This window comes from Salvelinus sp. IW2-2015, linkage group LG23 (assembly GCF_002910315.2).
Source record: "Salvelinus sp. IW2-2015 linkage group LG23, ASM291031v2, whole genome shotgun sequence".
Lineage (NCBI taxonomy): Eukaryota > Metazoa > Chordata > Actinopteri > Salmoniformes > Salmonidae > Salvelinus > Salvelinus sp. IW2-2015.
This window is the reverse complement of record NC_036863.1, coordinates 37058827-37130469: the sequence shown is the minus strand read 5'-3', so window position 1 is coordinate 37130469 and position 71643 is coordinate 37058827. Positions and strand designations below refer to the sequence as shown.

The following is a 71643-nucleotide window of genomic DNA, read 5'->3' as shown; positions in this document are numbered from 1 at the left end:
ATTTCACCATATTCTATTAACATTGGCAGGTTGATAGCTGGTTATGTTACACTTCCTTGTACTTGCAGTAAGGGTGGGGTCAGCTGGAACAGGCGGTAGTCACCGGTACTAGTAAGGCTAACGCTTCAACACGGCACGGTCTTGCTCTAACATAACATTACCGTTGTTAAATTCAAAGGCAATATAGTAACGTTAGCTGGTTATACTTATCAATTCCAATAGTGGATAGCGTAACGTTAGTTTCCTATTTTTTGTGCCGTCTTTAATAAGAAGCCTAACAGTTAACAAGGTAGCTTAGGTGGCGACGCGTTAGCTACTACCAAGGACGCCAACATGCACTAGTTCATGCCAGCATTAGTCATGGTTGAGAGATGAAATGCCGAGGGGCTAGGTTAAAACAACTTAACTCTGACAACGAATGACAATGTAATTGAAGTTAACGTTACAAGCCAGTTCGTAAATGTGTGCTCCTAGTTAGTTATCCATCCAGCCAATATTCCTCGATTGTGAAACTATGGTGCGAAATAAAATCATAATTTCATGTTTAACGGGCCAAGTAAGCACCCGTTCCCAATACAGCTACTGTGTATATTTAGGATAACTAAATTACAGCGATTTGAAACAAACGTAACGTTACCATGGTTGGGTCTTTTGTCTATCAGCGTCTGAAATGTCGTTCCGCTTGATCTCGCAGCCTCGCACAACACCAGAAACTCAGAACGCGACTGACAAGCAGAGTTTTTCACGGAATGACGTTTCACAGTGGCCACGCCCCCCTACTGTGGTATGGATGTTAAACAAATCCTCAAAATCTGCTATTGGCGCGGGAGAGGGAATATTACTTTAGTGGTGATGGGGAAACTCTATTGGAAAATTTTAAAGCTGCCGTGTATACCTTTTTGGGCGACCCGACCAAATGTACATGTGAGTTATAGATCTGTCATTCTCACTGGACGCAAGTCTAAGAAGCGGTAGATAGGTTTTTGTGCACTATTTCTATGCTTCCCGTTCTTAAGGTGCATTTTTGCATCTTTTATTTTCAGTTTTGTATACCAGCTTCAAACAGCTGAAATATTTGTGGTTATGGGATTGATTCTCTACACTTTACGTACTTGTTTTGTCACATCAACTGAAATTAGGCAAACTATTCGATTTCTAGCAACCAGGATCTGGCGGAACGATTTCTTTATATATACACACACAGTGAGACTTAAAAAAAAAAAAAAAGTATTACATTTTAGTAGATAAAATAAGAAACTGCTCTTGATAGTATCACTGCTATTTTAATACGCTTTGCGTATCGGTCTCAATGCCTTCGTCAGAACTTTCACAAAATACAATTGAATCAATTTTAGATTAAGGCTGTAACGTAAGAAATGTGGAAAAAGTCAAGGGGTCTGAATACTTTCTGAAGGCACTGTATAATCAAGTGGGATGAAACAAATTGGCCACGTATCTACCGCTAGCGACATGTGATACAGCTGCCCGGTGAAGCAAATACTGCCCAGTGGGAATTACAACACCGTTGCACCTGTCATCCACACCGGCTTGATATTACATTAGCTAATTGGCATGTAACGGTGACATCCAGATGGTGAACAATACTACAAGTTATTTCTCCCTTTCCCATCGAAATAAACACAACTTTCTTTTACAAGTTTTAATTAGCGCCATGCTGTTGTTGTTGCCAGCATAAACGAGGCTCACCAGGACGACTGACTGAACTAACTCCATTCGTCTCCACTCGACTCTCAACTGTGCGACATACGTCATCAATTTGGGCACCAGGCGTGTCGGTATAGCCTCTCCCCATTGGCACCCATTCAAATTAGCCCCAAGCTGGCGTTGTTAAGTCAAATCAAACTTTATTTGCTTCATGCGCCGAATACAACAAGTGTAAGCTTTACCGTGAAATGCTTACTCACAAGCCCTTAACCAACATTGCAATTCAAGAAGAAGAAAATATTTACCAAGTAGGCTAAAATAAAAAGTTATAATAAAAAGTAACACAATAAGAATAAGGAGGCTATGTACAGGGGGCATCGGTACCGAGTCAGTGGGGGGCAGAGTGACTATGCATGGGTAACAAACAAACAGCGAGTAGCAGCAGTGTACAAGAGTGGGGGGGTTGTTATCAAAGTAAATTGTCCAGTGGTGATTTTTATGAATTGTTCAGCAGTCTAATGGCTTGGGAGTAGAAGCTGTTGAGGAGCCTTTTGGTCCTAGACTTGGCGCTCCGGTACCGCTTGCCATGCGGTAGCAGAGAAAACAGTCTATAACTTGGGTGACTGGAGTCTCTGACAATTTTATGGGCTTTCCTCTGACACCGCCTATTATATAGGTCCTGGATGGCAGGAAGCGTGGCCCCAGAGATGTACTGGGCCGTTCGCACTACCCTCTGTAGCACCTTACGGTTAGATGCCGAGCAGTTGCCATACCAGGCGGTGATGCAACCGGTCAGGATGCTCTCAATGGTGCAGCTGTAGAATATTTTGAGGATCTGGGGACCATGCCAAATATTTTCAGTCTCCTGAGGGGGAAAAGGTTTTGTCGTGCCCTCTTCATGACTGTCTTCGTTGGTGATGTGGACACCAAGGAACTTGAAACTCTCGACCCGCTCCACTACAGCCCCGTCGATGTTAATGGGGGTCCGTTCGGCCCACCTTTTCCTGTAGTCCACGATCAGCTCCTTTGTCTTGCTCATATTGAGGGAGAGGTTGTTGTCCTGGCACCACACTGCCAGTTCTTTGAACTCCTCCCTATAGGCCATCTTGTCAGTGATCAGGCCTACCGCTGTTGTTTTGTCAGCAAACTTAATGATGGTGTTGGAGTCGTGTTTGGCCACGCAGTCATGGGTGAACAGGGAATACAGGAGGGGACTAAGTACACACCCCTGTGGGGCCCCAGTGTTAAGGATCAGTGTGGCAGACTACTCTCACCACCTGGGGGCGGCCCATCAGGAAGTCCAGGATCAATTTGCAGAGGGAGGTGTTGAGTCCCAGAGTCCTTAGCTTAGTGAAGAGCTTCGTGGGCACTATAGTGTTGAACGCTGAGTTGTAGTCAATGAACAGCATTTTCACATAGGTGTTCATTTTGTCCAGGTGAGAAAGGGCAGTGTGGAGTGAGGTTGAGATTGTGTCATCTGTGGATCTGTTGGGGCGGTATGCGAATCGGAGTGGGTCTAGGGTGTCCAGGAGGATGCTGTTGATGTGAGACATGACCAGCCTTTCAAAGCACTTCATAGCTACCAACGTGAGTGTCACGGAGCAGTAATCATTTAGGCAGGTTACCTTCACTTCCTTGGGCACAGGGACCATGGTGGTCTGCTTGAAGCATGTAGGTATTACAGACTCGGTCAGGGGGAGGTTGAAAATGTCAGTGAAGACACAGGCTGGTAAGTCTTGTTCATTCTATTAAATTAAAACACCAAGACTGTTTTCTCATTAGTTGGGAATGTTGTTTGAAATATCAGATACAGCATACTTTGGTGATATCGTTATCAACCTACTGCATACCCCTTAGAAATATACATGTTTGTGTGCAGGGTATGCTATTAGCGTGTTAATTAATTGTTGATTTACTAGTGGCACATGTCACAAAATGTTTCCTATCCATTTTCATTGTGTTAAAAAATAATTAGGTTCCCTAAAAGTTCACTTGTATACACTAAACAAGTATTTGTCCAATCTAGTAGCTGGCGTACTATGGGCATGTTATGCTTTGCAATGTTGATGACAATGAATTATTGATCTACTAGTGCCACATGTCACAACACATCTTTAAACTAGCGTAATCTGGGCATTTTATGGTATGCAATAGTCATCACACTGGATTAATGATCTACTCGTGGCCTACATCTCAAAATATGTTTACCAGCCATTTTGTCTGTGTAAAACTTTAGTTTTATGCCCTCAAAGTTCACTGAAGTATAGAATAACCAATTATTTTACCCCATATTTTAAAATGGCTTAATCTGGGCATTTTTGTGCTATGCAATGGTCATCACACTGGATTAATGAGCTACTAGTTGCACACATCTCAAAAAAAGCCCACCAGACAATTTTACTGGGATTTTTTTTGACATGGGGTCATCAAAGTTCACTGTAATATAACTACTTTAAAAAATGATAATGATAAAGAATGTGTTGATAGACCAATATTTCTTTTAACTTTTTTTAATGTATTATCTCTCTTTAATGAAATACAAAGAAAAACTTATCAAGCTCACTTAGATCTTGCTGTGTGTCTGTGTACTGTGTTTGTATGTCATGAATGTAAACACATCTTGCTTTCACAATTTTACATTTGCTAAATGGCACCGCCAGTAGGTTACTGCAGCCTCACTCTACCCGTGGTACCAAAGTAATTTTTGCAACTTTTTTTGCAGCTGGATCCTGGACTTCCTGACAAGCAGACCACAGGCTGGTAGGATTGGCAACAACACCTCCTCGACGCTGACTCTTAACACAGGAGCATGTCCTCAGTCCTCTACTCCCTGTTCACCCACGACTGTGGGGCTTTGCATGACACCAACTCCCCATCATCAAGTTCGCTTACAACACCACGGTTGTAGGCCTGATAACCAACAATGATGCGACAGCCTATTGGTATGAAGTAAGGGAAGTGGCATTGTGGTGTCATGACAACAACCTCTTCTTCAACGTCAGCAAAACAAAGGAATTGATTGTTGACTTCAGGATGCAGAGGAGGGAACAGGCCCCGATCCACATCAACAGGACTGCAGTAGAGAGAGTCACGAGTTTGATGTTCCTCAGCGTCCTGACCGGTTGCGTCACGGCCTGGTACGGGAAATGGTCTATCCACGACCGCAAGGCCCTCCAGCGGGTAGTGAACATGGCTCGGTACATCACTGGGACCGTGCTCCCACCCATCCTGGACATCTACTTAAAACGGTGCCTAACGAACGCACGCAGCATCATCAAGGACCCCACACACCCCAGCCACAAGCTGTTCTCTCCCTTATCGTTGGGCAGATGGTATAGGAGCATGAGGTCTGCTACCAACAAGCACCAAGACAGTCTCTATCTACAAGCCATCAGACTGTTTAACGCTTGAACTCGACTAACCACCTGCTCTGATTCTCCACACCTTAGCACACGTGCACTCACTCACACCCAGACACAAACACACATGCACATATACACTGAACAAAATTGTAAATGCAACATGTAATGTGTTGGTCCCATGTTTCATGAGCTGAAATTAATGATCCCCAACATCACAAAAGCTTATTTCTCTCAAATATTGTGGACAAATTGTTTTCATCCCTGTTAGAGAGAATTTCTCATACGCTAAGATAATCCATCCACATGACAGGTGTGGCATATCAAGAAGCTGATTAAACAGCATGATCATTACACAGGTGCACCTTGTGCTGGGAACAATAAAAGGCCACTCTAAAATGTATTGTGTGACAAAACTGCACAATGCCACAGATGTCTCAAGTTTGAGGGAGTGTGCAGTTGCCATGCTGACTGCAGGAATGTCCACCAGAGCTGTTGCCAGATAATTTAATGTTAATTTCTCTACCATAAGTCACCTCCAACGTCATTTTAGAGAATTTGGCGGTATGTCCAACTGGTCTTACAACAGCAGACCACGTGTAACCACGCCAACCCAGGGCCTCCACATCCGGTTTCTTCACCTGTGGGACCGTCTGAGACCAGCCACCCGGACAGCTGATGAAACTGTGGGTTTGCACAAAGGAATAATTTCTGCACAAACTGTCAGAAACCGGCTCATCTGTGTGCTCATTGTCCTCACCAGGGTCTTGACCTGACTGCAATGTGCCCAGTACAATTGAAACCGGGATTCATCCATGAAGAGCGCTCTTCATCTAAGGTGAGCATTTGCCCACTGAAGTCGGTTCCGACGCTGAACTGTAGTCAGGTCAAGACTCTGGCGAGGACGACGCGCACGCAGATGAGCTTCTGGATAAAATAACAAAAACACAGTGCAAACGCTTATCAAAGAAGCAAAGACAAACTACTACAAAACTGAAATCCAGGAGCTAAAGAAGAAAAACGCTACGGAATGATGGGACTTCATTATGGACTGAGGACGAAAGAAAACATCAGGAGGGAGAATACAGGTGGAGGGAATTGAAGACAAGGATGTGGCTGATGTTTTTAATGTATTTTTTGATGAAGCATGGACAAGCACCACACCTCTTGCCATCTTCCCCCTGCCCGTGCCTACAAGGCAGGTTGAGCTGTGCAGCATTGGCCAGATAAAGCAAGCTCTGACCAGACTCAGCCCACATAAAGTGTGTGGGCCTGATGGCATTCCAGCCTGGCTACTAAAAGAGCAGAAGATCTAGCCCCTGTCATCACACACATAGTCAACACCTACTGGCAGGGGACTGTTCCTGCTGCCTGGAAGATTGCCAATGTGTGTCCCATACCTAAAGTGTCAAACCCACGTACAACGAGTGACTGGAGGCCCATCTCTCTAACGTCATGCCTTGGAAAAATCCAGGAGAACTTCATCAACAAAAACCTCATGCCAACAGTTTTATCTGAGTGAACAAATCAGTATGCCTACCTCCCAAAGTCTAGCCCTACTACCGCCCTTGTGAAAGCCACACACTCCTTGCTGACAGCTACAGACTCCAAAAAAACAACAATGGTGAGGGTGTTACTTGCTGATGTCCAAAGCCTTTGCTCAAGTAGATCACACAAAGCTCCTGCAACATCTGTCTGACATTGAACTGTGTCCAAGGTTACTAGCCTGACTCCACAGCTACACCACCGGAAGAAGGCAGAGGGGGATGACAAATGGCACTTTTAGCCCTTGGTCAGAGGTCACCTCTGGTGTGCTATAAGGGGGCATGGTCTCATCATATCTGTTTCTCCTTCACATGTCCACCCGAAAAGTTGTCTTCAGTGACGCTCTGGATACTGGGTATGCAGACGATGTTGGGCTGTCCTGAGCCATACCATTAACCAGCATCAAAGAGGACATTTATACGGGGTTGGAGGCAAAGCAGCTGGAAGAGTGGGCCACATCCAACAACATGCTCCTTAATGGGAAAAAGTATGTGGAAATTCGGATATGTTTTCCTAGAGCCCATCCACAACCTGCACCACTAATCCTAGGAGGACAGGAAGTACCAGTGATAACAACAACTAAGTATCTTGCTTTTCATCTAGACTCTAACCTTAGTGGTGAAACACATGTGGAGCAGTCAGTGAGGAAGGCCTCAAAACGCCTGCACATTTTGACTGTTCTTGCCAGAAATGGCCTACCCACTGAAGATCTGGTCACAGTCAATACTACACTGGTCAGGCCTTGTCTGGAATACGGTGGAGTTCTGTTAGTTGGATGCAGTAAAAAGCAGCAGGCCCTACTAGACAGGGTGCAGAGGAGGGCCTTGAGGATCATCTCCAGAGGTGGAGCAGTCCAACCACAGCTCCCGTCACTGCAGAGCATGTCAGCTGTCTCTTATACACATCTAGATGTGTATAAGAGACAGTGTCTGGAATACGGTGGAGTTCTGTTAGTTGGATGCAGTAAAAAGCAGCAGGCCCTACTAGACAGGGTGCAGAGGAGGGCCTTGAGGATCATCTCCAGAGGTGGATTGGTCCAACTACAGCTCCCATCACTGCAGAGCAGTCCAACCACAGCTCCCCTCACTGCAGAGCAGTCCAACCACAGCTCCCCTCACTGCAGAGCAGTCCAACCACAGCTCCCGTCACTGCAGAGCATGCGAGAGCAGGCAGCAGTGCACCTAGTGAAGGACATGCACACTCTTGACCGTCCACTGAATGACCTGCTCCGTCCAAAAAAGAGGTAACTGCACCACCAGGCTCCTGAGAAATAGCTACTAACTGCCCTGTATAACTGCCCTGTATAACTGCCCTGTATAACTGCCCGTATGAACAGCCTGCAAAATACCACTCAACCCACTGCTGTCAGACTGTATAAAAACTCTAGCTCTTCAATGGTTCTCCCAAAAATTATATATATTTTAAATCACATTTTGATATTTACATCTCTTTCCATCTTGAAAAATGTCCTGTAATGTTTACAATTGTTCAATATTCTATTTATGTCACATATTATGTGTTATGTATTTTAAATGAGTGTTTTGCAACTATTAGTAATGTCAAATCTGCATTTCTTCAGTTTCATCTGTGAGCAAGAATAAGTAAACTCAAACTCATATAGAAGAAGGGTTAAATAAGCATTATTGTTGGACTTTTGTTGCATTTAGGGGAGCTAACATCTCATTCAGGGGAGCTGAGCCCCCCTGCCTCCCCCGTAATTCATATCTTGGGTAGCTCGAGCCTTTAGCCCAGTGCGGATATTGCCTGTAATCCATGGTTTTTAGTTTAGATACATTCTTATAGTCACTATGGGGACGACATCTTCTATTCACTTATTGATGAAGGTCGTGACTATTGTGGTAAACTCCTCAATGCTAATCGGATGAATCCCGGAACATTTCCCAGTCTGTACTAGCAAAACACACAGTTCGTTGAGTGCAAGAGTGGTGTTGGCTTGGAGCGGGATGTAGACAGCTGTGATAATTACGGATGAGAACTCTCTTGGTAGATAAAAGGGTCTGCAGCTTACCATGAGATGTTCTATATCAGGTGAACAAAAGCTTGACATTTCCTTCATACTTGAAGTAGCACACCAGTTGTTATTTATGGAAAAGCATACTCTACCTCCTTTCGACTTCTCCGAAGCCGCTGTACGATCCTGCTGCTGCATGGAGAATCCACTGAGTACTACGTGCATAGCGTCATCATCCAGCCACATTTCAGTAAGACGTATAATATTGCAGCTTTTCAAGTCTCTCTGATAGGAGATTCTCAAACAAAGCTGATCCATCTTCTTGAGTGACTGGACATTTGCCAATAGAACGGAGGGGAGCACCGTTCGATTTTCTCTTCGCCTCAATTTCACCAGGACTCCACCTCATCTCCCGCGTCTATTGCTGCGGCATTTTGGTCGCCGTGTCGACACAATCACCCCTGGGACCAAACAAGGGTCGGAGAGTTACTTTCACAGGTGGCCTGTTATGCTCACAGACAGGAGTCTCCCACTTTCATTCCCCTCAGGGTGAAAGGTCAAAAGTTTTATATAACATTTTTATTTTGGACAGAGAAGGCACACTGAATAATCCCAAACGGTTTGATGTTGCAGTTGGGACATACCGATCCTTCTAGGTGTGTCAAGAGACAAAGTGACTTTGTCACTGCAAAGGGGTTGATTGGAGTGAATTCAACAATCTGTTGGCCATCTTAAACCATTGACTAAGTTGGTAAATTCATTGTTGCCTTTTTGTAATATATTTGACAACAAATAAAATATGTATATTTAAAAACGGTGTGGATGGTCAAAAACAACATGTTTCCGGTGTATTTAAGTGGGCAATTCTCAACACTACCTCCAAACCAAAAATGTTTAGTCAGTATTTTTCCTCTGAGATGAAGATTGTTGTAGTTGTCATTAAAAGCTGCATTTGATACTCGATTCTCTTAAAAGGCAGACATATTGCACTTGGATTTGAGTTTGAGTTAAAGATTATTTTGAGATAACATGAGGTAGTCTCTCCTAGCTCAGTTCCCCACATAACCACATTGAGACTGGGTGGAGTTACTGTAGCTGCCCTCAGCCCCCATTGAGATTGAGGAGTTACTGTAGCATTTGTGTCTGATCTTATTTCTAGTTCTGTTGTCATTGGAGTAAGGCCTAGCCTACCGGTGAAGGGGATCGCATTCATTTTGGGAAACGATTTGGCTGGAGGGAAGGTCGTGCCAAATCCTGTCGTTTGTAAGAAACCTGATGTGTTATCAGAAAAGTACCCTAGAGTGTTCCCAGCGTGTGCCGTTACACGTGCTATGTCTAAGAAAGATGCTGGGAGCAAGTCAGAGGTGAGAATGTCAGCGATCCCACCATGGTCGATATGTCTGGGACGTTTATGGGTGATCTTGATTTCACTAAACCTCCTGAGTTGACCTCTACTTTGGAAACCCCAAAGGTGAGCGGGTTTGTAGGACCGCAGAAGGAAGAGTGGGTCCCTACAAATGAAGTCAAATCAAATTGTATTAGTCACATGCACCGAATACAACAGGTGTAGACCTTAAAGTGAAATGTTTACTTACAAGCCCCTAACCAACAATGCAATTAAAAAATATGAATGAGAATAAGAAATAAATGTAACAAGTAGTTAAAGAGCAGCAGTAAAATAACAATAGCTAGACTATATACAGGGGGTTGCGGTACAGAGTCAATGTGCGGGGGCACCGATTAGTCGAGGTAATTGAGGTAATATGTACATGTAGGTAGAGTTATTAAAGTGACTATGCATAGATAGGGGGCAATGCAAATAGTCTGGGTAGCCATTTGATTAGATGTTCAGGAGTCTAATGGTTTGGTGTAGAAGCTTCTTGGACCTAGACTTGGCTATCCGGTACCGCTTGCCGTGCGGTAGCAGAGAGAACAGTCTACGACTAGGGTGGCTGGAGTCTTTGACAATTTTTAGGGCCTTCCTCTGACACCGCATGGTATAGAGGTCCTGGATGGCAGGAAGCTTGTCCCCAGTGATGTACTGGGCCATACGCACTACCCTCTGTAGTGCCTTGTGGTCGGAGGCCGGGCAGTTGCCATACCAGGCAGTGATGCAACCAGTCAGGATGCTCTCGATGGTGCAGCGGTAGAACCTTTTGAGGATCTGGCGACCCATGCCAAATCTTTTCAGTCTCCAGTTGACACTTCAATGTCTAGGAAGCAGCTGATTGTGGAACAAAGTAAAGATGTTTCCCTCTCCCTTCTTTTTGCTGAGATAAGTCCAGAGGAGGATTTTGATTAAGTTATTGTGGGTGACTTAAGTTATTGTGGGTGACAGAGATGGTGTTCTAATAAGAAAATGCCGTTCTCGCGCCACTTCTGGGCAAGACGATTGGTCCAGGGTATCTCAAATTGTTGTTCCAGTTACACTTCGACAATAAATACTGAGGTTGGCTCATGATGGTAGTTTGCCAGGTCGTCTTGGGGCCAACAAAACTTTTGACCATATTTTGCGTAACTTTTTCTGGCTTGGTCTGAAACAGTATGTTGTGGCTTACTGTAAATCCTATTGCGTTTGCTAGCGGATGGGTAAACCGAACCAAGCTGTACCGGTTGCACCTTTGCAGCCTATTCCTGCTTTTGACTAACCTTTCAGCAGTGTTCTGGTGGACTGTGTTGGTCCTTTGCCCAAAGCCAAGAGTGGTAACCATTTTCTCTTAACCATAATGTGTCCTGCAATTCATTTCCCTGAGGCCATTCCACCGAGTAAAATCATGGCTCCCGGTATTGTTAAGGCCCTGGTGAAATTATTTATAATGTTTGGACTTCTGCAGGTAGTGCAGTTGGACCAAGTTTCGAAGGTCTTCCAGCAAATGCTACAACAGTTGGGTTTAACCCATTGCCCCTCTAGTGCCTATCACCCAGAGTCTCAAGGTGCTCTTGGGAGATTTCATCAGATTTTGAAGTCTATGTTGAGAGCTTACTTTAAAGAGTTTGAGAAAGACTGGTATGAAGGGGTCCCTCTTGTGTTGTTTGCAGTGTGGGAGGTTGTTAAGTAATCTCTCGGTTTTAGTCCAAAATAATTTGTGTTTGGACATCATGTCAGAGGTCCTTTGATTTTGCTGAGAGAGAGGTTGTTGCAGGGCGACACCTTAAAAACAAAAACAAATCTGTTGGAGCACATTAGAGCTTTTCGATACAGATTGCACTGCATCTGTTAGTTTGCCAGTGAGAATCTGGAGAGGGCACACCTGAAAATGAAAGTTTGGTAAGATCAGAAGGCTCGAAACCGCAGTTTCGATGTGGGTGACCAAGTCCTGGTTTTGGGGTCACTGTTGCAAGCTCGCTTTTCAAGCCCTTACCCCATAGTGGGAAAAAATGCATCATCTGGATTACATCATCATCACACCGGAGTGCACGAGAAAAACCCGGCTGTGTCATGTCAATATGTTGAAACCATACTTCACCCGCTACGATCGGGTGGTGAAGTTGGTGGAAACCGGTGGAAACCGGTAGTGATGTTCTGCCTGTGGCCACTGCTGCCATCGTTGACTTTTGTCTTCCTCCAAGAGTACAAGGAAAGCCCAATACACCCTGTGACAATTTAGTAACTCAGAGATTCTAGAAAATCTTCGTCTTTTTGACACACTTGTCTACAGAGGAAAAAGGCGACATTGTTTCACTGCTTTTAGAATATCAGGGTTTATTCTCAGATGTGCCAACCCAGACAAATGTACCAGAGCATGACATTGACGTTGGGGACTCGACCCGATCCAACAACATGCCTATTGCGTGAACCTTGAAAAGAGAGAGAAGCTCCGCAGTGAGGTGGTAACTTTCCTCACGAGAGGAAAGTTATTACAGATATTGCAGGAGTTTCCCCTTGAAATCATACATGTCCGTGGTAAGGACAACTTGGTTGCTGATTGTCTTTCAAGGGTGGGCAGTCAATACGTTTTGTTTTTAGCCAGTGTGTAGCCCTAATTCACAATCAGAGGTGGAAAAAGTACTCAATTTTCATACTTGAGTAAAAGTACAAAGTAAAAGCAAATGCTACTCATCAAATTCCTTATATTTAGCAAACCAGACAGCACAATTTACTTTTTTAGAACTTTTTGTGACAGCCAGGGGCACACTCCAACATTCAGACATAATTTACAAAGGAAGCATTTATGTTTAGTGAGTCCACCAGATGTGAGGCAGTAGTGATGACCAGGAATGTTCTCTTGATAACTGTGTGAATTGGACTGTTTTCCTGTACTGCTAAGCATTCAAATTGCAACTAGTACTTTTGGGTGTCAGGTAAAATGTATGGAGTAAGAAGTACATAATAATCTTTAGGAATCTAGTGAAGTAAAAGCTGTCAAAAAATATAAATAGTAAAAGTAAAGTACATATACTGCAAAAACGACTTAAGTAGTACTTTAAAGTATTTTTACTTAAGTACTTTACACCACTGCTCACAATTTATTTTGACTGCATGTTTTTCAGTATTGGAGATGAGTTTTGTTTTGTTTGGGCTTGTTCCAAGGGGACGAAAGTTATAGAATTGTATGTGATTTTTTTAAACTTGTGAGATTTAGGCAACTGTCCAATTTTTTACATTTATAATAATAAACAGAAAGAATTATAAGATTGTTAAATATATATATGTGTGTGTGGTTGTGTGTGTGATGTGTATATATATATTATATATATTATATATAATATATATATATATATATATATATATATATATATATATATATATATATATATGTGTATATATATATATATTATATATATATGTGTATATTATAATATATATTTATATAATATGTGATATATATAATATATATATATATATATATATGTGTATATATATATAATATATATATATATATGTGTATATATATTATATATATATATTATTATATATATATATATGTGTATATATATATATATATATATATATATATATTTATATATATATATATATATATATATATGTGTATATATATATATATATATATATATATATATATATATATATATATATATATATATATGTGTGTATATATATATATACAGTATATTTACAACAACAAAAAATGTTTTGTCTTATATTTAATTGTTGACAGCCAGTAGATGCCATGTTTATTTTGGAGAATACAACGCATTTAAGTTGGTTATGTTGTGCAATGGAAGTTGTTTTCTGTTGGTGGTGAGCAAATTTGTCCAACAAAAATATAGGATGTATTTGTTGTCTTAAGGGGGAAGGTGTTACAGGTTTTGTTTTTTTCCATTTGTTTTGAGGTTGGACTTTAGCATGTATAGCTCGTTAGCACATAGGGCGCACCAATTGGTCACCTCATCAGTCAGTATGTGTAACATCTGTCCTGGTTGCCGTCTCGTTAGTGGGAAGGTGTTTCACCTGTGCTGGCCCAGATGCTATTTAAGAGTGTCTGGCCCTGTCGTCCAGGTTGTCTTGATAGATGTGGAGGGTTAACAGCTGTAGTTGGCTCTCCCCAATTTGATTTCTAGACAAACAATCCTTTTTCTGATTTTATTTCGCTCCACCTGTTTGGTTTGCTTCCTGTGTAAGTTTGGTGTGGGTTATAATTTTGTTTGCCTCTTGGTTAATTTAGTAGGTGCTCATGGTGGGTGTCTTTTAGGTTCCAATTGTTGCTAGTCAACTTTCAATGGATACCCCCCTGAGTGACTTTCATAACCCCGCCTAAAACCCCACCTGTTTTGATTGTTGGTCAGTGACTCTTTGTTAGTTCCCCTTTCTGTTCGAGCGACGTTTTTGCTGGGTAACGTAACAGACGTGGTTGTTTATAATCTATCCAAGTAGGGGTAATGAAAAAATTAACAAGCTGTACAGATCAGTCAAATTCTAATCAAAACAGGATTAAACAAGAGGGTTTTCACAATTAGGTCTATACAGTTTGACAGCTGTTGCTGCACATTTGGTCGTTTACTGTATAGGCGAGTGCGGCTCAATGATTATGTATGAAAAATATGCCAGTTATCCAAAAAATAAACATTCATGTCACGCTTACAATATGATTTAAAATGTTTGTCCACGACACCCTGATCCTAATCGTCAGCGCTACGGATAATTTATATTGCAAAACAAGCCTTTCCCATTATGCCTCTGTCTTTATTTTCACGACACGAAGTGAAACGAGCGTTTTATGTAGGCCTTGCTTAGAATATGAGATGTGTACCGATGCCTCTTATAAAGCGCGGATTTTTTTTTATTTTTTATAAACGGTTAGGAAGAACATAGTCATCACTAATGTTGATGTAAAAAAAACTGTATTCTCACTTTCGCCAGGGTGGCGCTCAAGTCTACAAAAAATGTGCATACAGATTTGTGGAACACAAGTCACCTAAGAAATATATCCGTACTCAGTGTTTAGATTGCCATTATATTTGCCTAAACTATAGTCTACATAGCCCTAGACCAATAGGCCTATCTTATGTCTCCCATGCAGCAAACATACAAATGTTGCTGATTTCAGCACCGTGGTTAGCTCCAGAATTCTGCTGATTTCAGCACCGTGGTTAGCTCCAGAATTCTGCTGATTTCAGCACCGTGGTTAGCTCCAGAATTCTGCTAATTTCAGGACCACGGACGTTCCAGAATTGTGTTCATTATAGTACCAGGGACAGTGTCCTGCGTGCCCTTGCGAGCTTAAAAAAAACTCGTCCAGTGATACAGTATTTTGCTAGAAAACGGTAGAAATATTGTAACTTTTTTTTTCGGCTTACAAATTAAGAATATGCGATTGTCTTGTAATTAAATGCTATTGAGGTACCGGTCATCTCACGGCTTGACCTGCTGACAACAAAAATCGGAAAAACGCATTTCACCACTGCAGTAGAGGGCAGTAAGTGCCTAGTATCAAATGTGCTATTCTCTAGAGATATCCATAGAAGGGAAACAAAGTTGCCCTTTGTGTTGTTGATTTTGAGGAGACACAATTGACTTGTCAGCGACACCTTTAGACATCTGTCAATGTAATTTAACTTTTTATTTTACAATAAGAATAGTGTTTCTATACATTTTTTTGTGTAATGTTGAATGCAGGTCTATGCAAATTTGATCATTTGTTTTCCCTAATTCTGTGCAGAACCTGACGTTTTTAACTTCACATATGTTGTTTACCCTAACTTACTCTGCCTGCTGCAATATTTTTGCTGGCTACCGTTTCCCCTCGACTTCACAGATGCGTAACTAATTAAAGGTTACGTGTCATTATTGTTAATTCCTTATATGGCTATTCTACTTAATAATCGTTGTGGTGTGAATACCCTTTTAAATGCGTCATCAATCACCGACTGTTAATGCCAGCTTCACCAAGAAACATGACTCTCAGTGGGTCTTTGCAGTCTATCAATAGTGAATGCCTCTGTAAGGCCTCATGTAAATAGGATATCATTCTGATTGTGTATACACTCTTAGAAAAAAAGGTTCTGAATATAACCAGAAAGGGTTATATGGCTTGCTTCATATATGGCACCCCCAAAGGTTCTATATAGAACCCTTTTATAGGGTTCTTTGATAAGAATGCCAGGGGTTCTTCTCTGAACCAAAATTGGTTCCATATAAAACCCTTGGGTTCCATATAAGGTTATATATGGAACAAATTTCGGTTCTATATAGAACCTTAAGGAGTGCCATATATGAAGCAAGCACAGAACCCTTTTTGGTTCCATCCAGAACCTTTTTTTCTAAACTCTGCTGTCTTTTTTGTTCCTCATCAGCTTATAAGATGTGTACGTGGGAAACCAACTATTATGGATATGGATGTCTAGCAGCTTTGGTTGGACCGTCAAATGATTTAGGTTACATCCTATTGTCTCTCTCCCATCGCTGCCTTGCTTACCCTCACAGTGAGCGATGCAGTTAAGGTGCAGATGAATGAGGGCCATCTCTGCCTTGCTTACCCTCACAGTGAGTGATGCAGTTAAGGTGCAGATGGATGAGGGCCATCTCTGCCTTGCTTACCCTCACAGNGGGCCATCTCTGCCTTGCTTACCCTCACAGTGAGTGATGCAGTTAAGGTGCAGATGGATGAGGGCCATCTCTGCCTTGCTTACCCTCACAGTGAGCGATGCAGTTAAGGTGCGGATGGATGAGGGCCATCTCTGCCTTGCTTACCCTCACAGTGAGTGATGCAGTTAAGGTGCGGATGGATGAGGCGGCATTACTGGAGTGTGAAGTGAATGCTGAAGTTCTGACCAGCGTTACCATGGAGTGTGTGAAAGTCTCTTACATTTCCACACCAAACTGGGCTACTCTTCCAGATCCCTGCCCAGCACCAGAGAATACTAATTGAAAGGTGTATGTTCAATTCCATAAATCTTTATTGTTCCCAAAGCCAAGAACAATGTGTGTGCAAACATAGAAATAGACAAAGGAACAAATACTGTGTGTGTTGGTGATGGAGGAGAGTTAAGCAGTGTGTTTTCTGCAGGCACCATGAGTTTGACAGTGTGTTTGCTAGGGAAGAATTTCTCTAAAAGTACCTGGACGACATCAGCTGTAAAACAGGGATCACACTGATGAGCTGCAGGAGACCGGTGAGACTAACACAAACATCACCCTGAGAAGAGGCTGCATTAATATAGTGTGACTCCTGGCTGTATTAACACACAACTCCCAGCTTGAGAAGAACCTGTCATTGAAGAGCAGCTTAAATGCAGAAGAACAGGCCAGGACATCAGCTGGACAGCACTGCTCTGTAATTGAATTATCTGTCCAGTCACGGAGAGCGATTTGCCTGCCAGCCATGGGGCTTTTAGAGTGATGTCATGATTAGAAATGTGAAAGTCATTGGATATAGAGCATACCAACACGAAGCACATCTCTCTCTCTCTCCAGTTTGACAATTTCAACCGGGTGTTCAAAGTGGTGGAGGAGCTCAAGGGCACCCTAATGGAGAACATACAGCGGGACTTCTTGCTATCCAACACTGGCAAGGTGGATACAAGAATAGAGTGAAGGACAGAGGGAGGAATAATGAAGGACAAACAGGAAGAGTGTAGTGAAAGAGATCTGTCAACCATAAGTCTAGTATATATATTCACAGGGAATTGCATACCTGTGTATTCCCAGGTAAATGTTATTGTGAATTTGTTTATAGGCTATTTGACTATATGGTTTATAGAATGATGGATGATAAAATGATAATTGCCTGTGTTAGTTTCCTTAGGTTCAGGCCCTTCGTCGTACTGTGCAGCCCTCTAACTTGTCTCTATATACCTCCAGGGACTATGCTGCCATTGTGTTTGCAAACAGCCGTTTTGAGTCAGGGAAAAAGGAAGCTGCAGTACCTCTCCTTCCAGGACTTTGCCTTCTGTGAAGACCAGCTCATCAGTTACTGGACAATAGGAGCAGTGGGTAAGATGTGTCTCTGTTGATGTGACCAGTCATTGATGGCACCAAAGCAGGCACAATGCTGCTCAATTTAGTAGACAATGCAAAGAAGGCAGTCCCATGAAACATTGTTGGTAAAGTATAAATTCAGTCGTTTGTTTTTGCCATGTAGTGGTGTAGCTAACTACTGGAACTACACTTTTTTTGCAAAAATAAAATAAAATATGGCTGAAGTAGGCAAGAATTAGCTTTCGCTTTTGGCATCAGACCTGCGTAGTTCTCATCTGAAATGTATTTTTTTGTGTTTTAATAGTTAATAGTTACACATTATATCTGACTACAGTGTGATCTGTTCTTACAATTTGTATTCTATGGCATTTCAGATTTATATGATTATTTTTCATGAACTAGTTTGGACGAACTACTTTTTCAAAGTAACTTTAGTTAACAAAATTATATTTTTCTTAAGGGTAGTTTTAGTGTAGCTTAACTGAAGCAAGGTTATTTAAGGACTGGGTTTGATTGAATCCAGGTATGTCCTTTCCCCGGAGTGCAGTGTTTGTTCTTAATGCTATTGTTGCTGCCTGGCTGAGTGATGGATGTGGAATTTGGGCTGAAGACCCGGAATTTGAATCCCAGAGAGAGGAGTAGACAGAGGACATGGCAAAACAAGAGGGTGAAGAATGGTAGGGCTCAGAGCTGGGCAGCAGGCATGTGGTTTGGGGGGTAAGAATGGACTGTCCCTCCCATTTCCTTTCTCTATCCCAGCCCCCTTTTTCCCACAAACACTTTGTTTCATATATACACTTTCACACTGCTTTTCACACACACTTTTACACTACCACAACCGCTGCTGCTCTTCCCCAGTGTGGCTGTAGGACAGAGACTATACTATAGCCCTGCATCTTGAGGAAGATTTTCTGTGAGCATCAACTGTGAAAGGGTGTCAAGGACGTGCAACATTATACAAGTGCACAGAACTGTGGACTAGAGGAACAGTGCTCAGTGAGTGTGATTTAAAAGACAAATGTATTTACCTCATATTTTAGTCTTATTTGATTTTTAAACATATTGTATGTATGAATGTAGAATATAAAAACAAATGTGAAATACATGAAGTAGAAAGACCGTACTATAGGTAGTAACATATCATGCTGTTGTAGTATGTCATCTTCTGCCATTTTATTTTGGGCTTTGAGGAAAACAAATCTACTGTGTAATTTCTGCAAAAGTTTGGTTGGATTAATTGATCAATTGCTAAATATAAACTCGTCTTAACCACTAAAATCCTCCTGAAAGATGAGGCATGTCTGTTCATTTTATCTGTCCGGCTTTAGGGCCAAGAATGGCATCAAGAGGTTTACATTTCCACATTTGATTTTAATATTATCCACAAGTCTGTTTTACATTATTGCACAATGATGAGACCTAAGGAATCCAGTTATGCATAGCTTCAAGTGGTGTCTGTATACCTGCACCTGTGCCCTCCTCTGAGGCCTTTGAGGTCATATCTGTGGCACCATTAGACTGGGGTAGTGTGGAATTTTGGAAAGGAGGCCACAGCCCTCTTGAAGCCAGCCTCATTGCTTTAATCTCTCAGAGAATGGTGATGTAGTTATTTGCCAATATCTGCAAGTTTCTCTCTGGATATATTTGTTCCGTCTCATTATACTGAAAACAGAGGACTTCATGCTATGTGGCAAGTTATAAAATACACATTCAAACCATTATAATGGTGTGACAAATTTGATTTGATACGCTTATTTGGCCAGCACATACTGTACAGAAATCACGCATGAGACCATGTGGCAGTCGACTCTCTTCCAGTGTGACCATTAGTTTAACCGATTAAAAAGCATGGGCCTAAATCTATCTATTTTACATAATGCAGTTCTGTTCAGGTCACCTCATGGGAGAAGTGGAACACGGTAAGCAATTCACGCACAGTCTGAATTGGGATACATGCACATAGGACGAGTATTACTGTATGTGCCATTTATCAAGTCACATTTTATTGGTCACACACACGTGATTAGCAGATGTTATTGCGGGTGTAGCGAAGTGCTTGTGCTTCTAGCTCCGACAGTGCGGTAATATCTAACAAATTCACAACATATACCCAGTACACACACATCTAAGTAGGAATGAATTAAGACTATATCCATATATGGACGAGCAATGTCAGAGCTGAACGGACTAAGATACAGTAGAACAGTATAGAATAAGGTATATACATATACATATGAGATGAGTAATGCCAGATATGTAAACATGATTAAAATTACTAGTGTTCCATTCCTTAAAGTGGCCAGGGATTTCTAGTCTATGCCTATAGGCAGCAGCCTCTAATGTGCTAGTGATGGCTGTTTAACAGCCTGATGGCCTTGAGATAGAAGCTGTTTTTCAGCCTCTCGGGCCCAGCTTTGATGCACCTATACTGACCTCGCCTACTGGATGATAGCAGGGTGAACAGGCAGTGGCTCGGGTGGTTGATGTCCTTGATGATCTTTTTGGCCTTCCTGTGACATCAGGTGCTGTAGGTGTCCTGGAGGGTGGGTAGTTTGCCCCTGGTAATGCGTTGGGCAGACCACACCACCCTCTGGAGAGCCTTGCGGTTGAAGGCGGTGCAGTTTCCGTACCAGGCGGTAATACAGCCCGACAGGATGCTTTAAATTGTGCATCTGTAAAAGTTTGTGAGGGTTTTAGGTGACAAGCCAAATTTCTTTAGCCTCCTGAGTTTGAAGAGGCTCTGTTGCGCCTTCTTCACCACAATGTCTGTGTGGGTGGTCCATTTCAGTTTGTCAGTGATGTGTATGCCAAGGAACTTGAACCTTTCCACCTTCTCCGCTGTGGTCCCATCGATGTAGGTAGGGTGGGTGCACCTTCTGCTGTTTCCTGAAGTTCACGATCATCTCCTTTGTTTTGTTAACGTTGCGTGAAAGGTTGTTTTCCAGGAACCACACTCCCATAGCCCTCACCTCCTCCCTGTAAGCTGTCTCGTCGTTGGTAATCAAGCCTACTACTGTTGTCGTCGGCAAACTTGATGATTGAGTTGGAGGTGTGCTTGACCATGCAGTCATGGGTGAACAGGGAGTACGGGAGGGGGCTGAGCACGCACCTTTGTGGGGCCCCAGTGTTGAGGATCAGCAGAGTAGAGGTGATGTTTCCTACCTTCACCACCTTGGGGCGGCCCGTCAGTAAGTCCAGGACCCAGTTGCACAGTGCAGGGTTCAGACCCAGGGCCTCAAGCTTACTGATGAGCTTGGAGGGTACTATGGTGTTGAATGCTGAGCTATTGTCAATAAACAGCATTCTTACATAGCTATTCCTCGTGTCCAGATGGGATAGGGCAGTGTGCAGAGTTATGGTGATTGCATCGTCTGTGGATCTATTGGGGCGGTAAGCAAATTGAAGTGGGTCTAGGGTGGTAGGTAAAGTAGTGGTGATCTGCTCCTTGACTAGTCTCTCAAAGCACTTCATGATGACAGAGGTGAGTGTTACGGGGCAATAGTCATTAAGTTCAGTTACCTTCGCCTTCTTGGGTACAGGAACAATGGTGGCCATCTTGAAGCATGTGGGGACAGCAGACTGGGATAGGGAGAGATTGAATATGCCTGTAAACACACCAGCCAGCTGGTCTGCGCATGCTCTGAGGATGCTGCTAGGGATGCCGTCTGGGTCGGCAGCCTTAACTTCTCTCTCTCTCTTTCTGTCTCTCACAGGTTCTAGAATAGCACTCCGCTTCCTCTCTCCGTGTTGTTGGGGTTTGTCTGTACATTTATGTATGACTGACAGAGGGGTGTGTCCGCTACCTGTTCTCTGTTTGTTTGCTTGTGTGTAGGAGTGAGTATGCAAGGAACATTTGTGTTATGTGTGTGAGTTTGTCTCCTCCACCGTACAAAGTCTCAATCACCTCCAGAAGGTGACGGCCTCACGGTAAGAAACGTCAATCTTCACTTCTCCTATTCCTTCTCATTACTTTTTCCTTGCTTGGTTGTTTTCACTATCCCTTCTGAAAGCCAGCTCATGCCTCTCTCTCGATAACAATGCCCAGTCATTCCATATGTACCGGAGTCCCTCTTGTAATATTATGTGCATGCAGGCTATGGCACTTTAGCATTGACACACTTTACTTCAGAGAAAGCATACAGTCAACACTGCAACCTCTCTCTCTCTCTCTCTCTCTCTCTCTATTAGGAGTGCACAGATGGTTATGAGTGGGCTGTTCAGAGTCAGCACTGTAAAGGTGGGTGGTTTATTTTTGTTGTAATGTTACAGCGAGGGGTGTGTATGAAAAAGTTCTGTCACTGTGCTTATGATCTCACGGTGTCACACTCCTGGCTTTTTCACTTATCTTCTGTCTCATTTATCTTTCGCATATCAATGAGTGTGAGACCAGAAGGCTGCCGGGGGGATATGAAGTGTTTTAACCACTATAGCGGCTACCTGTGTCTCCCACGCTCTGCCTCTGTCATCACTGCCCCTGAACCCTCCAGCCAGTCAGTGGCCACCCTGCCTGTGGAGTGCTACGAGGCCTTGCGATTGCATCATCTGTGGATCTGTTGGGGCGGTATGCAAATTGGAGTGGGTCCAGGGTGTCTGAGATGATGGTGTTGATGTGAGCTATGATCATCCTTTCAAAGCATTTCATGGCAACAGATGTGTGTACTACGGGCCGATAGTAATTTAGACAGGTTACCTTGGCGTTCTTGGGCACAGGTACTATGGTGGTCTGCTTGAAACATGTAGGTATTACAGACTGGGTCAGGGAGAGGTTGAAAATGTCAGTGAAGACACTTGTCAGCGCATGTTCTGAGTACATGCCCTAGTAGTCTGTCTGTCCCTGCAGCCTTGTGAATGTTAACCTGTTTAAAGGTATTACTCACATCAGCTACAGAGAGCATGATCACACAGTCATCTGGAACAGCTGGTGCTCTCACGCATGGCTCAGTGTTGCTTGCTTTGAAGCGAGTATAGATGGTATTTAGCTCGTCTAGAAAGCTTGTGTCACTGGGCAGCTCGCAGCTGGGTTTCCCTTTGTAATCCGTGATAGTTTGCAAGCCCTGCCACATCCGACGAGCATCAGAGCCAGTACAGTAGTCCTGTATTGATGGTTTGCCTGTTGGATAGTTCAACTGAGGGTGTAGCAGGATTTCTTATAAGCGTGGGTTAGTGTCATGCTTCTTGAAAGTGGCAGCTCTAGCCTTTAGCTCAGTGTGGATGTTCCCTGTAATGCATGGCTTCTGGTTGGGATATGTACATACGGTCACTGTGGGGACGACGTCATCGATGCACTTATTATTGAAGCCGGGGAATGATGTGGTAAACCCCTCAATGCCACCGGATGAGTCCCGGAACATATTCCAGTCTGTACTAGCAAAACAGTCCTGTAGCTTAGCGTCTGCATCATCTGACCACTTCGGTATTGAGCGCGTCACTGTTACTGTTTGAGTTTTTGCATGTAAGCAGGAATGGGGAGGATATGGTCAGATTTGCCAAATAGAGGGTGAGGGAGAACTTTGTATGCGTCTGTGTGTGCAGTAAATGCGATCTACAGTTTTTTTCAGCCTCTAGTTGCACAGGTGACATGCCGGTAGAAATGTGAATATCTTGATGTTTGCATGTTACACAAAAATACCTATCAAAGCCTTACATCTAATACTGCCTACTACAGTAGTAGGGGAACAAATATGACTGGTTTTGAAGACAGAATACTGAGTTTAAATGATTCAGTCCTGCACATACATACACTACCACTACACCTCCCACTATCCTTTTCACAGGAAATGAACAACATCAGTGCGATGATGGTCCAGGCCCGTGCTGTGACCGGCCCCGAAGAGTACAACCTGGAGCTGGTGTCTGTCAAACCCCTCATGATCTATCAGACCAGCTCTGCCCTACGACTGTCTGCCTTTGTAGGATCATCTGAGGAGACAGATGGAGCAAAGAGAAGGAAATGGAAATAGAGAGTGGGAGACAGATGTGAGATGAGAATAACTGTTAAGAACATGAGAGAGGAAAATTTCTCAGACACATTACTACTATAAATGTATCTTAAAGAAATCTGCCCGGGGCAAAGCAAGTTGTAAAACTATTCTTCCATAATTCTGTGAGTCACCACAAACACACATGCTCATGCACATGCATGCAGACCAGTGGTGGCTGGTGACGCTTTAAATCGGAGGACGGGCTCATTTGTAATGGCTGGAATGGAATAAATGGAACATATCAAACACGTTTAATACTGATCGATTTATTCCGTGCCAGACATTACTATAAGTTGTCCTCCCTTCACCAGCCTCCTCTGACACACGCACGCATGGTACACTGGCACACACTGGAATCTAGCCTCTGCAGTGTGCATCATATTTTCAATAGTTTCTTGCTGCACAAAAGACTAGCCAAGAGGGTCCATTATCTTGTTACCAAGGCAACTGATAAAAACATCCATTCAAAGCTACCATTTCAACCCATGTCATACTGTATGTTATTTTTCTCTCCATCAGGGTCGTTCTCTTGCTCTCCTCTCATCCTGTTCTCCAGATAGTTCACTCTTAACTGTAAAGAATTAATATTGCTTGTTCCTATTCTGTATTTTTTTTTTTTTTTTACAACTTATGGTTGTTTTGTCATGTTACTAAAATGAAAAGAGATGAAACCAACATTTGGATGAATGATGTTCCTTTTAGTTGCTGTTCCTCTTCCACCTCCCTGCTCATGCACACGCTTAACCTTTCTCTTACCTCCTCTTCTGCTTAATTAAGGCCCAATAATGGGTTCTCTTGCTGACCATCTTTTCTCTCTCTTTCATTCACTCTGTCACGTTTGCTTATTTCCTTTTCAGTACAAACACAGATAAATGCACTCTTTCAAAACAAGGGACACTGCTAATTACACTACAGTATGTGCAGTTACAATAGATTAGCATCTTACCTTAAATTGCAAATGACCCTAACTACAGGTTTAAACGTCACCCTAGCTACATATTTAAACATATTTTAAATTAATAGCCTACAGCCTAACTTAAAAGTGGCTAACAATTGGTTTAGTCAACAAAGTCTCCTTGTTATTTCAACTTTCTTTATCAATGTAATTATGTTGCATCGATGTGGCTAGTTGGTTGAATTTGCGTAAGGTCATCAACATGCACAGTCTTTGTCTCATTTTAACCCAGATGTCAACCAAAAATCAACAATCGGGTTCAAATGAGCAATTCAGTCACAAATCAACCAAATGGTTGATCTGACGTCTTGGTGAGTCATGTAGCTGTGTAAGGGTTCAAATGAATCTAAAAGTGGTTGACATTATAGCCCTGACTTATGTGAATCCTCTGCTGTAGAATTGATTCTTACCTAAGACATGAATCACAGGCATCTGTAACCTACAAAACTCTTTGGAGAAATGTATGTTATTGTCGTGTCATCATATTCATGTTCAAAAGGTTGACATTATGTAAATGTTCCACCTTAGAATTGACCCTTACCTAAGACATGATTCACAGTTCTCATCTGTTACCTAAATCATTATTTTGCAAATGGATGTTATTCTCTAATGAACAGGTTCTTTTTCACACAAACTGTTTTTTTGTTCAGCTTTGCCCCACACACACATGGCCATTGGACTGAAATAGCAGTATGTTGCCACATAAATGTACATTTAGCAGACAGCCTTATCCAGAGTGACAAGGGTTAAGTGCCTTGCTCAAAAATAGATTTTTCACCTAGTCGGCTTTGGGACCTTTGGGTTACTGGCCCAGCGCTCTTAAATGCTAGGCTACCTGCCACCCACATAGTGGCAGAAACATAGAAAGCTGAATCTGATTCCCTTGAGTAAAAAAAGGAATAGTTTGAGTATTTCAGAAGAAATCCTGGTTCACTCTAACCTTACATAAGAATGACCAGCAAAAAGGGTGTTTTCATGTTTCAAGTTTCATTAGTTGTATGTATAGGATACATATGGTATCCATCGTCCAGCGAAAATGGTTACTTGCAGGTTCTTTCTCGACAATGCAACAACAATAAGAAATGATAAAAGATAAGTATATGAGAATGCGCATGTGAGATAATGTGTGAGTATGTTTTGGTATGTTTGTACCAGAGTGTTGGGCATTCCTTTGTGGCATCGCCAGTGTAGGAGCTGAGAGCCAGGGAGTCCAGGCACAGACGGTATGTAGGTGGCCAGGAGAAGCAGATGGGTGTGGGTGGTGGGTAGTACAGGGGGTCATGTTGTCAGGGCACACCTGGGATTTGTAGGATTTCATCACAGGGTGCCATGCCATGGGTGACAGGGGTCACACAGCAGACTCAGTCTGAGGTAGAGGGAGAGTCTGAATGTACATTAAGATTTAGTCTGAGCGTGAATTAGCCTACCAGAAAGCACTTAAAAGGTTTAATTAATCTTGTTGACCCTGAACAATGACTAATTTGTATATGGAGCATAATAATAACATATTTACAAGAAATGGCTAAATCCTCACAACATATTCCAGTGGTTTACTGTAGCTTCACTGCCAATGTCTTTTATTAACATCTGCCGACGTGAAATGGTTTCTAGGCTTGTTTATTCCTGTGAATAAATATATTTTTATATTCCCTGTCCAGAGAGGAGGAAATTGAGCTGGGTCAGGTGGAGAGTAATTTTCTCTCCACCCCTCATGAGTCCCTACTCATCATCATTCCATTAAGAGAAGGGCTTTGACATAACTTAACAAATGCATGAAAGCAGATATGAATAATCTTTCTATTCACATGTAAAAAGTGTAGGACAGTGTGTATGAGTGAAAAACTGATTGTATGTTTATTTTCCTTTAGCTTGTACATAAAACATGTAATATCATTAGAGAAAATGTAATCACATTATTACTAGAGCCAAATGTGCCATCTTTACCTTACAAAACTCTACAGAGGAGTTTTATATCATTTCTCTATACTGGAGAGATCATACTGTGCTCTTCCTCAACTGAACTTATGATGAAGAGATGACAGTGGTCCGTGTAATCATATCGCTCTACATTAAATTGCATTCGATTTTCAAAAATCGAATTTGACATTTCTGACAACATATTTGCTTGTATCTGTAATCCGCCTCTAAATAATAAAGTGTGGTTATCACCTACCGGCTTAAATGGTGTCTTTGAGAATAATTCATTTCCTTACATCTCTATTTGTGGACCAATGTGGTTACTAAGTAACCACAGTGTTGTTGCCATGGGCACATAGATGGAGACAAGCAAGTGACAAGTACCTTGTGCTTGATGAATGAATTAATACAGAAAGAGATGGAAATAAATGCTGAGTTAAAGAAATAAAAACTTGCCAATACATCTACAGATGCTATAACATGTGGAAATGTCTCTATATACAAAATAGCAAAAATAGCAATTCAAGAGTTGGGTGAATCAAAGCCCCTCAGTGAATAATAGCTGTGCCATAACTCAACACCATTGTGATTTCAACAGATGGCCACACCACCCATGATAAAAACATCAACATCCACAGGGAGCTCAGGGTGTCAAACAGTGGTTCCTTCTGTGTCCCATGGGCCCGGACCAAACGGAAACCAAGAAAATCTCTATCTATCTGACGTTATCTGATTATTCATGTTTTTATCATTTCAGGAGAATCCAGTTGGTCAGACGTACAGTACATGACTCAACACAGTACAGTACACTTCGGTGTTGAGTCAGCCGTGTTGTACATCAGTAAAGAAAAAGTGTGTGTGGCTGTAGTCTTATTGGTGGTTGTAGTTAAACAGTATACTACATTTCTAAATAGAGCATACTGTTTGACTTCAACATCTGACATATATTATCTTCACTCTAATGTACTGTAACTCCAACTCGATGAACAAATATCATCTTGACCCTTTGCAATTTAGCTGTAATTTGGGCTGACCTCGACCTCAGTATGAAAAGTGAGGGAGGTAAAAACCGAGTATCATTACAATCAAAATGTTCTATTCAAATCCATTTTCTAAAAATAAACTGAACAACCAAGGCAAGAATAAAGCAAGGAACATGTACAAGGCTGAATTCTCGCCAGAGAGAGAAGGGAGAAGTGTGTAGGCGTTTGCTTAGTTCACCTGGAAACAACACTGTGCTTTTGTCAACACTCTCTCACTCACTCTCTCACTCTCTCACTTTCACTCACTCTCTCACCTTCACTCACTCACCCACTCACTCACGGTACACATACAGTACACATACAGTGCACGCATGCTGTTAGGTTAAGTACATGCAGAAAAACATGCTGAAACATACAGATGGATGTTTTCTATGACACTTGATAGAGCAAGAGAGAGAGAGAGAGAGAGAGCGAGAGAGAGACAGAGAGACAGAGAGCATGCAGTCCTCAATGCTAATCAACCCCTCCCCATCTCCTTTCAAATTATATTCATACTTATGGTTGCTCAACCACCTCTCCACCCCACCATCAGCCTATATAAAGAATATCCTCGCTCATGGACTTTATTATCACGACACAACTAGTCAACATAGACAGTAACCCTAACAGCCGTCTGCCCCCGGGGAGAGCAACCGGATAATAAAAACGGACAGAGACTAATTACAATTAATTGACAATGCAAACGCAGCTTTTAAACTAGTCATTCTCATTTTAACAATTCAGTTGTCAAGTTCTAACGTTCTAATGAAGATGAAGTGAAGAGGCAGAACAACACCCCGTCTCTACAAACCTTCCAAACTCTGAACAGACACCTGTTTCAGACAGGCACGCGACAATGTATCGGTCCACAAAAGGAGCATCGAAGGCTCGGAGGGACCAAATCAACGCAGAGATTCGGAACCTACAGGAACTGTTGCCCATCTCCGATACTGACAAAGCTCGACTCTCCTACCTACACATCATGTCACTTGCCTGCATGTACACCAGAAAGTCTGTATTCTTCGTTCAAGGTGGGTTCAACCTTTTTGTTCTTTGAAATATGTTCACATTAAGTGTGATTAGGCTAATAGGGAAAGCTTGCTTTTGCTCTTGTGGTTTTTGTCACCAGGTGCACTTCAGTTTAACGTGCATGGTCGACAACTACTGCCGCATATCATGCACTGTAATTCAGAAGTTGATCTATTAATCTATTATTTGGCTATAGTTAAATTTTTTACATAATGGCCTTACAAGTCTTTTGCTGTCCGAAGTGTTGAAAATGTTTGGCGCTGTCCGTGGTAGTCTTGAGGCTGTGAGTAAAGAGTGCGTGTGACTCCAACCAGTTTGAGGCATAATATTTTAGTATGAACACGATCCCAAGTGAATAAAATGCAAATAGTAGAATGTCTTATGTGCTTCTTTGTGTTAGTGACGATATTCACAACTAACGTTAGACCGCTTCTTTTCGCTGCCAAAACCAGACGCTCTTCAAGACGAAACCGTGGACTTCATGTCTTTTCACGAGCTCTCGGGGCTGATGCACGAATTGTCAAGTTTCATGCTACTCCTAACAAGCGACGGAAAACTTCTGTATCTATCAGACAACGTCGCAGACCACCTCGGGCATTGTATGGTGAGTAGCCTAAGCTACAAACTGGTGGCTGTTGTTACTTTGACATACCATACACTGAAAGTATTTCTACATAGGCCTATGAAAGTCCCATTCAGTATCACTCAACTTGTTTTTCTCATTCAGGTGGACCTGGTTGCCCAGAGTGACAGTGTGTATGATATCATCAATCCTATGGACCACTACGTCATGAGGAGCAACATTGCAGGTCTACCAATGACCACTGCTGATACAGGTAGACATACCATCATTACTCAAATGTTTACCCATTCTTATAATTACAACAGATTACATCAATCTACATCAATTTACATCTCTATTTTATCCTCCTCTAGACAGGTTATTTCGGTGTCGCTTCAATACTACAAAGTTCATCCGGCGGCAAGGTGCAGGGAACAAGTTGATGCTGGTCAGAGCTCGCTGTCTCACCCCACCTTGCCCTGTCTCTAATTACTGGACCTCCAACCCAGTATGGGTGTGTTTCTGTACCCCTCTGAAGATAAAAACGTCTAACCTCACAATCGCCAAGAGTGCCCCCCTCACCCCACCCCCTGAGCACGCCTTCCTGCTTGCTTGTTTCCACTCTCAACACAACAGGGACATGAGGCTTTGGGACGCTCAGGACAGGTAAGAATTAGCCTGGTTCATTCTAACACTTTGAATTGTGTATAGGCATGAGAACATGGGGTATGTTATCAACTCTGTCATCCCCCTTTCCCTCCAGTGTGAGTGTGTACCTGGGCTATGATGTGGAATCTCTACGCACTCGCTCCTGGTACAGCCTGGTTCATCCCAGGGACCTCTCCCATGCCTCTGAACAGCACCATATCCTATGTGAGTACACCCACAATAACACAACTACCCAACCAGACTACAGCACCACAGCCACTTAACATACATTCCAACACAACCAGTAATACAAACCACAGGAGGTTGGTGGCACCTTCATTGGGGAGGACGGGCTCGTGGTAATGGCTGGAGCAGAATCAGTGGAGTGGTATCGTGTTTGATGCCATTCCATTCGCTCCGTTCCAGACATTATCATGAGCCCGTCCTCCGCTCAGCAGCCTCCACTGGTACAAACACATGAGGAAGACAGACCAGTAAGCAGATGTGAACATGGGAATGTTTCTGTCTCTGCAGTAAATGAARGAGGGGAGCGGCAGGTGGAGATGGTATTGCAGGTGGAAACAGCAGACCACTCCTGGGTCTGGCTCTATATGGTCCTCCAGCTGAACAATGGAGAACACCCCATCAGCTGCCACAACTACATCATCAGGTACCACAGCTACACTTGTCATATGCCATTTGTGTAATCTCCAACCTTTAACAATAGATGCAATACAATATATACTATCCAATATATACTTTACAATATATACTATACAATATCTGATTGTCTCTTTTCCTCTTTCTCTCTCTCTCAGTGAGTCAGAGGCGTGGTCAATACGCCAGCAGCTGTGTTTGGAGCAGAACCAGTTCCCTGGGTATTTGGGTTCTGCTCAGAGCCTGTCTAGTCCAGACCAGGTCTTCAGCAGCAGTGGCCTGTCTGCACATTCTTTAGACTTCAGCACTGCCACGTCTGGTGTGAGCGCTTGTGAGGAGCCCATGCAGCCAGTTGGTTATGGTCCTCGGTCCAGCCTGTCATCTCTGGATGAAGAGAACTTCCCCCAGACACATGGAGAACAACACCAGTGGAAACCAAAGTCCAGCCATCTTTCTGTTGGGCCAACCACTGTGTACCCTCATGCCTCACTGACTGACCCTGAGTCTGATATTCTGTCTCAGAGAATAACCTCTCAATCTCTAACCAATATTTCAGACCCTCTCCCCTCCTCCCTCACCGAGCCCCTTGCCCCTCTTACTATGCCCCACCCTCAACAGATGGGGGAGTTTGCATGCACTCCCCCGTATACCCCTCATCTTGAAAGTGGCAGTTTTCCTTTTGGGGAGCAACTGCAACTCAGTTTAGTTCACATCAATGCAGCTGTGTCATGCCCAATGGCCCATGAAATGATTACCTCAGCACTCAGAGCACCAGCCTTCTCCCAGGCCTTCTCCTCTGATCATCCTGAGCTGTTTTTCCCAGGAGAGCCTCATAGAAAGCTGCCCCCCACCACTGATAGTTTTGGGGGAGATGAATGCTCCATCATGAGCCTGCCACAGATTATGGGGCCTTTGTATGTGGATGTTTCCCACAGGCCCTACCGTGGCCCTCCGAATGAGCTCCTACTTACCCCAGAGGCATCACCCACACACCCGCCCTGCTCCTTCCTCTCCATAGACAGAGAGCAGGAGAGGGAGAATGAAGAAATTTCTCTCTTGGCTAAATATATTAGCTCTTTAGCTGAGGGATTTTGCTGTGACCCGCTTCTACCCGGAGTGACCCCATCCACCTTGACTTCACCCAGCCTTCAGGCCACATCCCAGAGTTCCTCTCCTCCTTGTGGAGGTGAGTGCCAGCCCTGGAGGGGGCTAGACCCGCCCCTTAGCCGAGAGGATATCTCTCTGTATGAGGAGAGTATGTTACTTGAGAGCCTAATTGAGGAGCTCCCATCGTTCCCTTTGTCCCGCTCTTCATGCTCCTCTTCTCCCTCTTCCTCCTCTTTTAACTCCTCCCCCCCTTGCTCGCCACTCACTCCCAGCCTCATCGAGGGTGAATCTTCAATCGGTGTAAACCATTTCTGTAGCGTGCAGTCAACGCAGTGTAACTGCATGGCAGTGGGTGGAGCTATGATGGTCATCAGGGTGATGGATATGGAGGTGTCAGAGGAGCCTCCATCGTCACTACCATCATCAGCCATCGTTCTCACAGCCTTCCAGGAGGGTGCCTCTGCCTTGGTCCATCCGGCCCCCACCATTGGTTTGCCCGATGCCCAGTCCTTTCTGGAGGAACTGGGTGACATGGGACCTCTGTTTGAGGCAGATGCCTCTTTCACCCCGTATTGGGGTAACAACCTGAGTTGTATCAACTCCCACTCAACCATGCATTCACAAAGTTTTCACCAAGGTAAGGGGCCATTTTTGTCATGCTCATGTGTTAATATAAGATAGCAGGCTATATTACTGGCACATACATTTGTTTTCATTGTCTCATCAGATATTTCAATGTTACAGTATAAGATGCATGAGACTACTAAGAAATCAGTGTGAATAATACTGGTTGCTGAACTAAATTAACTAACGCTTCTCTGTTGTTTTCTTTCATTTCAGATGGAAGCCTGCGTGACCCTGCGTTTTAAAATAAGTCTGTGACTTACTTCATTCAGTATGGCATATTGTCATATTTTAAGATGCAGCTTTTCCTGTAAAAGCTGAATGTGCAAAATGTATTCAAAAAATATTCAGAAAGGTGAAAATGTAAATTCTCCTATCCATATTTCGGATACTTAAAATCCACTATTGTATAATACTGTTTTCTGATGATTCAGTTGAACATGCATTACTTTGAATTGATTTTATTGCTAAGTAACCTCATAAGAGGTAATTTAAAGTGCCATATTTAAATTCACTCATAGTGAGGAAGAAGGCTTTTTTGAGCACACAAGATCACATGGCACAAATGTATCATACCACAACAATTTTGTTTGGTTTTATCTATAAAGATGCAGTGCTTGTTTATACACTGATCTACATGTTGGTTGACTATGGTCTTATTTTGTTGAAAGAATGCGTTTAAGTTTGAATATCATGATGGGTTGTCTTTCAGCATATGTGCTCTTCGCATACTGTGTTTGACTGATCTATATATATATATATTTTATATGACTAAAAGTGGAGTGAAAAGTGTGTATTACCAGTGTACCGATAATATATGCTGTACATTCATATATTATATCACTTCCTGATGTATTTATTTTATCAGAAAATGTACATCTAGTACATTAGCTAGTATATTTAATATATAAGTGATGGACATTATGTGTTGTTTATAGTTGCCAATGTATTTGGATACCAATCAAAAGCAAATTAAAATCTATATTTTTTAAGTCTTTGTGTCTTACTGAGGAATTAGACACTGTATTTCTGTAAATAACCCATCTGCCAGACTTTCCTCTATTCGCCATTCTCTGGTCTCTATTGTGTGATGAGAGTCAGGGACACTTCTGACGTACATTGTGACGCCTGTCACACAATCTTGACTATGGGGAACAATCAGCATCCCATACTGTGCAACAGGCTTGAATGTGCCTGCATTTACACACACACACACACACACACACACACACACACACACACACACACAGAGAAATCAGTGTGCTACCATAAACAGCCACATCATATTTAGCTTACGTTGATTGGACTAAATCCTTTTTGATATCTTTTAGTTGTCACTGTATTAAACTAAGCAGAGGTGATTAGATGATGTTGAAATGTTGCTGGAATAGTGGAGGCAGCTCCTGTTTTCTTTGCTACTTGCGGTAACTCTCTGTGGTTCTAAATCAATAGTTTTTTAGTAGTCTGAAAATGTTGTAAACATTAACTTGCTTGACCATGCTGTAGGTCATATAACTATTTATTAGATGCAATGTTTTGTGGACTTCACCGGACAGATGTTGCTCTCCGGTTTTGTGATGAAACAAAGCTGTGGTTGAATCTATTCTGCCACCATGTCTTCTTATTGTCTCAGCCTTAGGCCTATATATCACGGTGTCAAGGCATATGAACTAACAGGTTATAGAGCAAAATACAATTATCACAACACACACACTGACCAAAAGTACGTGGACACCTGCTTGTCGAACATCTCATTCCAAAATCGTGGGCATTAACATGGGGAAGGTGCCCCCTTTCCTGTTATAACAACGTCCACTCTTCTGGGGAGGCAGATGCACCCTTTAATATATTAACTAGAATGATATTAAATTACCCTCATTCTCAAATACCGTCCACCCTCCTGGCCCTTTGCACCCACTGGGTCTTGTAGCGCTGCTGAATTCTATGAAAGAGGTTCATACTTCTAATGCTCTCTCATTCTATCCTTCCTGCCCTCCCATCCTTGTGAAAATTGAAGAGGGACGAAAATAGACTGAACCTAAATGAGAGAAAAACAGGAGAGCGATAAAAGGATAGGAAGACATACAAGGAGGACGGACTTGCATTTTTTTCCCTCCCTCGCTCTCACTTGTTATCTCTCTACCTCTCCCTTCCCTCCCACTCATCCATTCAAGCCATTTGCTTTTTCCTTTCATCTTCCCTCTTTCACACATCTGTGTTCTCTTGTTCATTCAGTCGTACCTCTTTCATGGAAACCATCTCCTTATGAGTAATTTACATCATACTCATCTATCCCCCTGTTCTCTTCTCTCTCGCTTTGCATCCGCTTGCTACTTCATCTGCTCTACACAGAACCACATACATAGACATTCACACACAAACAACGCCACCCCTCTCTTTCTGGTAGATGGATGTGAAGAAATTATATCCACCTGGCAAAAAAACTTATACAATAGGCTCCCTGTGGTGGTTCTCAACTGTTAGATTATTTTCTTCCTGTCAATTATAAACATGGACAAAGAATTATATCAAATATAAGGAACTAGTGAGATGCCTGATCTGTCATCTTTGGTTTACCCTCCAGCTCCAGCACACCCCTATTTCAGGGATTCTAAAATATAGGATACCTTGGGGCTTGTTTAGAAAATGTTCGACATCAGATCCAAAATCATAATCTTATCCTCTGGCCAACTCATGTGCATGGTGTTTTTTTTCTTCTTCGTGTAACCGGCCAGTAGGTGACAGTAGTGCTCTTACAAAAATCTGTAACGGAAACCGTCGCACTCAATACGGAAGAAAATGTAAAATACTTCCTGCGGTCATACGCGTGAGAGCAGTTACGATTTCTTATTTTCCCTATTATAATTATATATATATATTTTAAAGACACACGTCGGTGGTTTGACCTTGGACAGGAACAGAAAATCAACAAGTACGATTTGAAAATACTGTAGAGCATGGCTTTGGACTAAAGAGTAGGGTTAGCTGCAAGGTTAACAATGTGACAGACAGGTTCCCCTAAATCCTATATTTGCCTCTTTTGCAGGGATGGCGTCATTGGGGAGTCTGAGACCAATGTTGACATCACTTCTGCAAGGTAACTTCATCATGCCTGCCTATTTTGCACACGCACTGAAAAATGTAGGCACGCACGACTAAGTTGCTTTGGATAAAAGCGTCAGTTTAATGGCACATAATACAATATAGTCATATTACACACGTTTGTTTTACTATCGTGGGGACCAGACGACTGATTCCCATTCAAAGTCATATTTCCTTAACCTCAAACTCTAAACCCTAAAATAACATGTTTTCTTGTGGGGACTGGTGAAATGCCCACACTTGTTTGAATCTGTCTTGTTTCACTATCCTTGTGAGGACTTCTGGTCCCCACAAGGATAGTAAAACCAAAAACACACGCAAACACGAGGCTTGACATCCATGCTCTTGACTTCAGACCTGCAGAGGTAGGGAATCTTACCTTGTGAGGGCCAGTGTGTGGAAGCACAGCTGATTAGCCTAAAATGTTTTTTTATTGAAGACCAGATTATAAGCTTCTAAATTGAATGGTACTGCTTTTGCTGCATCAAAATTATGCACACTCACTGCTCCTTTGCAAAGAAGATTGACTATCCCTACTTCAGAATATCCTCAGCATCTTGTTTAGGCATACATGAGCTGTTATGTTTACAGTTTACTCTAAACATTAGAAGTTGGAGCAGATCTCTTACTCACTCTTTGTATCCTATTAGTGTCTCAGTCTGTCTCCCAATGGTCCGGACCTGTCCTCTCCAGAACTATGGCTACTCTGAATCAGATGCATCGCCGGGGAAAGCCGTCCCCCCCTCCCCCGAGTGTCAGCGCCATGTTCGGCCGCCCCCAGCTGAAGGCAGTGATCCTGAAGACAATGATCCGGAAACCCAAGAAGCCAAACTCGGCCAACCGTAAATGTGCCAGAGTCCGCCTGAGTAACGGCAAGGAGGCAGTGGTCTTCATCCCTGGGGAGGGACACAACCTTCAAGAGCACAATGTAGTGCTGGTGCAGGGGGGCAGGACACAGGACCTGCCAGGAGTCAAGCTGACTGTGGTCAGGGGAAAATATGACTGCGCTCATGTTGTGAAGAAGAAAAATAACTGAGAGGGATAGGGAATGTTTTTTGTTGTATATTTGTAATAAATGTCTTGGTTCAAAGTTGGCTTAGACCCAGTGATTGATCTCTTGTGATTTATCCCATGTGTCAGTAATTCCCTTTTCACTTTTGCCTAATTAAATAAAGGTTAAATAAATATTAAATTGCAGACTTCAGCAATAGACCCCTATGCTATATCCAGAGATGAGCACATTGAGCAAAACTCTTTTGAACCTTTATTTAACTAGGCAAGTCTGTTAAGAACAAATTCTTATTTACAATGATAGCCTACCCCCTGGCCAAACCATCCCCTAACCCGGACGATGCTGGGCCGATTGTGTGCCGTCCTCTTACAGGATATGAAATAAGATTCTAATATTTTTATCTCTTGACATTACTGCATTATATATGAAATAAATACCTGTAATTTTAACAGTTTAGATTTATAGCATATGTAAGACTTTTATTTTGAAACATGAAACAGGCACATGACAACAGCACTCGCGACACTAACGCGTGTTGGTGGAGGCGGAGCTGAATATTTGAAAGTGGCGGGCAAGACGAGATCTATGACAAGCACCGACTGAAGTTCCTTTGACGAAAAAAAACGTTCAGTCAACTACATTTATTACGACAACTGATGCGTGGTTACATGCGTTTCTTATTCTATCCTCTGAAAAAATATCTAGTTTTAAGAAACATTTAACTAACGTTAGTGGTGACTAGTTACCAAGCTCGAGGCAAACTCATTTTAGCGAACGTTTGCTAGTTCATTGCAGGGGTGAAGACCAACGTCTTGCCAGCCCAAAAAAGGTAAGTGACCGTCCATAGATAAGTTACTGAACGTGTTTGGCATGGTAGTGTAGTGGTATGATCAATGATGGTTCAGCTATCGGCAAGATGGCTAGCTAGTTAGGTAACCAAATACAAGCTAGCTAGCTACGTGCTGGCTAGAATCCACCGTCCGTACTATCAGCAAAGATGGTGGTGGATAAATTAAAGAGTTCACTCACACGCCGTTTACCATTGAACACAACTAGTAAGTTCCGGTCTACTTAACGGGGTGGGTCGGTCTACCAGCGAGGGCGTGTCTCTTTCCTGTTTTGTTTGATATCAGGTGTTTTTCAATTACAATGAGGCAAAAGTAGCTTTCAGAAAATACAATTTTCCGATCTGCACCCTTTCAAGATTTCCTTTAACTTAAAATGTTTTATTTATTTAACTAGGCAAGTCCGTTATGAACAAATTATTATTTACAATGGCGGCCTAGGAACAGTGGGTTGCCTTGTTCAGGGGTAGAAAGACAGATTTTTACCTTGTCAGCTAGGGGATTCGATCTAGAAACCTTTTGGTTACTGGTACAAAACGCTCTAACCACTAGGCTACCTGACGCCCCTAATGACAACACTGCTTTGATATTTGATATTGGCCACACTGTCCATTACATAATCCTTTTATGCTTCTATCACCTGATTTCGCAGCATGACAAAGGAGGATGATAAGTCCATCCCCGTGCGGGTTGCCCTGCGGTGTCGACCTTTGGTTACTAAAGAAATCAACGAGGGTTGCCAGACCTGTCTCACCTTCGTGCCAGGGGATCCACAGGTCAACAATCGATTCTACAAGACATAACACAGCACTTGGCATTGCTTCGTCCCGCAACGAGACATTGTTTACAGATTGCTTGTTGCGGAGCTTCCATAGCCTGGCTTCATTAATCAACCAAACCTAAACTATTTGGTTTTACCAAAATAATGTTTCCCGTTGATACATTTCCAATATCTCTAGGAACAATACTTACGATTCGTCTTGTTGAATGTGTCCTTCACTGTCAAATAAGTGTTTAAAACACGTTTTTATCCAGGGTCTTCCATTTTCAGCCTGTAGAAGTAGAGATTATACGCGGTAGTTTATTCTCGCGTGACTTCAATGGCAGCCCACAGGCGGTCAATGGAACACCCTGGATAAAAACATGTTTTAAACACTTATTTGATAACAAAAGACACATACAACCTGAAAAAAGTAAGTATTGTTCCTACATATTTGGATATGCTTCTGTTTATGGGAAACGTATTTTGGTGAAACCAACTAGTTTAGGTGTGGTTGATCGAGGACGCCAGGCTATGGAAGCTTCTGCAACTAGCCATCTGCAACACTTAGCCTGATGTTTTATGGATTCAATTCCATAAGAACAATTGTAGTCTATTATAGTTCTTCTCTCTTGCAGGTGATTGTTGGCATTGAAAAGGCGTTCACGTACGATTATGTTTTTGATCCTACAACTGAACAAGAGGAAGTCTTCAACAGTGCTGTTTCACCGTTGTTGTGTGGTCTTTTCAAAGGTACAGGGGGAATTTTTTTAAACTTTCACACAGGATTGCCTATAGAACCAGTACTGGTTCTATGGGTATGGGCAAAATGGAATAGAATCAATAAGCTGAATGTATAATGTTTCTACTCTTCTTTTCAGGCTATCATGCTACTGTGCTTGCGTATGGACAGACGGGTTCAGGGAAGACCTTTTCTATGGGAGGAACTTATACGTCGGCCCAAGAGAATGAGCCCACCGTCGGAGTCATCCCCAGGGTGGTCAGAATGATCTTCCAGGAAAGGGAGAAGCATACAGATTGTGAATTCTCTCTGGCAGTGTCTTACCTGGAGGTGTGTGGGAACCTCTGTGCAGTATTCATCATGATTGTCACAACACAATGCATGTTTTTACTGTGATAATGGACAAAACAATCATTGTTACCGGTACATTCCTCTTCTCAGAAACTCAAAACAGGGAGTCATGATGCTTAAAAAGACAGGATTCGGATTATTGATGAAATACATTTCTTTGTGTCTGGAGGTATCCTGGGCATGTTTTTCTGTAACATTTTGTCTTAATTTTGTGTGCCATAGATATACAATGAAGACATCCTGGACTTGCTCTGTCCATCGGTATCCAAAGATAAACCATCAACCATCAACATTCGGGAGGATCCCAAGGAAGGCATAAAGGTGTGTGTCTTTTACAGTTGAAAATGTTGCTAAATATGTTTGAAACAAGTCAAATGTACTTGTTTAAAAGGACTGTTTGGGGGAATGTATTAGAGGTCGACCGATTATGATTTTAACGGCGATACCGATTATTAGAGGACCAAAAAAAGCCGATACTGATTAATCGGCCAAAAAAAAATAAATATATATATATATATTTACATTTTTTAAAACATATTTGTAATAATTACAACAATACTGAATGAACACTTTTTTTTATTTTAACTTAATACATAAATAAAAATCTATTTAGTCTCAAATAAATAATGAAACATGTTCAATTTGGTTTAAATAATGCATAAACACAGTGTTGGAGAAGAAAGTAAAAGTGCAATATGTGCCATGTAAAAAAGCTAACGTTTAAGTTCCTTGCTCAGAACATGAGAACATATGAAAACTGGTGGTTCCTTTTAACATGAGTCTTCAATATTCCCAGTTAAGAAGTTTTAGGTTGTAGTTATTATAGGAATTATAGGACTATTTCTCTCTACACCATTTGTATTTCATATATCTTTGACTATTGGATGTTCTTATAGTATTGCCAGCGTAATCTCTGGAGTTGATAGGCTTGAAGTCATTAACAGCGCTGTGCTTCAAGCATTGCTAAGAGCTGCTGGAAAAACACAGGAAAGTGCTGTTTGAATGAATGCTTACGAGCCTGCTGCTGCCTACCACCGCTCAGTCAGACTGCTCTATCAAATCATAGACTTAATTATAATATAATAACACACAGAAATACGAGCCTTGGGTCATTAATATGGTAAAATCCAGAAACTATAATTTTGAAAACAAAACGTTTATTCTTTCAGTGAAATACGGAACCGTTCTGTATTTTATCGAACGGATGGCATACCTAAGTCTAAATATTGCTGTTATATTGCACAACCTTCAATGTTATGTCATCATTATGTAAAATTCAGGCAAATTAATTATGGTCTTTGTTAGGAAGAAATGGTCTTCACACAGTTCGCAACGAGCCAGGCAGCCCAAACTGCTGCATATACCCTGACTCTGCTTGCACAGAACGCAAGAGAAGTGACACAATTTCCCTAGTTAAAAGAAATTCATGTTAGCAGGCAATATTAACTAAATATGCAGGTTTAAAAAAAATACTTGTGTATTGATTTTAAATATTGATGTTTATGGTTAGATACATTGGTGCAACGACAGTGCTTTTTTTTGAATGTGCTTGTTAAATCATCACACGTTTGGCGAAGTAGGCTGTGATTCGATGATAAATTAACAGGCACCACATTGATTATTTTCAACGCAGGACAAGCTAGTTAAACTAGTAATATCATCAACCATGTGTAGTTAACTAGTGATTATGTTAAGATTTAAAAAAATTATACGATAAGTTTAATGCTAGCTAGCAACTTACCTTGGCTCATTGCTGCACTCGCGTAACAGGTAGTCAGCCTGCCACGCAGTCTCCTCATGGAATGTAATCGGCCATAATCGGTGTCCAAAAATGCAGATTACCGATTATGAAAACTTGAAATCGGCCCTAATTAATCGGTCGACCTCCAGAATGTACAGTACCAGTCAAGTTTGAACACACCTACTCATTCTAGGGGTTTTCTTTATTTTTCTTTTCTTTTTTTTCTTTATTTTACTATTTTCTACATTGTAGAATAATAGTAAAGATATCAAAACTATTACATAACACATGGATTCATGTAAAAGTGTATGAGTTTTGCAACTGCACTTGAAGAAACTTTCAAAGTTCTTAGTTGGCGCCATCGGGGTGGCAGGGTAGCCTAGTGGTTAGAGCGTTGGACTAGTAACCGAAAGGTTGCAAGTTCAAATCCCCGAGCTGACAAGGTACAAATCTGTCATTCTGCCCCTGAACAGGCAGTTAACCCACTGTTCCTAGGCCGTCATTGAAAATAAGAATTTGTTCTTAACTGACTTGCCTAGTTAAATAAAGGTAAAATAAATAAATAAAAATGTAGTAACCAAAAAAGTGATAAACAAATCAAAATATATTTTAGGTTCTTCAAAGTAGCCATCTTTTGCCTTGATGACAGCTTTGCATACGCTTGGCATTCTCTCAACCAGCATCACCTGGAATGCTTTTCCAACAGTCTTGAAGGAGTTCCCACATATGCTGAGCACTTGTCTTGTTGGCTGCTTTTCCTTCACTCTGTGGTTCAACTCATCCCAAACAATCTCAATTGGGTTGAGGTTGGGGGGATTGTGCAGGCCAGGTCATCTGATGCAGCACTCCATCACTCTCCTTGGTAAAAATAGCCGTACACAGCCTGAAGGTGTGTTTTGGGTCATTGTCCTGTTGAAAACCTATGATAGTCCAACTAAGTGAAAACCAGATGGGATTGCGTATCGCTCCAGAATGTTGTGGTAGCCATGCTGGTTAAGTGTGCCTTGAATTCTAAATAAATCACAGACCGTGGCACAAGCAAATCACCATCACACCACCACCTCCATGCTTCACGGTGGGAACCACACATGCAGAGATCATCTGTTCACCTACTCTGCGTCTCACAAAGACGAGGCGGTTGAAAACAAAAATCTAAAAGTTGGACTCATCAGACCAAAGGACAGATTTCCACCGGTCTAATGTCCATTGCTCGTGTTTCTTGGCCCAAGCAAGCCTCTTCTTCTTATTGGTGTCCTTTAGTAGGGGTTTCTTTGCAGCAATTCGACCATGAATGCCTGATTCGCGCAGTCTCCACTGAACAGTTGATGTTGAGATGTGTCTGTTAAACTCTCTGAAGCATTTATTTGGGCTGCAATCTGAGGTGCCGTTAACTCTGAACTTATCCTCTGCAGCAGAGGTAACTCTGGATCTTCCTTTCCTGTAGCGGTCCTCATGAGAGCCAGTTTCATCATAGCTCTTGATGGTTTTGCAACTGCACTTGAAGAAACTTTCAAAGTTCTTAATTTTACAAATTGACTGACCTTCATGTCTTAGGGCTAGGCGTCCCGCTAGCGGGACAACTTCTGGTGAAAATGGAGGGTGATGAATTCAAATAAATAATCATAAAAAAGTATGGATATTAAACATTTAGGTACATATAAGTGTCTTATATCGGTTTAAAGCTTAAATTCTTGTTAATCTAACTGCACTGTCCGCTTTACAGTGTGTGATTGTTTGAATACGGCGCCACACATCTAAATATTTTTCCACCAGCACAGGTTTCATAAATTCACAAATAGCGATTTAAATATTCACTTACTTTTTGAAAATCTTCCTCTGATTTGTCATCCAAAGGGTCCCAGCTATAACATGTAGTGTTGTTTTGTTAGATAAAATCCTTCTTTATATCCCAAAAAGTCAGTTTAGTTGGCGCCATCGATTTGAGTAATCCACTCCTTCTATCATGCAGAGAAAGGAATCTGAAAATATACTCCTAAACTTTGTTATAACAAGTCAAAATACGTTTCTATTCACTCCTCAGATACCCTAAAATGTAATCAAACCATAATATTTCTTACGGAAGTATGTTCAATAGGAAACCAATTTTTAGCAGGTGTGTCCTGTCTTCGTGGTGCGGGCAAACACAAATTTCCCTTTACTAAAACTGATATTTCTTATTTGTTTTTGAAGTTACAAGCCTGAAACCTTGAACATAGACTGCTGACACCCTGTGGAAGCCATAGGAATTGCATCCAGGGAGCTAATTTTCAATATGACCGTATACATGCCATTCTAAGAGGATGGTCTCTCTCAAAAAAAAATCAGGTTTGGTTTTTCTTTGGATTTTCTCCTACCATATCTATTGTGTTATATTCTCCTACATTATTTTAAAATGTCTACAAACTTCAAAGTGTTTTATTTCAAATGGTACCAATTATTTGCATATGCTGGCTTCAGGGCCTGAGCAACAGGCAGTTTTACTTTGGGCACGTCATTCAGGCGGAAATTGAGAAAAAAGGGTTAAATGATGGGCTGTAATTTCTCTTTGCTTATTTGAGCTGTTCTTACCATAATATGGATTGGTATTTTACCAAATAGGGCTATCTTCTGTATACCCCCTCACCCTACCTTGTCACAACACAACTGATTGGCTCAAACGCATTAAGAAGGAAATAAATTCCACAATTTAACTTAACAAGGCACGCCTGTTAATTGAAATGCATTCCAGGTGACTACCTCATGAAGCTGGTTGAGAGAATCCCAAAAGTGTGCAAATCTGTCATCAAAGGCAAAGGGTGGCTACTTTGAAGGATCTCAAATATATTTTGATTTCACACTATTGCTTACTACATGATCCCATAGGTGTTATAATCATAGTTTTGACATCTTCACTATTTTTCTACAATGTAGAAAATAAAAATCTTCGAATGAGTAGGTGTGTCCAATCTTTTGGCTGTACTGTATGTTTAACCCATTCTCCCTATCTTAGATCGTGGGCCTGACTGAGAGGGAGGTGTTCTCTGCCAGTGAGATGGTGGGCTGCTTGGAGCTGGGGAACTCAGCCCGTACTGTGGGCTCCACTGCCATGAATGCTGCTTCGTCTCGCTCCCATGCCATCTTCACCATCACCCTGGAGCAGCGCAGAGGGGCAGACAAGTCAGTCTTCTCTCTAGCTTTCTCCCATAGATCTCTCGCTTTCTAATTTTCATCCCAAGGAAACGTGGCAGTTCATGAATGTATCCGACACGCAAAGTGCTGCATTAACATTTTTTTATATGCAAATCTCTGTTGATATAGTTAATTCAACTAATTTGTTTGTTGTAAGTTGATTTGTCCTCATTTCTTCCATTCTGTTTCTAAATGTGTGTTTGTAGATCTGACAATGTGGTGTCAAAGCTACACCTGGTGGATCTGGCTGGCTCTGAGAGACAAAAGAAAACCAAAGCTGAGGGCGATCGTCTGAAGGAAGGTGAGTCAGCTACCAGAAGCTAACACTTTGGAAAACAGCAGTAAGCTGTGTGCTTTGACGCCAATTAATGCTTGATTGGAAAATGTGGTCGGAGGCTTCATATGGAGGGTGTGACACAATTGCGGAGCCTCCGGAGGCATGCAGAGACCAAATCAAGCTCTGTGCTGCATCGCCGTGGGCCTCAAATTTTGTAACAATGTGGATGGCTCCGTATAGCTCCACATTGACATGATTGATTGACAGTAGATGGGGGGTGGTACATCCTGTATAAGTACAAGCTCACTTCCTTAACAACTTCCTTCACAATCTCTGCTCCACTAAGCGCAAGAAGTATGAAAGTGGCGGCTGCATCACAGTAAATGCTGTACGGCCATTTCAGACATCGGATTAACCATGCTATGCCTTTTCAGTATTGTTACGGCCCATTATTAGCACAATCTACATGTTTTACATGACAGTCCCAGTTCTAATTCATTGTGTGGGTAGTTTAGTATCAGAACCTTATTTGACTCTCTGCTGTCTTCCTGTCTGTTCCAGGCATCAGCATCAACCGAGGCCTGCTCTCCCTGGGCAACGTGATCAGCGCCCTGGGTGACGAGAGCAAGAAAGGCACCTTTGTCCCCTACAGAGACTCCAAACTAACCCGCCTGCTGCAGGGTGAGAGCTCGATGGGATGGATGGGTTCAGGGGGATGTGGTAGTTGAGCAGTGTAAATCCGGGCATTGCCGCCCATGTATTTTCTTCCTGGGTCTAGTGGTATCAATTCAGGATTTGCTTTAAAGCACAATGAACATAATAAAGATGTGGTAGTCGGATGACTGAGAACAGTCGAGATGCATACGTTGTATACCCTAAGGCAGGCAACGAGATTCAGCCACAGGCTGATTTTTGTTGGAGCGGATGTTCGGGGGGCCGGAAAATAATTTGTACAATGCAAATTGACCCAAAAAGGGATTGTGTTTTCTAATACAATCATTTTATACCTTGATTACTTTGAGACACGATCACATGTTTTTTTGTTGTTGTGTGGGAATAGTTGGGAACAGATTGTCTAAATTAAACAACATTTTGCTGAATTCCTGGTGATTTTAGTCTTTATAAAAAAAAATACCCCAAACTAAAACTCACTTGCTGGACTCCTGTTGCCGACTCCTGCCCTAAGGCATTCAACGCAACACAAAGACGTATTCATCAAAAACCTGAATGTTTCTTAGATTTAGAGACTGAATAGCTGTACTCTATGTTTAAAAGTGGGCATTAAAGAATCAATTCCTGCTTTCTCCAACAGATTCTTTGGGAGGTAACAGCCACACCTTGATGATAGCGTGTGTCAGCCCTGCAGACTCCAACATTGAGGAGACCATCAACACGTTGCGTTACGCTGACAGAGCTCGCAAGATAAAAAACAAGCCTGTGGTCAACGTGGACCCTCGAGCTGCTGAAATGAAACGTCTGAAGCAGCAGGTAGGTAGTGACCACTGACCACCGTACTAAGTGACCCTACAATTCGACCCTACATTTACATGATTCAAGTGTCCATTGTTTTGATGGAATATTTCGTATTTTGGACACAGGTCCAGGAGCTACAGGTGATGCTTCTGCATGCACGTGGGGGTGTGGCACCAGTGCTTTCTGGGTAATTACTACTAAATAATTTCCACAACTGACATATAGTTGAAGTCGGAAGTTTACATACACTTAGGTTGGAGTCATTAAAACTAGTTTTTAAACCACTCCACAAATTTCTTCTTAACAAACTATAGTTTTGGCAAGTCGGTTAGGACATCTACATTGTGCATGACACAAGTCATTTTTCCAACAATTGTTTACAGACAGATTATTTCACTGTATCACAATTCCAGTGGGTCAGAAGTTTACGTACACTAAGTTGACTGCGTCTTTAAACAGCTTGGAAAATTCCAGAAAATTATGTCATGGCTTTAGAAGCTTCTGATAGGCTAATTGACATAATTTGAGTCAATTGTAGGTGGATGTATTTCAAGGCCCACCTTCAAACTCAGTGCCTCTTTGCTTGACATCATGGGAAAATCAAAATAAATCAGCAAATACCTCAGAAAAAAGATTGTAGACCTCCACAAGTCTGGTTCATCCTTGGGAGCAATTTCCAAACGCCTGAAGGTACCACGTTCATCTGTACAAACAATAGTATGCAAGTATAAACACCATGGGACCACGCAGCCGTCATACCGCTCAGAAAGGAGATGCGTTCTGTATCTTCGAGATGAAAGTACTTTGGTGCGAAAAGTGCAAATCAAACCCAGAACAACAGCAATGGACCTTGTGGAGATGCTGGAGGCAACAGGTACAAAAGTATATATATCCATAGTAAAATGAGTCCGATATCGACATAACCTGAAAGGCCGCTCTGCAAGGAAGAAGCCACTGCTCCAAAACCGCCATTAAAAAGCCAGACTATGGTTTGCAACTGCACATGGGGACAAAGATTGTGCTTTTTGGAGAAATGTCCTCTGGTCTGATGAAACAAAAATAGAACTGTTTGGCCATAATGACCATTGTTATGTTTGGAGGATAAAGGGGGAGGCTTGCAAGCCGAAGAACATTCCAAATGTGAAGCACGGGGGTGGCAGCATCATGTTGTGGGGGTGCTTTGCTGCAGGAGGGACTGATGCACTTCACAAAATAGATGGCTTCATGAGGAAGGAAAATTATGTGGATATATTGAAGCAACATCTCAAGACATCAGTCAGGAAGTTAAAGCTTGGTCGCAAATGGGTCTTCCAAATGGACAATGACCCCAAGCGTATTTCCAAAGTTGTGGCAAAAAGGACAACAAAGTCAAGGTATTGGAGTGGCCATCACAAAGCCCTGACCTCAATCCTATAGAAAGTTTGTGGGCAGAACTGAAAAGCGTGTGCAAGCAAGGAGGCTGACAAACCTGACTCGGTTACACCAGCTCTGTCAGGAGGAATGGGCCAAAATTCACCCAACTTATTGTGGGAAGCTTGTGGAAGGCTACCCGACACGTTTGACCCAAGTTAAACAATTTAAAGACAATGCTACCAAATACTAATTGAGTGTATGTAAACTTCTGACCCACTGGGAATGTGATGAAATAAATGAAAGCTGAAATAAATCATTCTCTACTATTATTCTGACCTTTCACATTCTTAAAATAAAAGTGATGATCCTAACTGACCTAAAACAAGGAATGTTTACTAGGATTAAATGTCAGGAATTGTCAAACTGATTTTAAATGTATTTGGCTAAGGTGTATGTGAACTTCCGACTTCAACTGTATGTCCTTAGTCCTCTATCAATCTATTCAGCCAAAGAGTCTAAACCTTTGATGACTGGCAGAATGAACATCCACGGGTCCTTGCTATCTGGGATCCTTGAGACATATCTACCCCATTTGATATTGAATTTTAAAACGGTTAAGGTTAGATGAGGGGTATGGTTAAGTTTAGGGTAAGGATGTCTCAAGGGTCTCAGATAGCACTAACCGAACTTCAATTCTGGGAGCTTAAAAAAGGTAATTTCCTTGTTAAAGAAATATAAAAATACTACCAAAAAGTATCTCACTGACTCCTTCCATCCCTTCTTTGAAAAAGGACTGAGCCAGCAGAGAATGTGTCCCAGATCCTGGAGAGGACCCGTGCCCTGCAGGTTGAGAACAACAAACTGAGCCGTGCGCTGAGTGAGGCAGCAGGCCAGACTGCCCTGATGTTTGAGAGGATCATCATGGTAAGGACCTGCACTGGTCTTGGACTAGGTCTGTCTTGTCACAGGCCATACCAACATCACACAGCAACGCTGATTGACTGTTTAGAATATTTGGAGATATTACCATGATCGTCACATGTGCCATACTTTTTTGTCACTCCACACACAGACAGAGCAAGCAAATGAAAAACTGCAACACAAACTGCAGGAGTTGAAACAGCATGCAGCGTAAGTCTGAACTCTTATGTGTTACGCCCATTGTCCTTTTGTCATTGGCACCAGAATTATCTGTGTTAAAACTTCATGCTTTTCTTTTAGGTGTAAAGTGGACCTGCAGAGGGTGATGGAGACTCTGGAGGACCAGGAGCTGAAGGAGAATGTGGAAGTGATCCAGAATCTGCAGCACGTCATCCTGCAGCTCCAGGTACTGCCAGACGAGGGAGCTCTAATAAACCACAAGGCTGGATCTACTGCTGCATGACTGACTGCATTCAGTCATTTTTTATGTTTAGCGAGCAAAGCACATCAGACAATTGTCTGCATTCCATTGTAGCTAAGCTGTTGCTGTTCAATGCCATTACTTTATACACTATGAAAGTGACGCAGAATTTTCCAGGAAGTGGCCTGGTAGATAAAAAATAAATAAATGTAGGCTTTTTGAATGGTCTTCAATAGGCAAAGATGTTGCGCAATGGTCTTCAGTGCAAAAATGTCGTAAAAGGCATCTGGCAGAAGTAAATTCCCCACAAACATTAATATTATTTTACATTTCACAAATGTTTTGATTTAATCATCAAGCTCCTTCCAAATATCAGGAGACTGACCCCAGAAGTATGACATAGGGTAATGCCACTTTCACAGTGTATTGATCATGCTAATCATAAAGGTAATGGACACTTGATTTATTTTCACTTTAATTACACACATTGCATGTGTAACACCATTTGATGGCTGGATATTTTAGTTCCCTACACCATATTTCAGTTCATTAATAAGAAGCTGCTTTGTATCGTGTCTGGGTAATAGTGTCTGTGCTCTTGTTCCTCCAGGATGAGAGTGCTGGCCTTGCTGCCACCATTGAGGCGTTGGCTGCAGACTGTGGGGCTGAAGGAGATGACAGCCCTCATCTGTCTGGCAGCTGCAACGAAATCCCAACTGATGGTTCACCTTCTGTAAGTCTCTGGTCGTCTAATGCAGAACCCTGTCTGTGCTGCAGATGCGCTTCTGCAAGGCTGTTGTTTCCTGAAGACATCCAGACGTGTTTTTGGGGTCGTTGCATTTTCACTGAGTCTTTTGAATTGTTGTACATGGTGTTTGTGGGTTTTGTACAATGGGTATGTTGTACAAAACTGGTGTGTTTTTGTTATCATACAAGCATACATCCTCTTCCCCCACCCTCCACAGGCTGCTACTGACAAAGACTCTACAGAGGGCTTCACTACCCAGCATGCCTTGCGCCAGGCCCAAATGTCCAAGGAGCTGATTGAGCTCAACAACGTTCTGGCTCTAAAGGAGGAGTTTGTCCGGAAGATGTGCCAGAACGACAGCCACCTGGAGCCTATGCAGACTGAACACCAGGTAGGGCTGGAGATGAGACTGGAGAGAAAATATGGGTTGGCTGTAAGAGGTTGAGAGGGCTGCAACAGGGGAGGCAGCACCAGCACAGCACTGATTCTTATCCACTGGGAATGTTTTTGATTGGCTGCTTCAAACTGAACTGATGGAGCTCCTCATTGACTGTTCTCCTTCAGGATAACATCAAGAGTCTGCAGACATCAGTGGGCTCTCTGCAGAAGGAGAAGGAGGACCTCATCCTGGTTCTCCACTCTGCCAAGAAGGACGTTAATCAGGCTAAGTAAGGCACCTGGCCTCATTGGGGGGGTTCAAACGATGATATTACAGCATCTTTATGTTCAGGCTGTACATTGAATTGATATGATAGTTATCTGTTGTGAGAGTCTCTTTCATAAGAGCCATGAGCTTGGTGTGTATTCACAACTGTATGTTCCTCTGCATTTACAATGGAGTCATCAGTAATTTCCCTGTCTCTATTCTCTCCCTCTCCATCTGTCCACCAGGCTGAGCGAGCAGCGTAGGAAGCGTCTGCAGGAGCTGGAGGGTCAGATCACAGACATGAAGAAGAAGCTCCAGGAGCAGTCCAAGCTCCTCAAGCTCAAAGAGTCCTCTGTCCGCAGCGTGGCCAAGCTCAACCATGAGATCCAGGTATGACCGGGTGCTTGCCAGTGGCTGACCTAATCAGCAGGATTTCAGGACAATAAGAGGTTTTCAGTCGACGGTCATCGCAATCTAAAGAAGTTGAATTCAGGCCTTGCGATGGCAATCCAAGACGGGGTTGTTGATGGCGTCCCTGTTTGTCTGCTCTCTTTCCCTGTAGGCTATGAAGAGTCAGCGTGTACAGCTGATGAGGCAGATGAAGGAGGACTCTGAGAAGTTCAGAGTGTGGAAGAATAAGAAGGACAAGGAGGTGCTTCAGCTCAAGGAAAAGGTGTGTGTTGTGTGTCCATAATCCATACATAAGATACACTGTTCACCATATTAATTTCCATGTGGTTAAGATTGATTGATTGTTAAAAAAATTCTCACCTCTTTCTCAGGACCGTAAACGTCAGTTCCAGATGGTGAAACTTGAGAGTGACTTCCAGAAGCAGGCTAATGTCCTGCGCCGTAAAACTGAGGAGGTGAGGCTTGGGTCTTGTGCACCGTGCTTCTGTTTTCGTCTGCAGACCTAATCGACCAGGAAAAAGTGTTTTGTGTCAATTCTTCAATGGTTGTTAGCTGGAAGTGAGGAGAGATATTTCAAATTCTGCGGGTCTTCACCTTCAGGCTGCAGCAGCCAATAAGCGTCTGAAGGATGCCCTGCAGAAGAGGAGTGAGGTGGCCGAGAAACGAAAGGACGTCCATTACAGAGGGCAGGAGGGAGCAGCCGGGAGAGTGAAGGTCTGGTCACCTTTGTTTGATTCTGTATGCGTTGGTGTACTCTGAGTTCTTTGATAAACTGTTTTGAGTGTGAGGTCCTGGTTTGCAAGAAAGGAAACAATTACCATAATTTGTTAAATTAATCTGCGTTGTGTGGTCTGAGTGGTTGTGTGGTTTCAATGAGTGTTGTCGCTGTGTATGCATGTATCAATGACCGAGTCAGTAATGTATGCTGTGACCTGAATTTAACGTACGTGCGTGTGTGTGTGAGAGCAGACCTGGCTCCTGAACGAAGTGGAGGTGCTGGTGAGCACCGGGGAGGCGCGGCGCCACCTGCAGGACCTGCTGGAGGACAGGAAGATCCTGGCAGAGGAGATCTCCCAGCTCAAACAGCAGATGGAGGCCGGGGAGCGGCCCGCTGCCAAAGTCAGGGTGAGTGAAGTTGCTCTCCTAAAGAGATCAATGAGAATCTAAACTTTTACTAAATGAGGATTCAGTGGAATTTCCAACGCTAGGCTACATGAAGAAATGATGCCTCTTTGTTTCTCTACAGAAGTGAAACTGTTGTTATTGTGCGTTCTCTCCCAACACTTTCACAGCGTCGGACCCTCATCATCTCCGAGCTGGAGAGTCAGGGAGAGCTGGAGGCATCTCTCAGTAAACAGGTGGACAACCTGGAGACGGAGATAAACCTCAGGTGAGTCTGACTAGTACAGACCTTACCCATTACCTCCCACAGCTGAGGGATTCCTTCAGTTCCACTCACATTGACCTCCCCTTACTGCTAATGCATTTGTGTTTTTCATACAAAAGGGTACCCAGATCATTTGTCTTTTAGTTGCATTGCTAAGCATTTTTGCACTGTCATTGGTTATTCCCGACCCTTTTCTCCTTTGCTTGCCTGGAGAAATGTTGTCATAGTAAGGCATTGCTCCAAAGCTTTTCACACCTTCCAAAGCCTACGCCTTCCCATCTGTTCATTGTTAGTTCCTGTTGATAGGATATTGTGACTGCTGCCAGAAGCAAGTCCTTAAGAACTCGGTTCTTTTAATGAGGACAGAAGAGTAATGATATGTGATTGGCATAAAATGTGATCAAGTATTTACATTTGGTCAAGTGAATCACATCCATGTGCATTTATAGACACACACATTCACATTAATCAAATGTATTTATAAAGCCCTTTTTACATCAGCTGATGTCACAAAGTGCTGTACAGAAACCCAGCCTAAAACCCCAAACAGCAAGCAATGCAGATGTAGAAGCACGGTGGCTCGGAAAAACTCCCTAGAAAGTCAGAAACCTAGAGAGGAACCAGGCTCTAAGGAGTGGCCAGTCCTCTTCTGGCTGTGCCGGGTGGAGATTATAACAGTACATGGCCACATGTGCTCTTCCATGGATTTCCACCTAGGAGTGCCCAGATAGCTGACCTACAACAGAAGGTTCTGGACGCAGACAATGAGGGGCGGTTGAAGCAACGCTGGGACAACATCACTACTATAGTGGAGGCCAAGTGTGCCCTCAAGGTCCTCATGTCAGAGGTGAGACACATTCGCATATCATTGAACTGCATGCTTTTTAGTCTCACAAATCAAATTGGAAATGTCTTGAAAAGCATGTTATTCTCTGCCTATTAGCCTATCTCGTAAGCTAATGTTTACTGACAAAATGCATGACCACCAAAAATGTTACCGCCTCCACAGTTGGTGTCTGCCAAAACGGCCAGTTCTAAGCTGGAGAGTGACCTGAAGCAGGAGAAGGGCAACATGCTGGACCTGCAGAAGACTATGTATGATGAGAGGAAAGTGATGTCCACCATGGACATGGAGAACCAGCACCACCTGGTGGAGCTGGAGCAGATGCACCAGGAGAAGGTCCTGTACCTCCTGGGTCAGCTGCAGAGCAAAGAGAGACAGTCTGTGGAGGAAAAGCAGGAGGAGGAGACTTCCAAACGGGAGAGGGAGCTTCTGCAGCGCCTCAAGTTCCAGGTCTGTCACACTGTCCTCTCAGCTACTGTGCACACTGACATGTTATAGGAATGGTCATACAGTCAGTAAGGTCACATGCACTTGTTTCTACTATTAATCCTCATTGTCCATGTAGGTTGACTGCACTCAAAGTTCAGCTCATAGTGTTGAGGTTGAAGCCAAAACTGAATAAAGGTTCTAACCCCCTCCAAATATAATGCCCGTCTCTACAGGAGGATGAGATTGAAAAGATGCAGAAATTGAATGAGCAAAACCAGAGGCTGTTGGATGACAATGAACAATACAAACAGGTAAATACACAGCTGGGCATATACAAGGACAATATAACACTCAAAGCTATATACAAGAACTATGGTCTATAGTTACCATTATTATTATTCATTTAATTTGTAAATGGCTTTTCTCACACCCATTGCTCTAAAAGCACAGGTTATTACATTTTGAAACATTAAGGTCTACTATTTGTTGAAACTGTCCATATCAAGCAACGTTTGTTCTGTTCTCAGAAACTAACACTGCTCCAGTTGGCCAGTGGGAAAAAGATTAACGTCCTGCCAGCATCCACTCAGTCCCCAGACGACTCCTTTGAGTACATCCCGCCAAAGGTAAGCCACTGACATCCTTCCTTACCACTGTCTATTTCATATACAAATGTTAGAGGAAAGATTACCCCTATATGAGTCTAGGGGAAGCTGACACTGACCTAGGCCAGTGCTGGGCGGTTGCACCATCTCACTGGTGGTGTTCTTTACTTCCTGCAGCCTAAAGGTCACCGTTTCACTGCAGCCAAGGCTCCCCTGAATATGACCATTGACATTGAGGAGCTGGAGTCTGTCTCCGAGTCAGAGGAGGAGGATGAGTGGTGCCCTGAGATGAATGAGAGAGGCCGTAACAGAAAGAACTCCAACATCAAGAAACCCAAGGCAACAGGGGTGAGAACTTAGTCTATATTAAATTATTTTGTGAGATGGGCAACACTGTCGTTTTAGAGATGGTCAGATCACTATTATCATGCATTTGCAGTGTTAAAAGTTTGCGTATTTGTTAAGTGTGCCTGTAAGGGTCGCTGTGGCAACAAGCTGTGCCGGTGCCGTAAGGGAAAGATGACATGTGGGGAGAACTGCCAATGTGACCATGAGAAGTGTCGTAACATCGGCAACCAGAGGTCCAGTACAGTAAGTTGAAAAATACTCGATGTTGTATTCTACATAGGCTCCCTACATTCAATAGAATGTTTCATTGTTGGTGCATATATTTTTCAGAATCATTTCCCTCTCTTCCTAAAAGCAGGACTCTAGCGAAGTCACAGATGATGGATCCAAAGATTCAGTTTCTATTCTTCAAGACCCCACAGCCATTAGCTCTGGGGATACCACGTTCTTTAAACCACCCTGTGCCACTCCCACCAAGGTAGGCTTCTCTATACCATCAACAATGGGCTCAATGGTTGTAACATCATACCCTTAACAGACTCATCACACTCTCTTCCAGAAGGGTACTGTTTAAGCGTCAAGGTGCCTTGGGTAGTGTTATGGTTGAGTTGGTAATGAATCTGGTGTGGTGATATTATTTTACACTGAGCTGCACCTGAAGTGGGTATTGGGTATTTCCTTGCTTTATTCTTATAGCTTGTGAGGAAGACTTCTGTCTCTGCTGAGGAGGAGGAGGAGGAGGAAGAAGATGGTGATGAGGATGAAGAGAGGAACACAGCCAGCTTCTTGAAGAAGAAGAAACGAGCCCTTACTAGCTTCCAGAACAGCTTTTTCTCTGGATGTACGCCCATCAGAGAAGAGTCTTGAGGTGGGCAAAGGATAATATAGTATAGACAAATCATGCAAGAACTTAGCCTCTGCTATAGGATAGTCCTTTCATCTGTTTTTGTCAGTGTTTTGTTGTTCATTTTTTTCCCAATGTCTTAAATGTCCACTCCTACATTCCTTGTAATAAAGTGTAGCAATTGATTCTAAATTAGACATCACTCTTTTGTCAGTTTGAATATGAGGGCACTGGAAAATTCACTTACTCTGAACTGACTTAAATGTATTAATTATGAGGGCTGAAATGCACTAACAAGCTGATTTAATTCGATGTTGATCATACAAGGGAATTATTTTGTCACTTGAAATGTAAATGTTTAATAGGTTGTATGTAACGGATTTTCTATCAATAGAAATGTATCATTTTTTAATACTCATTTTTATTGTTATCCATAATAAATGAATAATTCATGATTATTTGTCCTATAGTTAATAAATCTCATTCTTTAATCAGTTGTCTAACAAAAGACCTCTGTCCAATCCAATTATCACCCTTTCAGTATGAAGGATTCTGGATCAGGGTTGTCATTAGCGTTACCATTTGAAGACTATTGCAGTGTTTTCACTCGGCTCCCAACCTTTTTAATGCTACAGTCCATAGTCAACATGACATCTACTCTGAACTGCTGCCATTTTAAGACTCAGTCAAAGCAATGTGGTTGTATAGAGGGGCAGCTTTGGTCCAAATTCAAAATGGTGTCTGAGAGCACTTTAAAACCAAATACCTTACGCTGAAATAGATAATGGCCCAGGGTGATTCAGATGATGGCGGTCTGGAAACATTTTAAAGCGACAACAAAAATAACTGTGCCCTGGTTATACACAGCCCAAATACTCTTACATTTTATTTGGCTGTATTTTGCATTGAGTTTCCTTCTGGTCATGCAATATTGCAGTGTGTTATCTGACTGTTTATGCCTACCTAGCCATATGTTCTATCTGATAGGTGACAAAGGCAATTTATAGTGAGGTTTGTGTTGCATCTGTACATGGCTCTTGGTTGAGCGAATGAGGGAGAGGTGATTTTATTATGCAGTCAGTGTTTGCAGAAAATTCAAACGAGTTCTAAGTTCAGGTGTAATTACTTCCCTGACCTGAATATATGAATGCCGATGAGGCTATGCAGCCAGTCAACCATTGGATTTATCTGGAGATGGCAGGAAGGCATTCCTCTACTGAAGGTTGCCAACAGTGCGAACTGTTGAGGCACATAATTTAGCATCAGACGGTGTCCTTAGAATACTATTGGTTGGTAGTGTCCTATCTGACCGTGCCAAGCATGCTTGAATTGTGATCTAAATATTTTTAGACGTGCTATTTTATCATGTTTTGTATACACATCAGTATTAATGGAGCTCAATTCAAATATGGAGGTAGTTGTCACCATGATCAGTCTGAATTGGTTGACAGGGTGCCTCTGAGGCTGCGTTTACACAGGCAGCCCAATTCTGATCTTTTTCCAATAATTGGTCTTTACACCAATCAGATCAGCTCTTTTGCCAATAATGGGGCAGCATGTGTAAATGCTGCCAGAGGTTGCCAGATATGAAAATGTTGTAGCCTACTTGTTGCTGAGTAAAACGCTTTAATTTAGTCAGGTGTGGGGGGGGGGAATTTGAATCTAATGACCCGACTGTCTGGGTCTCTATTGTTATTGAGGACCATGCCCCTCTGCCTTTGAAGAGATTAGATGTATGACTCATCTGTGGAGGCATATGCCTAATGGAGGAAATTAGTTTCAAATTAAGAGTACCTGGAGGCCTGTTGCTCACATCTTCTAGACAGAATCTAGACAGCTAACGTTTCTTGCTGCCTTGTCTTACCCTTTAATGTCAGAAATGTTCACCATTACAACCATATTTGAGGCTGTTACATAGATCACAAGTGCATATTGTAATGTTATTGGAAGTCATTTCTATGAACAACAGCTTACTTTATCCATACTTCTACAAGAGTGGATGAACTCTTTTTCGTATGACAAGTAATGCAGAACAAAATTGTTTACTGTCAGGTAATCCTCTTTCCAATTTGAGGACAATACATGAAATCTGAATGCTATCTGGCACGTTCACAATCTGGTGTTTATCAAACTACCTCTGTGCAGCTGTCCAACTGTTAAAAGATGCCTCAGGCAGGCACCAGAGAATCAACTGTACCTTCCTGGAATGTGGAGAATGTTGCCATTTCAACTGCAAGAGACCGACAACGCCTACAGGAGAATACTTTTAACTGTTTAAATACCATTTAAACAAAACAACCTATGTCTCCTGGGACAATCATTGTTTTTCGTGATGAAATGCATCACATTAAATCAATATCTGAGAGATGGACAATTTTGGCCACCTTCTAAATCAGTGGTATGGGTCACCAAATGAATTTATATATGGGGGAGATTTTGTTTTGAATGCAGCCTAGTACTGGTGCAATTCACTTATCTTCCACATAGGGAAGAAATTCTAGGTGTAGTACAGATTATTTTATGGGACAATATAAGGTGCCTTCGGAAAATATTCAGACCCCTTGACTTTTTCCATATTTTGTTACGTTACAGCCTTATTCTAAAATTATTTTTTAAATCCTCAAATCGATAATACCCCATAATGACAAAGCAAAAACAGGTTTTTAGAAAAGTTTGCAAATGTATTAAAAATAACAAACATACTATATTTACTTAAGTATTCAGACCCTTTAACTCGAAATTGAGCTCAGGTGCATCCTGTTTCCATTGATCATCCTTGAGATGTTGCTACAACTTGATTGGAGTCCACCTGTGGTAAATTAAATTGACTGGACATGATTTGGAAAGGCACACACCTGCCTATATAAGGGCCCACAGTTGACAGTGCATGTCAGCAAAAACCAAGCCTTAAGGTCGAAGGAATTGTCCATAGAGCTCCGAGACAGGACTTTGGGGAAAGGTACCAAAAAATGTCTGCAGCATTGAAGGTCCTCAAGAACACAGTGGCCTCCATCATTCTTAAATGGAAGACGTTTGGAACAACCAAAACTTCCTAGAGCTGGCCACCCATCCAAACTGAGCAATCGGGGGAGAAGGACCTTAGTCAGGTTAGTGACCAAGAACCCAATGGTTACTCTGACAGAGCTCCAGAGTTCCTCTTTGGAGATGGTTGTCCTTCTGGAAGGTTCTGCCATCTCTGCAGCACTTCACCAATCAGGCCTTTATGGTAGAGTGGCCAGACCGAAGCCACTCCTCAGTAAAAGACACATGACAGCCCGCTTGGTGTTTGCCAAAAGGCACCTAAAGATTCTACCACCATGAGAAACAAGATTCTCTGGTCTGATGAAACCAAGATTGAACTATTTGGCCTGAATGCCAAGTGTCACATCTGGAGGAAACCTGGCACCATCTTTACGGTAAAGCATGGTGGTGGCAGCATGCTGTGGGGATGTTTTTCAGTGGCAGGATCGAGGGAAAGATGAACGGAACAAAGTACAGAAAGATCCTTGATGAAAACCTGCTCCAGAGCGCTCAAGACATCATAGTGCGGCGAAGGTTCACCTTCCAAATGTGTATATACAGTTGAAGTCGGAAGTTTACATACACCTTAGCCAAATACATTTAAACTACGTTTGTCACGATTCCTGACTTTTAATCCAAGTAAAAATTCCTTGTTTTAGATCAGTTAGGATCATCACTTTTATTTTAAGAATGTGAAAGGTCAGAATAATAGTAGAGAATGATTTATTTCAGCTTTCATTTATTTCATCACATTTCCAGTGGGTCAGAAGTTTACATACACTCAATTAGTATTTGGTAGCATTGTTTAACTTGGGTCAAACGTTTCGGGTAGCCTTCCACAAGCTTCCCACAATAAGTTGGGTGAATTTTGGCCCATTCCTCCTGACAGCTAGTGTAACTGTGTCGGGTTTGTAGGCCTCCTTGCTTGCACACGCTTTTTTAGTTCTGCCCACAACTTTTCTATGGGATTGAGGTCAGGGCTTTGTGATAGCCACTCCAATACCTTGACTTTGTTGTCCTTAAGCCATTTTGCCACAACTTTGGAAGTATGCTTGGGGTCATTGTCCATTTGGAAGACCCATTTGCGACCAAGCTTTAACTTCCTGACTGATGTCTTGAGATGTTGCTTCAATATATCCACGTAATTTTCCTCATGATGCCATCTATTTTGGGAAGTGCACCAGTCCCTCCTGCAGCAAAGCACCCCCACAACATGACGATGCCACCCCCGTGCTTCACGTTTGGGATGGTGTTCTTCGGCTTGCAACCTCCCCCTTTTTAGATGTTCTTTGGGTGGTGGACCATTCTTGATACAGACGGGAAACTGTTGGGTGTGAAAAACCCAGCAGTGTTGCAGTACTTGACACAAACCGGTGCGCCTGGTATGTACTACCATACCCAGTTCAAAGGCAGTTAAATCTTTTGTCTTGCCCATTCACGCTCTGAATGAAACACATACACAATCCATGTCTCAATTGTATCAAGGCTTCAAATCCTTCTTTAACCTGTCTCCTCCCCTTCTTCTCCATTGATTTTAGATTTAACAAATAACATCAATAAGGGATCATAGCTTTCACATGGATTCACCTGGTCAGTCTGTCATGGAAAGACATGTTTTGTAAACTCAGTGTATACTTCATTGAGTACAATTCTACTCCAATCATCTTGCTAATTCATCACTTGTGCATGTAGAAACATTTCATTGGGCTATCACACTGTCATATCAGGATTCTAATCTGACTACAGATGAGACAAACTTCCAAAAATACCAATAACTTCTCAATCAATGATTTGTTCTGGGACCAGGGGGTGGCCAGCTCATTGTAGCAAGTATAGTTTGCTGCTCTCGCAAATAACCATTTGCAATATACAGTAGTTCAAATGAAGATGGGCAATACGGTGCAAAAGGATTGGGGGCTTCAAGCTGATGTTAATTAATTCAGCCTAGCAGTTTAGAGGGCTCTGCATGTGTTCTCTCCAAACCTGCTGCGTCTTTATCTGCTGAGCGCTGAGCAACCTCGCTGTCATCCTCCATTTTAAGGACTGACTCAAGCAGCTAGCCATCTGCAGTGAAGTATACCTATACTTTTAGGGCAAGCATGTCACTGTCTGACCTTGGTATCACTCTCACTTACACTATGATAGAAGGGGTTTTGGGTGTTGTGATCTTACTGTTGTCATCTGTTGGGTAAATTATAAGGACACTTTCCCAATATAAAACTGATCCGTCCCTGTCCCGCCGACTAGTTCGTAACGACGACACGACTTCAGGTTTAAGGAAGGTGATGTCATTGCATGACGGGCTAGAACTCATTAGATAACTAGTTCACACCTGCTGCAACCCCAACAACTGGCAGAACCGAAAGTATGATTTTCAGCATAACACCGGCACAACTGTAACGCTGGTTCATTTATAGCCTAAAACCAGGCAGGTATGTCTATGTACCACCTTACGTTACACTAAGTATTACACTGTACCTGCCTATAACACCAATGTAATAAAGAGGCACTCTGAAATTTTGACTGGTTACTTAAACAGCATGGAGGGGACCAAGCAATATTTGGTGTAGCCTACATTGGTATTTTGATATAGGTCACTTTTCACGCAACTTCGATACAAAGTGATTTTCGTAGTAGATTAGGATATACTTTTCGCTAAACCTTTTCCTAACCTTAACCTCAGTCTCCTATCCAACCTGCCACGTTAATTATTCTAACCTGCTGCGTAAATTCTCCGAACCCTCTACGAAAAAGACAATATCGAAGTGGCATGAAAAGAGTGTTTCCCATTTTGATATGGTATTGTGAGAGCAATCGAATCCAATTTCCAAGTCTGCTATTCCAAAATCCCTGGCGCGGCAAGTCGATTCTGGAGGGTAGCAGAGACATTAACTGCAGCTGATGTGACTTCATGGCAGGCGAGAATGGCTGACAGAACATTATCCGACTACAACGACATTTATTTGAAGGGATGCATGTTTTCTTTCTCTTAGAGAAGACGCATACAAATTGTCTAACGAAGCATAAATGGTAAAATATATATCCTTACGCAGTTGAGGCCGAGCTGATTAGAAGCTGAGGTGGATAGCCCACGCAGCAATTTTTTTGCGTAATTCGCAGCAAGAATTCAGATTTGACAGACAGAAGATACTGTGAGACTATACGCATTATGCGTAGGAAACGATTTCAAAACATTTCCTGGATCTTATTTCGGCGTTGAGAATACGAAAGATATTTTTTACTAACCCGTGTTCTATCGCTGTGAATATCAGTGACTACAGATGATCACATTCCCCCCCCCGAACATCACAGAAGCTATCAGGCTAATGGTAGCCGCTGTGAGGAGCTAGAGTAACCAAACCCCGAGGATTTCAGAGTTGGAATAGAATGCTGCTCTATCAAAATGTATTACATTCAACGGATGACAAGGTCCAAAACAAATCTACAGCAAACTTTCAGCGCTGATATGACGCTGGGGTTTAAATAAGATTTTTGAAACTGTCCGAGAACTGACACAAAATACAGGTGCAAACTGATCAGCTGGTTTGTTGAAATTACTTGGTCAGCGCTGACGCTGTCTGATGATGGATCAAACTGCATAGCCAAATGCCATTTTACTTTGCGTCGACTTGACGTTTGGAGCTGCAACACATTGGGTCAGTTGTCTAACAAGAAGTTCGGATGAAAGTAAACATCTGGTGCAATGTTAAGCTACATGGTGCGAAGCGTAATGTACTATTCGTGCTAAAGCGTATGGGTCCTGCGTACTCAAGCTCCCGACTCCCACACAAAAAGGATTCTCTGTGCTGCTGGGGGTGCAGTGCAGTAGCTGTCACAGCTCCACATCTGGCTACTGGCTGTCTAGTTAACTAGCTAATTAGCTAGCTAACTGTCTCAAACTCTGTGGTCTCTCTGTTGGGTAGCTAGTGAATTAGTTCCTGTATCATTCGAGAGAAAGATTGCTTTGTGAAATCACTTCGGTGGTTATCGTGTTCCGAAGAGGCCTGCCTGTATTTTGGACAATATCTGAGATCAATCGAAACGTTTGAATTGGTCCAGTGCTGTTTTCTAAAGGAAAACACTTAAGGATTTTGCGTAAGGCACGTGTTTTTTAAAGGCAGAGTTAGGGTGACATTGCGGTCTCTTTATATCGAATATAACGTCGCCCGACAAAAAAGGGAAAGTGGGACATTGTCCATCATACGTATTAACGCAGTGGGATTTTTACGTCTGGTCCGCGTTTCCACCCACCCCTCCCGCGTTGACGGTGATGGGTCGGAAGCGGTGTGTCGGTGCAGATTGTTCCAAGATGGCGGCTGGGTGCTGCGGGGTGAAGAAGCAGAAGCTGTCGGGATCCCCCGGGTCGGGGGGTCCTGGCGGGGTGGGGGCGGGTAACGGGGTGGTAGGGACTGGACATTGTGGCTCGGACTTGGGGATTGGTTCCTCCTCGACTGTGGTGGCAGGGAACATGAATCGAGTGAACGGCCTGGGGGGTCCTGGGGGTAGTAGTAGTAGCACCAACGCATTGTCCCCAGCCCCAGGAGGCTACAACTCAACTGGCATCTCCCCGAATCTTAGCCCGGGATGTGGTTCGGGAAGTGGAGGCAGGAAGATGGTTGTTTCAGCGGAGATGTGCTGCTTCTGTTTCGACGTGCTTTATTGCCATCTGTATGGATACCAACCTCCCCGAACACCCAGGTTTACAAACGATCCCTAGTAAGTTATATTATTATGTTGTTAGCCAGCTAGCTTGGTAGTTAACTACCGGTGCTATTGTGAACATTATCATCGACTGTCTAGTTAAGATAACTAGTAGTATCTAATGTTCTTAGTTAGCCAGCCAGTTACATCCGATAACGAAACAATTACAATGTGGTAGTTTAATAACACAGTCTGTTAGTTGAATTATGCAACGTTGGGAAGTTAATATATTGCTGCTGCTACTTGGATAAATAAGTTATTTTCACTAGGTGGTGTGGTGCTCATGGGTGCTAGCTAACGTCTGCTAGCTAGCTCAACAAAGAAAAAAAGTAGCTAGTTAGCATTAATGGCTAAGTTAGCTTGGTAGCCAGGAAGGGCGAGCGTTGCAACTTCCCAGTTGAGAAAGTTTGGAACACCCCACACAGCGCGTGGTGTGTTTGTCATTGTATCTATTCTAGATTCTATTCCGTCATCTAACATAGAGATCTAGAACGTTGATAGCGAATGTGTTTGTTAGCTATATGGCTAGCGCGCTAGTTACCGCTGTCTGAGCAGCCAGCATTCAGGTTAGCGAGCTAGCATACCTCAGCCAGGGAAACTTTAAAGGGGCCATCTGCAGTTGCTAAGTAAATTTTTGGACTAATAAATGAATTATGTACCCATTGATTCCTGAAGAATATAACTTAGAAATGCCGTATGAGCTTAGATCAACTGTCATACCCCACCAGAACCTAAAATATAAGTTTGTTTTACGGCAATGTTTGTAAACAAAGTAAATCTAAACTAACACTGCATGGCCACAAAACATGCTTAAAACTATACATTTGTTATCATTGATGGTCAGACCTTTTATCAATAGCTGTCTATGAATTTGAGTGGTTACATTTCTCCAGCCCCATCCCTCATCTTTTATTAACCCTATCAGTCCCGAGACCCCAGCAAATATTTGATTTTCATTTATCTGTATGTCCAGCCCATGTTTACATTTTTCTTCCTTCAGGACAACAAGTATAACACACAAATAGTTGCATTCTTGAGTTTTAGTGAGAAATGTCAATAAAAAAATATGTTCCAGAAAACCTGATTTAAAATGTATTTATAAGAATGCTGTAAGTACAGAAATAGTTTACTCACCGGGAAATTAATATCCAACTAGTCAGTGACAACTGTGGAGTTTGCGACAGCAACTATGTTGGTTTATAGAGCTCGCCAGCTTGCAGTCATAAAACCCGGAAATGAGTTACCTCTGGTTCGTTCAGCCATCCCTATGGGGAAAAAATGAATGGCGAAAGAATAGGGTTTTGTAATAAACACCGAAAATAAGGTTTGAGGTTTGAGGTTAACACAGGCTTAGGAGATCTCATACGTATTGCTCTATGAGATAATAGCACTTTTTCCTGGGATTTCCTTTGTTCTTCTATGTAGAATAACCCCTAACCTTCTAACGACTGTTGTGTAGCTCGTAGAGCAAAACATTTGTGTGTTTGTGGCAGTCTCTGCTTTTCATAGATATTTTTTAATAGTTTATAGTAAACATCATTCGGACTTTACAGACATTTTTGTAAAAAGACCCGGCCCAGGGCCCCTTTCGGGATCTGCCCTTTTCTCACAAACACAGCTCTAGCTCAGCCCCCGTTAATCACACAGGCTAATGGTTGGTATCTATGGATGCAGAAGAAATTGACTAATCCAATGTTACCCATAAGTCTTTAGCTTAAACACACAATGTTTGAAAGGGGTTGGACTTCCAACACTTTACAGTGGGACTCATTGGGTTAAATGAAACGGGTGGGGAGTATGGTTGGTTTGTTATCGTTTAAACTGCAGGTTTCCTCTTTAAGAAGTTGGCTTGCTAGCTAGTTCAACCGGACACTAGCTATGGTAGTTCGCTTAAAGCGAGTAACCAAGCCAGTAACTCATGCCAACAGATATTTTATTTTGTTAGATTGGGCATACCGTTACTTTATTTGTCAAACCGCTGACACTGAACCCTGGAGCAAGCTGTTGTATTCTCACGCAAAACATAATTATTTTATAAAAGGTATTTTTCCACATATGTGTTAAGTTAAAGCCTCAAAGTACAAATTGRCTGTAGGTAGATTTGGCAACCCCAGAGATTTTATTCAAAACTCAAAGAAAATGTGAACCATGTGCACTAGGGCTGGGAATTGCCTGGGACCTCAAGATATCACAATACCTAGGTGCTGATAGGATGTGTATTGCAATTTTTTTATTTTTTTTTATTTTATTGTGTTGATAAATTAGATTTTATAGTGAAATTTAATCAATACTGTACATTGCTATACTGTACATTGCTTGTTTACAAAGACATAACACAAACAATGGATTAATAGCCTACAACCTTTGTTTTGGGTTATGATAGTGCAATACAGTTGTCCTAAACTCAAGACATAAGGTAGGCTAGCTATTAAAAATATTGCCTAGTCAGACCATTATTACTGTTCCAGCTGGCCGATAAGCATTTTATTAGGTAGGTAATATTAAGTGTAGCACAGAGAATTTTCGACCAACCTTTTTACTTGGCGATACTTCCTCAATTACTGACTTGGAAGACAAAATACGTCTTATGCTATATTTTGCCATGACTTATGCCAKCTGAGTGAGTGACGAACAAATACAATAGGGGCCCACTGGAGGTCAGGGCCTCTAGGCCTTGGGTGCTCGGTCAGTAATTCAGCAATGATTACTGCAAGGTTTAGATAGCTGGCTAGACTAACTTACGTAGCGATCTTTAAAATGACATGGGCTAATTAATTGACTGTCAGTGACTGACATARCAAGAGGAGAACTGCTGATGCACAACCACATTTCGAAATTACAGGTTTGGTGCGCCAAAATTGTTTTTGTGGTGTGGGGGACCCTTGGTGTTCCTGGCACCAGTTTAGCCTACACACTTAGTTAGGCCTACAAAATTGGGGCGGAAGATAGCCTAGCAGTTAGGAGCGTTGGGCCAGTAACCGAAAGGTTCGCTGGTTAGAATCCCCATGCTGTAAAGGTGGAAAAATCTACCTTTCTGCCCTTGAGCAAGAACGTCAACGCCCAACAACAACTTCTCCCCAGGCGCTGATGATGTCGATTTAAGGCAGCCCCCTGCATCTCTCTGATTTGAGGGGTTGGGTTAAATGCGGAAGACACGTTTTGGTTGAATGTATTTAGTCGTTGATTTAGGTTTCCCCTTTCCCTTCCATTGTCATCAGTTATTACTGGCAACCTAATAGCCAGTTTAGGGGGCTGTTGTCATGGTGGCCTTGCTCACAGTAAACATTGAGATGSTATTTTTATTGCGATGTGAATGTACTTTTCTCCTCTAAGGCTGTTAAAATGGTAATTGGCCATTACAGATAGATAACTCAGAGGTATTCTCTGCATACTAGTGTGCAAAACCATATTTTAGCAGATAAGTAATTTTAAAACCAAATATGTCTGAGCTGCCTTTTTGCAGTTTAAATGTGTTGGGATGAATACATTCTGTTATGGTAATATATGAATAAAGGATAGAATATTGTGGTCGCGTCACCACCCCAAATAATACCTTAGTCATTGTGATAATTTTGTATCTTGTGACATATTGTTTCTTATATGTCCTGCTAGTCAAAAAACACGTTTGACAGCTTTCGCACAAAACCCCAAATTGCCCCAAAATCATTGATGCATTTCAGCATTGTTGCTACCATATACATTTCACGGTGATTCTGTCTACACTCTATTAACTAGAATGCTAGCGCTGCTGTGCCTTCATTTGAAAGTAAAATGAACATGCTGTCCATTATCCTATGTATTTCTAGATGTTTGAAACTTCATAAATGGGAGGCCTGGAGACAAACTATCGATGCCATTTATTTCAACATTGTTTTCTTCTTTATAGAACATCCAAACATCAACATGCAGCTCAAAACATTGTTATGCGTCAAGTCTTTTTGAGATATTTTTGTTAGGCGCACAGCATTTGCCATAATATCTCATACAGTGCCTTCAGAAAGTATTCAGACCCCTGGACTTTTCCCACATTTTGTTACGTTACAGCCTTATTCGAAAATGGATTAAATAGTTTTTCCTCATCACTCTACACACAATACTTTCCARATGCACTCTAGATACAGGTTTCTGCATCCTACCTTTTATCAGCATTCCTTTTGGAAGTTGCCTGACGTTTCTATAGGTATGTAAGGGAAAGAGTGCATATAACATATTTATCTCTCCTCTCCCTCTYACACAAATGCATACGCCGGATCACATGAAAGTATATGCTTCCCATTTTTGTAATGTTGGATAGAGGAGGAGTAGAGCAATTGGTTGACAGTTGGACACGTGATCTCATTTCTCAGTTTACACGCACAGGGGTTTCTTGAATGAGAGTTTAATGTGTATGTGTGTACATACATGCATACATACATATTAGTGAGAGTATCCGGGTTGCTATTGGTCTATTGAATTGAAGGGTATTTTCCCTTGATTCTGAAGTCCAGTTTTCAGCTAGTGTGTAATGCTAACCAACATCTTGTGTATGTTGTCATACTCCGTATTCACCCAAGCACGATGCAGAAGAAGAATAGTCTGAATCAGTATGTTCTTTGAGTGTGACATGAAGCAGCTAGTGCTCAGGGCCATGGGGATAATGCACTGTAATCCGTTGATCTGATGCCCACTGTCTCTGGATTTAGAGGTCAAAGGAAAGTTCTGCCTGATGTCAGGAAATGGGACCGAAAATCCAAGCATGGAGTGGTAGATGGGAGGGGTTGGAGGAGGTTGGAAACCCAGCCTTTTATTTTCCTTCAAAGGGAAATTCCCCCGTGAAATGATTATTTTATATCCAGTTCCGCTGTTCTGGAAAGACTAAACAAAACCTGAACAAAAATACACTTGAGTATATAGCATTAGGAACACCTGCTCTTTCCATGACAGACTGACCAGGTGAAAGCTATGATCCTTTATTGATGTCACTTGTTAAATCCACTTCAATCAGTGTAGATGAAGGGGAGGAGACAGGTTAAAGAAGGATGTTTAAGCCTTGAGACAATTGAGGCATGGATTGTGTATGTGTGTCATTCAGAGGTTGAATGGGCAAGGCAAAATATTTAAGTTCCTTTGAACGGGCTATGGTAGTAGGTGCAGGCTTACCGGTTTGTGTTATGAACTACAACGCAGCTGGGTTTTTCACGCTCAACAATTTCCCGTTTGTATCAAAAATGGTCCACCACCCAAAGGACATCCAGCGAACTGTTGGAAGCATTGGCGTCGACATTGGCCAGCATCCCAGTGGAACGCTTTAAACAACTTGTAGARTCCGTGTGGCTGTTCTGGGGGCAAAAGGGGGTGGAACTCAATATCAGGAAGGTGTTCCTAATGTTTTGTCCACTCAGCGCATGTTGAGCTGTTTTTCTTCAGTAGAAGGCATCTCATACATTCATATATATTTTTTTAAGGTTATATATTCTTAAATGTGAAATTGATCACCCTGAGGTGGTTGTTTGCAGGAGGCAATAGAATACACACGGTTCTAGCCCCTCCAATCGGTTCTGACATTAGTATGGTCCTAATATAGAGTGCTGTCTGCAATCTCTGTCCATCTATGAAGACAATGAACTGAAAGCCCCACTGTTTCTATATATTTTAACGCAGTTGACATCTTTACGCTAATGTTCGTATTGAATAGCAAGGGCTTTCGCTGTGTTGAGACTGCACTCAGGTCCTCTCCAAATTTACTCCCACTTGCGTTAGCCCGTAAGTCCAAAACGGAGACGCGAGTAGTCTGATCCATCCAGGCGAGTGCGTTTACCACCAGGAGGATTCACCTGATCAGGTGGGCGGGACCAGCTCCAGGAGGAAGAGGGTTGTTGCTGTCTTCTGGGCATGGCCCATAACCATGGTTGTATAATAAAGCTGCTCTGCCGGGGCTTAAATKAACGTTAAATTTACCCTTGTACCTCAAGCCTCCAGCTTGGTTTATTCTAGACTACTAGAATGTGTTAGTTGTACTGGGCCTGGTTGTTTCTGCTTGAGGAACTGATGTGAGGAATATGACACCAGTCCCTCCCATCCCCCATCTGATCTCTGCACACACTCCTGCCCACAACACCAGCTCCTCTTGTGACCCATACATTAGTAGCCAAGGGAGTGTAATATGTGCATGCATGTGACAACTATTTTCTCAACTTGGTAGATACTGAGCCAATACAACAACATTGAATCTCCTGAATAGTCGCCCCCCCCCACACACAGTGTGAAAGCTGGCACTGGGCCTGGGATTGTAGTGTAATGTGCAATTGTGACTGATGTCATCAGGACTGATTAGTAGTCGGTCTGCAGTGTGAAGGTGGCTGTGTGAACTGGGCTCCAGATGTAGCAATGCGCATGAAAACGCCCCTGCAGCTTTTTCTACTGTTTCCCCTGTTTGGGATGGCACGGGCCTTCTTTTTATGGGCTGATTGGTACAGAGCAAAGGATTTGAAGCAACTCTTAAAACAGGATGTGATGACATAAAACCTATTTATCTGAACTAATGTGTAGGCTTTCCCTTTGTTTGACTTACTGCTTTAAATTGAGACTGAGTGACTAACTGGGCACYGGTAAATATGCTTGACAAAGCTTTTTAAAAGCATCCTTTGTTTGATGTACTTTGCAGAGACATGGCGTGTCCTCAGAGTTTGACCTCTGCAGTGCAGAAAGTTGGTTCTCCGACTGGATTCMATCCCAATGTGTTTKTGTKCCCGAGTTGGCAATGGATGAATACCAAATGGGAAGTGATGGATCACCCTTTTACACGTCATTTAATTGAAACCATTGAGGATGTCTGCTCTTCACTCTTCAGACATAAAGAACAGTCGGGGTGGGGGTTGGTATGGTATGTGAGGATAGCGTTGGCTGTGGGTGTGTGGGGAATGGGCGATGAGTGGAACCGTCAAGGTCACAGTATGGCACGTGATGCGATAGGACAACCCTTTAGTATGTGGCCGGCAGGCTGGGATTACTGTTCAGAATTGGCACACTGAACCGATTGGGACATCTGGGAGAGTAGAGCGAGAGGAAAAAGAGCCTGAATAGCGCGATGAGCACCTTTTTATAGGTGCYCAGAGAATAGCGTTACAGCATCTGAATGTACATCTTCAGTGGACAGAAAGACCATCATGCTGCTCGGGTTGATACCTGGCTGAACATTGAAGGCGATTTTCTGGTTTCTAGCCGATTTAAACACAGGCCTACTTCGCAGTCTCCCTTTCATATCTGCCCTATTGTCCTTTTTTAAAACAATTTTCATCGCTCCACCATGGGGTTTTAGACAGATTTTCGTTTGCTTAGACCTCATGGTGTGATTTGATTCATCAGCAGTTTATTAATAGAAGTCAATGTTGACTCGCACGAGTCTGGCTTTTTTTAACACACTGAACCCATCAACCCTGGCTGCATGTCAAAAATGTACTCCGTCGACCCATCCCTCCAGAACACACACCATAGAAGAAGGTTTACTTAGCAGGCACAACTGACCGACCGCTCACTCATGAGACCCATCATGGATTCTTGTCAGGAAAATATCTGATAGACAAATGTTCTAACTGAAAAAATAATTTCAGTTTTGAAATGGAACTCCTGCTTTTGTCAGACCAGTGGAAGACTATTGATAAATGTGTTATTTCACCCCTCAGAGTGGTGCTTGGGGCAACAACTGAAGCTCTTGTTGGCTGTCCTTGCCTCTGCCTTCGTTTTCCCATTTGGCTCACACCACGGCCTCTCTCAGGCTGCTGCTCACCTTGTTTGCCAAGGGGTTCCTCGGCCAGATTAAAAGCGATTCATCTTGAGGGAGCTGCAGGCTAGCCTGACTGACTCACTGACTGGCTGTCTGGAGGAACTTGTCTCTCTGAAGTCATCCCRTTACATCAGAGCTAAAGTTGTCTGTCTGCCTCTCCAGAGATCACTTCTTATTAGGATCGACTGACATCAATCTGTCTTTCGTTTCCCCCTCTCTCAAGCATGTTTATGCGACGCWTCCGTCTCTCACACACACTCACTCTGACAGATTTTTCTGTTGTGCAGTCTCTCGCTCTCTCTCCTACCTTTCTCCAGTCTTCTTTCAGACTGAAGGTCACTGTGAAGTGGTTGTCCACCGTTCTGTTTTTTTTCAGACACTTATCGAGKGCTGTCTGTGCAGTCCAGAGAGGAGTGGATTTAAATGTAGATTGGCTGCTCCTCAGTTTTGATTATTCGGATCCCCGTTAGCCGACGCCAATGGCGACAGCTAGTCCTCTCTCTAAACAGATCTTGCTGATAAAAATGTTGATTAGTAAGCAACACCTCCTTTCCTCACTCTGTATAATTTTCTCTCCCAAGACCATCTTTCCTCCCTCCCCCATGCATTGCCCTGGCTTTTAAATATACACTATATATATACAAAAGTATGTGGACACCCTTTCAAATGAGTGGATTTGGCTTTTTCAGACACACCTGTTGCTGACAGGTGTATAAAATCGAGCACACAGCCATGCAATCTCCACAGACAATACATTGTCAGTAGAATGGCYTTACTGAAGAGCTCAGTGACTTTCAACGTGGCACCATCACAGGATGCCACCATTACAACAWGTCAGTTTGTCAAATTTCTGCCCTGCTAGAGCTTCCCCGGTCAACTGTAAGGGCTGTTATTGTGAAGTGGAAACGTGTAGAAGCAACAACAGCTCAGCTGTGAAGTGGTAAGCCACACAAGCTCACAGAACGGGACAGACGAGGGCTGAAGCGCGTAGTGCGTAAAAATCATCTGTTCTCGTTCTCTGGAGTGATGAATCACGCTTCACCATCTGGCAGTCCAACGGAAGAATCTGGCTTTGGCAAATGCAAGGAAAACGCTACCTGCCCCAATGCATAGTGTCAACTGTAAAGTTTGGTGGAAGAGGAATAATGGTCTGGGGTTGTTTTCCATGGTTCRGGCTAGGCCCYTCAGTTCAATTGAAGTGAAATCTTAACGCTCCGGCATACATTCTAGACGATTCTGTGGTTCCAACGACAATGCCCCTGTGCACAAAGCAAGGTCCATACAGATATGGTTTGTTGAGATCAGTGTG

The 71643-nt window shown here is 42.5% G+C and overlaps 5 protein-coding genes across 7 annotated transcripts in view; 4 read left to right on the top strand and 1 right to left on the bottom strand.

Annotated features, from left to right (window-relative positions):
* Window positions 1-746, bottom strand: part of LOC111950717 (cofilin-2) — an 8558-nt gene extending 7812 nt beyond the window's left edge. The window contains exon 1 of the mRNA XM_023968531.2: window positions 638-746. Coding sequence (XP_023824299.1) covers window positions 638-640 — 3 coding nt within the window. The 5' untranslated portion in view covers window positions 641-746. The remainder of the gene's footprint in view (window positions 1-637) is intronic.
* Window positions 747-28490: 27744 nt separating this feature from the next.
* On the top strand, window positions 28491-32667 carry LOC111950950 (neuronal PAS domain-containing protein 4A-like). The gene is made up of 8 exons (XM_023968905.1): window positions 28491-28826; window positions 29277-29428; window positions 29552-29660; window positions 29761-30052; window positions 30150-30259; window positions 30569-30704; window positions 30853-32435; window positions 32639-32667. The coding sequence occupies exons 1-8, from the start codon at window positions 28652-28654 to the stop codon at window positions 32665-32667; spliced, it is 2586 nt and encodes an 861-aa protein (XP_023824673.1). The 5' UTR covers window positions 28491-28651.
* Window positions 32668-35208: 2541 nt separating this feature from the next.
* LOC111950635 (small ribosomal subunit protein uS12m) lies at window positions 35209-36618 on the top strand. Its single transcript, XM_023968378.2, has 3 exons — window positions 35209-35354; window positions 35469-35519; window positions 36175-36618. The coding sequence occupies exons 2-3, from the start codon at window positions 35471-35473 to the stop codon at window positions 36558-36560; spliced, it is 435 nt and encodes a 144-aa protein (XP_023824146.1). The 5' UTR covers window positions 35209-35354; window positions 35469-35470; the 3' UTR covers window positions 36561-36618.
* Window positions 36619-37085: 467 nt separating this feature from the next.
* On the top strand, window positions 37086-55305 carry LOC111950625 (chromosome-associated kinesin KIF4-like). 2 transcript variants are annotated; one of them, XM_023968366.2, is made up of 30 exons: window positions 37086-37365; window positions 38034-38157; window positions 38780-38894; window positions 39023-39213; window positions 39457-39555; window positions 43965-44131; window positions 44350-44444; window positions 44982-45101; window positions 45733-45908; window positions 46019-46080; window positions 48038-48170; window positions 48319-48377; window positions 48468-48573; window positions 49199-49321; window positions 49554-49727; window positions 49901-50004; window positions 50228-50372; window positions 50545-50655; window positions 50765-50848; window positions 50994-51107; window positions 51363-51518; window positions 51686-51783; window positions 52498-52627; window positions 52790-53074; window positions 53287-53364; window positions 53581-53679; window positions 53836-54006; window positions 54124-54249; window positions 54365-54484; window positions 54703-55305. In XM_023968366.2, the coding sequence occupies exons 2-30, from the start codon at window positions 38035-38037 to the stop codon at window positions 54871-54873; spliced, it is 3735 nt and encodes a 1244-aa protein (XP_023824134.1). In that variant the 5' UTR covers window positions 37086-37365; window position 38034; the 3' UTR covers window positions 54874-55305. The 2 variants fall into 2 exon arrangements, with proteins under 2 accessions (XP_023824134.1, XP_023824133.1); XM_023968365.2 differs by having other exon boundaries at window positions 54362-54484.
* Window positions 55306-61533: 6228 nt separating this feature from the next.
* LOC111950867 (nuclear protein AMMECR1) overlaps window positions 61534-71643 on the top strand; it is a 34408-nt gene continuing 24298 nt past the window's right edge. For both annotated transcript variants that reach the window (XM_023968785.2, XM_070434590.1), the window contains exon 1: window positions 61534-62587. In XM_023968785.2, coding sequence (XP_023824553.1) covers window positions 62142-62587 — 446 coding nt within the window. In that variant the 5' untranslated portion in view covers window positions 61534-62141. The remainder of the gene's footprint in view (window positions 62588-71643) is intronic.

Bases quoted from the DNA above. Each gene is read 5' to 3' on its own strand.
- LOC111950625 (XM_023968365.2), top strand. From the start codon at position 38,035: ATGACAAAGGAGGATGATAAGTCCATCCCCGTGCGGGTTGCCCTGCGG. The intron at 53,680-53,835 runs GTAAGCCACTGA...TACTTCCTGCAG, and splicing joins TTGAGTACATCCCGCCAAAG to CCTAAAGGTCACCGTTTCAC. The intron at 54,007-54,123 runs GTGAGAACTTAG...GTATTTGTTAAG, and splicing joins AGAAACCCAAGGCAACAGGG to TGTGCCTGTAAGGGTCGCTG.
- LOC111950635 (XM_023968378.2), top strand. From the start codon at position 35,471: ATGGCGTCATTGGGGAGTCTGAGACCAATGTTGACATCACTTCTGCAA. The intron at 35,520-36,174 runs GTAACTTCATCA...GTATCCTATTAG, and splicing joins GTTGACATCACTTCTGCAAG to TGTCTCAGTCTGTCTCCCAA.